Genomic DNA, 72,089 nt, shown 5'->3' with positions numbered 1-72,089 from the left:
TCTTAGTCTTTTTAACAGGACTGTGGAGACTGACCTTATGAGTAACCCTAATGAGATCGCTGCCCCCAGACTCATGAAAAAATTGGCAAATATATATTTCACGAAGGTCACTGCATCTGCAGATTCCACTTTCTCCTTATCTGCGCGTCAGGTTGCCTTATGGAAGTCCCAACAGGGGGATCACTTTTCGGCCTGGTTGCGGGCGGTTCCGATATCGGGTTTGGGTCAGACTATGAATGGTAAGACTTACCGTAGTGTTCTTTGCTACAGGTTGGGTGTTCCTTTGTTCTCCATTTCAGCACCGTGTTCTGCTTGCTCAAGGGTTTTTGATGGGGATATTTATGGGGATCATGCAGTGTCTTGTGCTGGGATGGTGGGTATTAAACTTCGGCACAACGTTGTTCGTGATACCCTTGTTGATATTTGTTTTCGGTCTGGGATTTTTGCTCGAAAAGAGGTTAACGTTGGGTTAACTGGAGGGAACGACGGGGCTCTTCGACCAGCAGATATGTTGCTTTATTCCTGGGATAGAGGCCTTGATCTATGTGTTGACTTGACGGGGTCTTCACCTTTGACACAATCAGGGTTGTCTGACTTCGTTCCTGGTCGTGTTGTGTCTACGGCAGCTCAGCGGAAGTGGGACAAGTATGGGGCGCGTTGCAGGGCTATTGGCTACGGTTTTCTTCCTTTCTCCTTTTCTTCGTTGGGGGAATTAGATAAGGATGTTATTGCGTTGCTGAAGCGGGTTCAGGCGTTTGCTAAGATTCAGGACATTGGTGCTCGTGCGGCAGCTCACATCTTCAGCAGGATCGGGTTCGCTATAGCTAGAGGGGTGGGGGCCCAGATTGTATCTCGGCTCCCCACTAATTTCTTGTAAATTGATTGACTTTGTAGGTTTTTTCTGATATAATAATAATAATAATAATAATAATAATAATAATAATAATAATAATAATAATAATAATAATAATAATAATAATAATAATAATAATAATAATAATAATAATAAATAATAATAATAATAATAATAATAATAATAATAATAATAATAATAATAATAATAAAAGTGTACAAAAGGGCAAGTGTTCCAATGTCTTTGACATGAACATGTCTTTGATATGAACACGTCTCAGAATGCGTCTCTTATCGAGTGCTCGGTACCGTGCCTGAGAAACATGAATGCCAAAGTGAGTGATAGACCGCATGATTGGGATTTCCCACACTTATAAAAATAAAAAAAAAATGCAAAAGCAAAAAAAAGAGAGCAAAAAAAAAAACAAAAAGAAAAGAGCTCAAAAGCGAGAAACCTCAAGCATGAAAATACAAATATTCAAAAGCAAAGTTACACACCTTAGCGGGCTTATCTAGGGTCTTGAGCCTTTTATCCCCTTCTTCTTCAACCTTTAGCCTATCCACGTTACAACCCTTAAAAAAGACCTTTTTGAGGTATACACATACTTGTGCGAGGTTGAATAGAGCTACGTTCGGCCTGATTCCTAACGGATACGTAGGCAACCTCACATCGAGGTGCGGCCGTAATAAACATGCATTCATATTTACATTCATAATTTATCATATCAAGAGATCTCCAATGCTCATCTCTATTTACTTAGAGCTAGACTTGGGGGCTTGATCCTTATATCATTAGCTTACCCAGCCTAAGAGTCACCATTATTTGACTCTTTTCAATATGTTTTCCACACACTTAGCCCTTGCAGCCTAACCTTAGTATCACTTTCATGCACTGCACAGATACATGACCAAATAGTCTTCCCCTTAGGAACCCTCTGTCATGAAATCTTAACACGACATTGAAGCATGCCTTGTCATATCAAAATATCTCATCACTTGTAATCGTTATCGCATCTCGAAGTATGAAGTGCTTAGCCTACGTGCCTAAGTTACCTACATACTTTCGTTGTTGAGTCAACTAGGATAGCCTAGGATGAATTTACCTCTGCACCTTGAGAGACAACGATTAACGGAGTAAGCTCATTCAACATGCACCTTCAAAAACTTGTTCCTTTTTGTGTCTTTCTTTTTGGGAAAAGTCAGTACCCTCCACAAAAAAATGACGGAAATTGTTTGCTTTTTCGTGCACACACTAGTCATGTACGTTGAGTCATGTCGTGTCATATTATCTTAAGTTTAGTCTAACGCATGTGTTAAACACTTTAATTCGAGTTATGACAAGTCATATATGCTAAAGACACATTAACTCTTAATTGAGCCTTAGGACAGCCCTAAGATAATTAAAGAGATGAGCAAAGTCCTATAGTCAAAAATGTAAATACAAGTACAATCCAAAGAGCAAACGAGTAAAAATATTCTCGGATTTCGAAAAACCGCCAATATAAATGCATGAGATTCTTCTAGGGATAAGAAGGGGTTAAGCAAAACTTACACATAAGAGATGAAGAGATTTAATTTAAGCAGGTTTGGTTAAAGGTTCGGAGCGAAACCAGGAAATGAATAGCAGCAACATAAGGAAAGAGGATTTATCTGAAAATCCCGAGTGCAACGCCTGGCGACAAGCCCGATGTCTGGCGATAAATGAAAGCGCGGCAACAAGTCCTTCCAGCAGGCGCTGGTACGACGACAAAGTGTGAGGCCCTGTAATATGGTTATATGGACCTCGTGCAGCAGTTTGGGTTCCTTGGTACGCCAGTTAGCCCCTCTAAGCAACTTGACATGATCAAATAATCAATTCGATTACAATCACATTAAGTGATCGACCTGATAAATGATCGTCTAACTTATCTTAAAGCGCCTAAGCATTGGCTCATCGGAGGCACCGACGTAATGGTTCATAAACAGCACATACACCGGCATAATGGTTCACAAGCAGCAAAAGTGCCGACGTACTGGCATAGCGGAAGCAAAGTTCAAGCGAGCTTTTAAGGATTGACAAGCGTTGATCTTTGGTAATTTCCTTCGGAATATTATCACAACCACTAGAGATGACTTCAAGCGAAAATATCTTCGACAGCATTCCCTAGCTTGCGGAGGGTTGTCACAAACAACTAGAGGTGATTTCAATCGAAGTTATCTTCGATCATATTCCCTGGCTTGCGGAAGATGGTCACAAGGCGGTAGAAGATCGTTTCAAGCGAAGCTATCTTCAATAGTGTTCTCTAGCTTACAAAAGACTATCACAGCGGAAATTGGAGAAATTTACAAGCGTAGCAGTCCTCAGGCGGTATCCTCTACCTTGGGGAAGATCGTTAAAGCAACAGGATAGCATTCCCTAGCTTGTGGAAGGTTTTCACAACAACGAAGCAACAAATCGGTTACCTTCACAGACGTGTGCTCGACGGTTATCTGTTTGACTAACAATAGTTTTTCAGGTATCGGTGCTACAAGAGTGGTTTAGGATCGCAGAACTTTCTGAATCATTCTCCGTCCCTATCGATACTTTTACTTTTGTTTTCAAAACTTGCGTTTCTCCAAACTCAATCAAAGTGGGGGCTTCTATAGAAACCCATTTGTGTCTCCCTAAAACCAAACCCAGTGATGAGTACTGTAGGGAATATTTCAAGCATTACCCTAAACTTGAACCCCACTGTGATCATACAATAAAGTACGGTGGCGTCCAAAGGGAAAGAAGATAGAGCAAAAGAGTCGCCAACAAGTTTTAGGAACTTGTAAACCGTTCACGAGGTGAAGGTTACACCCCTTAGCGATCCAGGAGATCGTCAACTCCAATAGGTCTGGAACCATGACTGGTAGTTCAGGGATGAAGGTAAAAATCCAACCTAAAAGAGATTGAACCTGCCCTAATAATAGGCCTCTACTTTATTCTGATCGTATTCATGTGCGTTTTCTGAATAACATGCAATCAATAGGATTACCCTATACCTGTTTATCTATGTTGGTTGAATATTAATGCACAAATAAATCTATTATTGGCGATCACTTAAATTATAATCAAATTAACCCTAAACAAGATTATTAATTATCTTATTAAGCGTGATTACAAGTGCAAATTCCCTTTAGACATGCATAAAAGGTGTGACCAAGTGTAGACACCCATTTGTGTCTCCCCAAAACCAAACCCAGGGATAAGTACCTTTCGTGTCGAACCATAATCGAATGAAGTGAAAGTGTGGAAAGTCTAGTGTTGCGGATAGTTTTAATTTCTTTTCTCTTCTCTCTGTTTTTTTTTTAAAACTTATTTTAAGAAAATAGCCAATCTAGTTTAGTTGGTCCATGATATGGGTCCAATAGTAGTGTAGTTGGATGGATCTTGACAAGAGCTTTCCAACGATATATTATAAGCCCAATTCCGATGAATATTAAGGAAGTTATGGCCAATTTACTAAACTGGGCCCGGTTTGAGCCTTATATGCGGCCCAATGATCTTGGGGAGGGCCTAATATGACTTATCATTCCTAATGCAATTAGGAATGGTTTTAGTCTTCTAGACTCTTCTAGAAGGTTCTTTTTATTCCTAATTCAATTAGCATTGATAAATTGACTTTTGTTGACTTTTCAGAGTTTTAATTAAAATCAAAGAGCATTTTTTAGGAAAAGATACGATTTTATCCTCTTGTACGGCAAAATTTATCTGATTTTAGAAAACGCGTCAAAAACAGGATTAGCGCCTAACGCTAGACATTGGCGCTAGGCCTGGCGCCTGGCGCTAATGTTGGTGCCTGGCGCCAATAAGCTGGCGTTGGCGCCAGCTCTGTTTCAGTTGCGCAAATGCTGTGTCTTGATATTTTATCTTTTTGGCTGATTTTCTCTATAAATAACGTATTAAAAACTTCGTTTTCGATAACCATTTTTCATCAATTCTTATTTATTCACCAATTCTCATCTTCATTCACCTACAACCAGTTTTCATTCGCAATCATTAACTCTCGCATTCTAATCCCTCTCTTTCTCTCTTTTCTAAACTAGTCTTTTATATACAAAATTCCGCATTCGCAAGATCTAGAAACACCTAGCTATATTCGAAGTTGCCTTCGCCCTAGACGTGAAAGGTTTAATTTCTGAGGGGTTTGGTCCTAAATCTCTCTTTCAATTATTTAATTTAATTGTTTGTTTTATTATTTTCCTTGAAGTTACTAACGTGTGTATTTTGTTATTAGAAAGAGGTACGAAGCATCAAAGTAAGTACTTTAATGGTTTTTATTGATGTTATGATGTAGAAATCATGTTTGAATTATTATGATATTCCTAGTATCATGTCTAGGGTAATTTTGATATTAAATATGATTGTTACGATGCTTCCTATGTTCTTCCTAATATTTATGATTGTTAGTATCATGTTAGGGTTAAAGAACTGATTTTTATTGCTTAGCGACATGCTAGGGTTTGTTATTAATGTTGTTAGTATCATGCCTAGGATCTTGCTATTATTATTATGCTTTAATGTGATTATGTTAATTATGATTAAATTTATTATAATTATTATATTTGTTATAATTTATGATGATTATTTTAATCATGATTATTATTATTTTTTATTATAATTATTATTATGATGATTTATTATGTTGCTTGATATTTTATTTTATTGCTTGGTCACACCTTTTATGCATGTTTAAAGGGAATTGGTACTTGTAATCACTTTTAATAAGATAATTAATAATCTTGTTTAGGGTTAATTGTGATTATAATTTCAAGTGATCGCCAATAATAGTTTTATTTGTGCATTAATATTCAACCAACATAGATAAACAGGTTTAGGGTTAATCCTATTGATTGCATGTTAGTCAGAAAGCGCACATGAATACGATTAGAATAAAGTAGAGGCCTATTATTAGGGCAGGTTCAATCTCTTTTAGGTTGGATTTTTACCTTCATCCCCGAACCCTTATTTGGTTCTAGACCTTATGGAGTTGACGATCTCTTGGATCGTTAAGGGGTGTAACCTTCACCCTGTGAACGGTTTACAAGTTCCTAAAACTTGTTGGCGACTCTTTTGTTCTATCTTCTTTCCCTTTGGACGTCACCGTACTTTAGTGTATGATCACAGTGGGGTTCAAGCTGGGGGTTTAACGCTTGAAATTTATTTCCTACAGTTTTTGGCGACTCCGCTGGGGAGGATTTCTATTTTAATTTCTGAATTTGTTTCGGCAATGATTTAGAATGAGTGGACCGAAATAACACCGCGCGAAACTGGAAAATTTTATCGAGCACAGAAAGCTGCTGAGGCATGTGGGAAGTAGCGCCAATGACCAGAGCATTGGCACCAGGCATTTAACTGTAGTGCCAGACGCCAGCATTTGCGCCAGGCGCTACAGCTAAATCCTGGCGCCAGTCTCTGATTGCTGGCGCCAACCTCCCCCAATATCGAGCCAGAAATATGCGTTCTAATTTCGACCAGTTTTCGTATTATTTTCTCGATCCTACTTCCTGATTGAATTTTTTCTCACTTTTCTGAAACCCATATGTGTTCTACATATGGACATAACCCTCTGGGAATTCATGCTCCATCTACCTGATTAAACGCTCCGTGCAACAAAGGGTACATCCGAGAATGTTGAATTCACCAAACCATGGAACCGAGTTTTTTCTAAAACTCGTGGTGTCCCATCCACTCGCGCCAACCCTTCACGGTTAGGCTTCCGCGCGGTGCATCCGGACAATTAACCATGGACCCTCTATTGACTAAACCATATCCCGAACTTTAGAGAACTAGAGCCATGGTTAGGTTGCAAACTTATTGCATCATATTGTGCCTACTTGACTAATTGTGCATTATTTTTTGTGCATATATTCTATGTTTTCTTAACCATTTGTTTGACTTGTGTTGAGATTAAATAAATTAATGACTAAAGAACTTTGCCTAATTAATTAATTAATTAATTAATTTGAGCCAATAAAGTCTAATATTTTAATTGGAATTGACCTAGTACGACTTTATGCATACCCTAGTTGATTAATAACACCGAAAACAGTCCAAGATTGAAGCTCCAGTATTGGCGCCAAAATCTGGACTGTAGTGCCACTCTGTGGAGTGTGGTGCCTGGCGACAGCTCTGTCATCTGGCGCTACACTACACAATGCGACGCTAGTCCTGTCGTTTGGCCGACAGTTCGGATTATTGGTCGAGTCATCACCTAGTGTCTAATTAACCAGTTTGCTATTGATTCGGTTAATTTTCGCTGTCAATAACACCTTGTCGAATCATTAATTGAGTCTAGTCACATAGTCTAGCCACATGGTCATGACATGAGTCTTAACATGTCACCTACACTCACTAGTCTTAGCACACACTTTGAGTACACATCACCATGACCATGTCTTAGGTTCATTTATAGGTCGGTCTTTTCCGTCATTTGAGTTGGGGGGTACATTCTATTTCTAATTCTTCATATCCCTCCATCTAAATTTTCTTTCACATTCTATTCCAATATTTCTTCACTTCCTCCATCCATTGCATGTTGAATAAAGTTTGAGTCAAATAATTAACAATAAATATCCCAAATTTCCTTTTCCACAGTACTTGGTCGAGGAGAGAAGGGCGATTAATTAAGGACAACCTCTTTATTCAAGTCTCGCTTTTTGATAAACCGATTCGTCAAAAGAGGAAGGCTAAAAAGATAATGGCAAGTCAAGAAGAAGTCAATGAGCTTAGGAACCAATTGGTTACCGTGACTGAAACACTGAAGCTACTCACACTCAAGATCGATGACCCTGTGAAGCAACAACAAATGAACCTCATGCAAGAAAGTTTGAGCAAGCTATCTAATGACTATAAATTTCAGGGCATGAGTTCACAAGGGGTCTCGCTGGACAAGGAACTTCTTCCGCATAAGTTCAACGCCACTAACATCCCTAAATTCAAGGCAACAAATAACCCTTATTTCCATCTAAGAGCTTTCGAAACCATAATGAACATTAAGGGTATCGATAAGAAGGTTTTCCCCTCTCTGTTCCCACTATCTCTCAAAACCGTTTGTCAACAATGGTTCTTTTCTCTCGAGAAAGAAAAGACCTCTTCTTGGGAGTCGATAACAAACGCTTTCATTGATAGATATAAGTGCAACATCCAACACGAAACAGACCACAGACAACTTGAGATGTTAAAACAAAAAGAAAACGAAGGGTTCACTTCTCTCTTCAATAAATGGAGGGAAACTTCCGCTAATATGGTCAACGCTCCTACCGAAAAAGAATCTGTGAGGATATTTATCAAGAATCTCCAAGGGGAAGTATTCAAAGCACTTAAAGTACCAACACAATTTGAATACTTTCAAGGCTGTCTATAATATAAGCATTGACATTAAAGATGACCTTCTGAAAGATAATGGTGCGAGAGGAAAGAAGAGCGACCATCCTTCTTCTTCCTCTCCCATTAAGGAGGTACATGCTACGAACTGCCTCTAAATCACAAAACCAAAGATCAAAAAGGGTGTTCACTCCACTTGGCATGAGTTATGAAACAGCTTTTGAGAAGCTACACCACAAAGGACTAGTCATACCCATAGTGCCCATCAAAGATCCAGTTCCAGAAGCCAGGCCACCTAAGTGGGACCCTAATAAGCACTGCAAATATCACCAAGGAAAAGGTCACGATACTGAGGAGTGTTGGAAACTCAAAGAAGCTATCTAAGATCTGATCGATAACAATGAAACTTTCGAGATTCTAGCCATCGAAGATGACCAAACATCCTTCGATCCATCAATTCTTATCACACCTGTAGGAGAGCCCATGATTGAGACAACTTATATAACCTCTCTCGATGAAGTGGTCATAATTGAGGAAGATAAAAGTCTTTTCTTAGATAATACCAGGGAAGACTCGTCAAGTCTAAAAGAGGACGTTCGAAAATTGCAAGATGTCATTGACATGCTCTTGAATGTGGTAGAAGGATTAGCAAATCGGGTAATGGCCATCGAACTAAATTCTCGCCAAGGGTTTAATGAAGAACTCAATGATCCTAAGCCACAGGCAAAACGGACCATTGTAGAATACACACCGATAGGAATGACTTACAATGAAGCTTCTGACTGTTTCACGATAAAGGTCAAGATCCTCTACCTTAAAAACGTTTTCCCAATTGGGATCCAAATTCCTATTGTCGATACCATAGAGGTCGTGGTCACACTACCGAAGTATGTCTCGCCCTCAAGGATTGTGTTCAAGACTTCATTGATTCAAATCTCCTTCATGTTCCTCCGCGCGACAAGAAGGCCAAGATTAGTAACAATAGTAACAGTGGCTGTAAAGGGAAGAAGAACGACTATCCTTCTTCTTCTGGAAACACCTACTCTAGTAATAGTGTTGGTACTTTCGACCTTAGTGAGATCCTAGCCATGGGTAATCGAAAGCAACTGAGAAAGGATTTTACCCCTATTGGAATTAGCTACAATAATGCTTTCGATCGACTCCATGCCAAAGGACTCATTACTCCCATTGGACCTATTCGAGATCCCCCACTTAAGAAAAGATTGCCTAGTTGGAATCCAAACGAACACTACAAGTACCACCAAGGTAGGGGTCATGCTACTGAGAGCTGTTGGAAGCTAAAGGAGAAAATCCAACATTTGATTGATAACAACAAGCTTCCCATACCTCCAGTTTACAAGAAAAGCGAGTGATGATAAAGCAAACAACACAAGACAAGAGGCGAGCTTCAACGACAAGATTTCGTGACCTCTTTTTTCTATTTTTTTTTATTTACCCTTTCCCCAATAAGTCTAGCATAGGTACCTTTTTATTCTCCTTAGATTTATTTTGTAGGATCATTATATATTTTCCTTTAATAAAAATGAGCATTCATTTCCTTATATATGATCATTTCATTACATTGCATTAAAAAAAAATCCATGTCGAATTAAGCACAAGGTATACCAATGATTTAAGGCACCCCTTGTAGCCACATTATATTACCTTTCACCTTTCAAATTTACAATCCTTTCTTCATAAACCACTTTGAGCCTCGTCTAACGATAGACCTTTCTTTTTCCAACCTACATCTACCTAACCTTGGGATGGGATGGTGTGTAACTTATGCAAACTCTAAAAAGGCTTTAGTGATTTCAAAAGATCAAAACAAAAATAAAAGCAAAAAAAAATAAAATAAATAAAAGTGTACAAAAGGGCAAGTGTTCCAATGTCTTTGATATGAAAATATCTTCGATATGAACACGTCTCAGATTGCGTCTCTTATCGAGTGCTCGGTACCGTGCCTGAGAAACATGAATGCCAAGTGAGTGATAGACCGCATGATCGGGATTGCCCACACTTATAAAAATGAAATAAATGCTAAAGCAAAAGAAAGAACTAAAAAAGAGTGGAAACTCAAGCATTAAAATATAAAGATTCAAAAGCGAGGTTGCACACCTTGGGGGCTTATCTAGGGTCTTGAGCCTTTATCCCCTTTCTTCTATAACCTTTAGCCTAACCACGTTACAATCCTTAAAAAGACCTTTTTGAGGTATACATACTTGTGCAAGGTTCGGCTAGAGCTACGTTCGGCCTGATTCCTAACGGATACGTAGGTAACCTCACATCGAGGTGCGGCCGTAATAAAAATGCATTCATATTCACACACTTACACCATGATCATATCAAGGGATATCCTATGCTCATCCGTATTCATGTAGAGCTAGACTTGGGGGCTTGATCCCTACATCATTAGCTTACCTAGCCTAAGAGTCACCACCATTTGACTTTTTTAACAAATAATATCTTTCCACACACTTAGCTCTTGTGGCTTAGCTTTAGTGTCACTTTCACACACAGCACAGATACATGACCAAATATACTTCCCTCATGACCCCTTTGTCATGAAATCTTAACATAACGTTGAAGCATGCCTTGTCACATCACTCATCACTCATAATTGTCATTGCATCACGAAGTATGAAGTGCTTAGCCTCCATGCCTAAGTTACCCAAATACTTCCATCATTGAGTTAACAGTTGAGATAGCCTAGGATGGATTAATTCTTGCACCTTGAGAGATAGTATCAAATGACATTTTACTAATCTCATTCAACATGCATCTTCAAACTTTCGATTCTTTTTCGCGTCTTTCTTTTTCAGGAGAAAGTTGGTACCCTCCACAAAAATGACGGAAAATTTTTGCTTTTTTTGCATTTTTGAGTCGCACGATCACATTACGATGCACACACTAGTCATGTACACATTGAGTCATGTCGTGTTACATCACCTTGATTTGAGTCTAATACATGTGTCAAACAGTTTGAGTCGAGTCAACCTCGAGTCAGTCAAACATATCGAGTCAAGTTTATACCTTGAGTCATGTCAAGTCGATGAGTCAAGCAACATTAAACCTTAGGTCAACCCTAAGATAATTAAGCCTTAGGTAAACCCTAAGATGGTTAAAGAAATTGGCAAAGTTCTATAGTCAAAAATAAATACAGGTGCAGCAGAATAGGGAAGACCCTACTCCAGAGATATTTCAGCAGCGATAGAGTTCGAAGCCTCTTAGAAAGGTGATTTCGACCTCATACGGCAATTTTGGGTTCCTTGGTATGCCAGTTAGCCCCTATAAGCAATTTGACATGATTAAGTAGTCAGGTTGATTACAATCACAATAAGTGGTCGACCTGATGAAAGATCGTCTCACTTAGCTTAAAGCGCCTAAGAATCGGCTCATCACGGAAACACCAACGTACTGGTTTTAGCGGAAGCAAAGTTCAAGCAAGCTTTAGAGATCAGCAAGCGTTGGTCTTCGGAAATTTTTCTTCGGAATATTATCGCAACAAACATTCAATCATCGAAGCTCTTTTGTTCAGAGACGCGTGAACATCTCCATCAAAGCTCTTTTGTTCAGAGACGCGTGGACATTTCATTCAAGCTCTATTGTCTAGAGACGCGTGGGCATACCAATCAAGCTCTTTTGTTAAGAGACGCATGGACAATCCTTTTCAAGCTCTATTGTTCAGAGACGCGTGGACATTTCCTACAAGCTCTTTCGCTCAGAGATGCGTGGGCATCCTTTTATCAAGCTCTTCGTTCAGAGACGCGTGGACACATCATTCAGAAGATCATATCAAAAAAGAAAAGAAGCTCTTTGTTCAGAGGCGCGTGAACATATCAAAAAGAAGCTCTTTGTTCAGAGACGAGTGAACATCGAAACAGCAAGGTGGCATTCCCTAGATTGTGGAGAGTTGTCACAAACAACTGGGGATTGTTTCAAGAGAAGCAATCTTCGATGGTATTCCATTGGACGTGGAATACTATCATAGCGGAGGAGGATCGTTTCAGGCGAAGCAATCTTCTAATTTGGAAGCAGTTACAAGCGTAGCGGTTTTCAAGCGGGATGGCATTCTCTAGCTTGTAGGAGGTCATCAAAACAATAGTAAAGCGGCAGCAAATCGATTACTTTCAGAGACGTGTGCTCGACGGTGCAAGATACGCGTTTCTTAACTCTCTTATCTGTTTAACTAATGCTAGTTTGCAGGTATCGGCGTTACAAGAGTGGTTTAGGATCACAGAACGTTCTGAATCATTCTCCATCCCTATCGATACTTTGACTTTTGTTTTCGAAACTTGCGTTTCTCCAAACTCAGTCAAAGTGGGGGCTTCTGTAAACGCCCATTTGTTTCTCCCCAAAACCAAACCCAGGGATGAGTACCTTTCGCGTCGAGCCATAATCGAATGAAGTGAAAGTGTGGAAAGTCTAGTGTTGCGGATAGTTTTAATTTCTTTTCTCTTCTCTCTGTTTTTTTGAAAACTTATTTTAAGAAAATAGCAAATCTAGTTTAGTTGGTCCATGATATGGGTCCAATAGTAGTGTAGTTGGATGGATCTTGACAAGAGCTTTCCATCGATATATTATAAGCCCAATTCCGATGAATATTGAGGAAGTTATGGCCAATTTACTAAACTGGGCCCGGTTTGAGCCTTATATGCGGCCCAATGATCTTGGGGAGGGCCTAATATGATTTATCATTCCTAATGCAATTAGGAATGGTTTTAGTCTTCTAGAATCTTCTAGAAGGTTCTTTTTATTCCTAATTCAATTAGCATTGATAAATTGACTTTTGTTGACTTTTCAGAGTTTTAATTAAAATCAAAGAGCATTTTTAAGGAAAAGATACGATTTTATCCTCCTGTACGGCAAAATTTATCTGATTTTAGAAAACGCGTCAAAAACAGGATTAGCGCCTGACGCCAGACATTGGCGCCTGGCGCTAGCATTGGCGCCTGGCGCTAATGTTTGCGCCTAGCGCCAATAAGCTGGCATTGGCGCCAGCTCTATTTCAGTTGCGCCAATGCTCTGTCTTGATATTTTATCTTTTTGGTTGATTTTCTCTATAAATAACATATTAAAAACTCCGTTTTCGATAACCATTTTTCATCAATTCTTATTTATTCACCAATTCTCATCTTCATTCACCTACAACCAGTTTTCATTCGCAATCATCAACTCTCGCATTCTAATCCTTCTCTTTCTCTCTTTTCTAAACTAGTCTTTTATATACAAAATTCCGCATTCGCAAGATCTAGAAACACCTATCTATATTCGAAGTTGCCTTCGCCCTAGACGTGAAAGGTTTAATTTCTGAAGGGTTTGGTCCTAAATCTCTCTTTCAATTATTTAATTTAATTATTTGTTTTATTATTTTCCTTGAAGTTACTAATGTGTGTATTTTGTTATTAGAAAGAGGTACGAAGCATCAAAGTAAGTAGTTTAATGGTTTTTATTGATGTTATGATGTAGAAATCATGTTTGAATTATTATGATATTCCTAGTATCATGTCTAGGGTAATTTTAATATTAAATATGATTGTGACGATGCTTCCTATGTTCTTCCTAATATTTATGATTGTTAGTATCATTTTAGGGTTAAAGAATTGATTTTTATTGCTTAGCGACATGCTAGGGTTTGTTATTAATCTTGTTAGTATCATGCCTAGGATCTTGCTATTATTATTATGCTTTAATGTGATTATGTTAATTATGATTAAATTTATTATGATTATTATATTTGTTATAATTTATGATGATTATTTTAATCATGATTATTATTATTTTTTATTATAATTATTATTATGATGATTTATTATGTTGCTTGATATTTTATTTTTATTGCTTGATCACACCTTTTATGCGTGTTTAAAGGGAATTGGTACTTGTAATCACTTTTAATAAGATAATTAATAATCTTGTTTAGGGTTAATTGTGATTATAATTTCAAGTGATCGCCAATAATATTTTTATTTGTGCATTAATATTCAACCAACATAGATAAACAGGTTTAGGGTTAATCCTATTTATTGCATGTTAGTCAGAAAGTGCACATGAATACGATCAGAATAAAGTAGAGGTCTATTATTAAGGAAGGTTCAATCTCTTTTAGGTTGGATTTGTACCTTCATCCCCGAACCCTTATTTGGTTCTAGACCTTATGGAGTTGACGATCTCTTGGATCGTTAAGGGGTGTAACCTTCACCCTGTTTACAAGTTCCTAAAACTTGTTGGCGACTCTTTTGCTCTATCTTCTTTCCCTTTGGACGCAACCGTACTTTAGTGTATGATCACAGTGGGGTTCAAGCTAGGGGTTTAAACTTGAAATTTATTCCCTACACCAAGCAATAACAATAAATATATATCAAGCAACATAATAATAATCATAAATCATAATAATTATAACAATAATTATAGTAACAATAATAATCATAAAAATAAACATGTTCATGTTAAAGCATAATAATAGCAAGATCCTAGGCATGATACTAACAAGATTAATAACAAACCCTAGCATGTCACTAAACAATAAAAATCAAAGCTTTAACCCTAACATGAATATTAGGAAAGAAATTGGAAGCATCATAATAATAATAATTGATATAAGCAAATCACCCTAAATATCATACTAAAGAAAGCATCCCAACATGATACTAGGAATCAATAAAACATCCTAACATGACACTAGGAATCATAACAACCTAGACATGATTTCTATATCATAATATCAATAAAAATCATTGAAGCCCTTACTTAGATGCCTCGTACCTCTTTCTAATAACAAAATACACGTGTTAGTAAATTCAAGGAAAATATAAAACAAAACAATTAAATTAAATAATTGAAAGAGAGATTTGGGACCAAACCCTTAGAAATTAAAACCTTTCACGTCTAGGGCGAAGGCAACTTCGAATTATGCTAGGTGTGTCTAGTGCTAATGTATGAGGAATTGTGTTTGTAAAAGGCTAGGCTTAGAAAAGAGGGAGAGAGAATCAAGAAATTCTTGATGAGAGTTGATGATTGAAAAAGGGGTGATATGTCCTCTATTTATAGAGAAAAAAGAGGGTCGAAGAATAAGAAAAGAATCCGAATTTGAAACAAAATATAACTCGATGGACAGCAGTTTTTGCGGTATTTGTTTTTATCATATCTTTTTATCTAGAAGTCCAAAAAATTCATATAATATGTAGTTGGAAAGCTATTGAAGTCTACTTTTCAACCCATTTGGAATAAGATTAAAATCTTTTGTATATAAAAAGATATGGCCGAAATAGTAGGCCGGTGTCGGTTTTGGATAGAGTTTCATATCTCATTCATATCTTTTTCGTTATAGCTCGGAATTAATATTATAATATATCATTGGAAAGATAATTTCAAGATATATACAACCATATAAAATTTTAAAAATAATTATTATGCACGAAATTAATATCTGACTGTCTTTGAACATTAGGATTTAAGAAAAGGAAAGTTTTAAAATAGGAAAGTTTTTATTTAACTCAAATTCTTTAATCTTGTCTTTTCAAAAAGGATAATTAAGATATTTTTAAAAATTATATAAGCTTCTAATTAATCCTAATTATTTTAGGAATAGGATTAGACCTTTGGACCCTCCACATGATCATTAGGTCGTAGGTAAAATCCGGTTTGGGCCCAGTTTAGTGTTTTGGCCATAACTTCCTCATTATTCATCAAAATTGGGCTTATAATATATCATTGGAAAGTTATTTTCAAGCCCCATCCAACTAAACCATTATTGGACCCATATCATGGACCAAAAGAAACTGTAATGCACGTTTTTCAAAAATAGGGTAAGAAAAGAAACATTTTCAAAAACAGAAAGAAGAGATATTTTAATAAAAACATCCTCATACTAGACTTTTCACACTTTCTCTTTGTTCAATAATCAAATGACATGAAAGGTATTCATCACTGGGTTTGGTTTTGGGGAGACACATTTGGGTGTCTACAGAAGCCCCCACTTTAACTGAGTTTGGAGAAACGCAAGTTTTGAAAACAAAAGTCAAAGTAACGATAGGGATGGAGAATGATTCAGAACGTTCTGTGATCCTAAAATATTCTTGTAATGCCGATATCTGCAAAATTAGCGTTAGTTAAAAACAGATAAAACAGTTAAGAAATGCGTATCTTGCACCGTCGAGCACACGTCTCTGAAGGTAACCGATTTGTTGCTGCATTTGTCGTTGTGACAACCTTCCAGAATATGTGGAATGCCATCTTTCTTTTTTGTTGTTCACTCGTCTCTGAACAATAGAGCTTTTTGGATATGTTCACGCATCTCTGAACAAAGAGCTTCTTTTTAATATGAACTTCTGAATATTGTGTCCACGCGTCTCTGAACAAAGAGCTTGATTATAGGATGCCCACGCCTCTCTGAGCAAAAGAGCTTGATAATAGGATGCCCACGTGTCTCTTAGCAAAAGAGCTTTTTTAATAAGTCCAAGCGTCTCTGAACAATAGAGCTTGAATAATGTGCCCGCGCGTCTCTGAGCAAAAGAGCTTTTTGATATGTCCACGCGTCTCTGAACAAAAGAGCTTGAAAGAAATGTCCACGCGTCTCTGAACAAAAGAGCTTGAATGTTTGTTGCGAAAATATTCCGAAGACCAACGCTTGTCGATCTTTAAAGCTCGATTGAACTTTGCTTCCGCTATGCCAGTACGTCGGCGCTTTTGATGCTTATAAACCAGTATGTCAGTGTCTCTGCTGTTTATGAACCAGTATGTCGATGTCTCTGCTATTTATGAACCAGTATGTCGGTGTCTTGCGATGAGCCAATGTTTAGGCACTTTAAGCTAAGTGAGACGATCTTTCGTCAGGTCGATCACTTATTGCGATTGTAATCAAGCTGACTACTTAATCATGTCAAATTGCTTATAGGGGCTAACTGTCGTACCAAGGAACCCGAAATTTCTGAAAGAGGTTGAAATAACTGCTCTGGGTGGTTGAGCGTTTTGTCGCCGCTGCAATTGCCTCTGGTGCTGCGATTTGGCTCTATCTCCAGACGCTGGAATCTAGCGCCAGGCGCTAAAATCTGTTGCCAGACACTAGATGTTGTTGTCTGGCGCTGGAGTCAGGTCTTCCCTATCCTGCTCTTACTACCACTGGGATGCACCTGTATTTATCATTGACTATAGGACTTTGCTAATCTCTTTAATTATATTAGGGTTGACCTAAGGTTTAGAGTTGCTTGACTCATCGACTTGACATGACTTAAGGTATAAACTCGACTCGCTGTGATTGACTCGAGGTTGACTCGACTCGAAGTGAAATGACACGTGTGTGCATTGTATTGTGATCGTGCGACTTGAAAATGCAAAAAAAGCAAAAATTTTCCGTCATTTTTGTGGAGGGTACCGACTTTCTTTCGAAAAAGAAAGACGCGAAAAAGGATCGAAGTGTTTGAAGGGACATTTTGAATGAGCTTAGTCAAATGTTGTTTGATACTATCTCTCAAGGTGCAAGGATTAACCCATCCTAGGCTATCTCAATTGACTCAATAATGAAAGTATGTAGGTAACTTAGGCACAGAGGCTAAGCACTTCATACTTCTATGCAATGATGATTATGATTGATGAGTGATGTTGATATGACAAGGCATGCTTCAACGTTGTGTTAAGATTTCATGACAAAGGGTTCCTAAGGGAAATTATATTTGGTCATGTATCTGTGCGGTGTGTGAAAGTGATACTAAAGTTAGGCCGCAAGGGCTAAGTGTGTGGAAAAAGATTATTTCAAGAAGAGTCAAATGATGGTGACTCTTAGGCTAAGTAAGCTAATGATATAGGGATCAAACCTCCAAGTCTAGCTCTAAGTGAAAAGGGATGAGCATAGGAGACCCCTTGATATGATCATGGTGTGAGTGTGTAAATGTGAATATGAATGCATTTTTATTACGGCCGCACCTCAATGTGAGGTTGCCTACGTATCCGTTAGGAATCAGGCCGAACGTAGCTCTAGCCGAACCTCGCACAAGTGTGTGTATACTTCAAAAAGGTCTTTTTAAGGGTTGTAACGTGGTTAGGCTAAAGGTTGAAGAAGAAGGGGATAAAAGGCTCAAGACCCTAGATAAGCCCCCAAGGTGTGCAACTTTGCTTTTGAATCTTTGTATTTTCATGCTTAAGGCTTTTAACTCTTTTTTAAGCTCTTTCTTTTGCTTTAGCATTTATTTCATTTTTATAAGTGTGGGCAGTCCCGATCATGCGGTCTATCACTCACTTGGTATTCATGTTTCTCAGGCACGGTATCGAGCACTCGATAAGAGACGTAATCTGAGACGTGTTCATATCAAAGACATGTTCATGTCAAAGACATTATTGGAACACTTGCCCTTTTGTACACTTTTATTATTATTATTATTATTATTATTATTATTATTATTATTATTATTATTATTATTATTATTATTATTATTATTATTTTGAAATCACTCGAGCTTTTGAAGTTACATATGTTACACACCATCCCATCCCAAGGTTAGGTAGATGTAGGTTGAAAACTAAAAGGTCTATCGTTAGACGAGGCTCAAAGTGGTTTATGAAGAAAGGATTGTAAATTAGAAAGGTGAAAGACAATATGATGTGGCTACAAGGGGTGCCTCAAATCATTGGTATACCTTGTGCTTAGTTTGACATTTTTTTTTATTTTTGTTTTGCAATGCAATGATCATATGTAAGGAAATAAATGCTCATTTTATTCAAAAAGTGAAGGGTAAAAATCAAACTCTAAGACATAAATTTAAGGAGGATGAAGGGTGCCTATGCTAGACTTATAGGGGAAAGGGTTTAAAAAAAAAAAAAAAAAAAAAAAAAAAAAAAAAAAAAAAAAAAGAAGAAGAAAGCATGAAATCTTGGTGAGAAGCTTGCCTTGTGCATTTGTTTCATCATTACCCTCATTTTTTGTTGTTTGTCAATCACATGACTCAAACTCGATTCAACATGCATGGATGGAATAAGGTAGGAAGAATGAAGGTTGTGATATGGAGAAATCATGTAGAGAATGGAGAGATATGAAAAATTAGGAATAAAATGTACCCCCAACTCAAATGACGGAAAAAAAACCGACTCATGCATGAACCTAAGACATGGTCATGGTGTGAAAAGAGTATGTACAAAAGTGTGTGCTAAGACTTTTCAGTGTAGGTGACATGTTAAGACTCTTGTCATGATCATTTGGCTAGACTATGTGACTAGACTCAAGCAAAGACTAAGTTAAGACTTCATGTATATGCATTAAACTGGACAGGTTGTGGTATTTTAGTCATAACTTTTGATCTGTGACTCTGATTGTGATAAAACCAACGCCAAATTTAAGAAATAACTCTGGGCTACAGATCCATAGGTTGTACGACTCGTAGTTCTTCCCAGAACTCCGGCTATGACCAAAACAAATTGACGCTTGTGCAGTATACGGGAATAAAAAATCCGGGTTGACTTAAAAGGAACTATGACTCGATTTTAGGTATATTTTTTAGCTCTAATTAATTAATTAAACAAATTCCTTTAGTCATTAATTAGTTTATTAAGACTTATTAGTCAAACCAAACGGTTAGTTTAGTCACATAATAAGTATGCACAAGTACGAGATGCACAAGTAGTCACAACATGATTCAATGAGTTTGCAACCTAACCATGGCTCTAGTTCTCTAAAGTTCGGGATATGTGTTAGTAAAAGAGGATCCATGGTTAATTGTCCGGATGCACCGCGCGGAAGCCTAACCGTGAAGGGTTGGCGCGAGTGGATGGGATACCGCGAGTTAAGAAAAACTCGCTTCCATAGTTTGGTGAATTCAACATTCTCGGATGTACCCTTTGTTGCTCAGAGCGTTCAATAAGGTAGATGGAGCATGAATTCCCAGAGGGTTATGTCCATATGTAGAACACATATGGGTTTTATAAAAGTGAGAAAAACTCAATCAGGAAGTAGGATCGAGCAAACAGTGCTAAAAACTGGTCAAAATTAGAACGCATATTTCTGGCTCGGTATTGGAAGAACTTAGCGCCAACAAACAGAGGCCGGCGCCACAATTTGGCTTTAGCGCCTGGAGACAGAAGTTGTCGCCTGGCGCTAAAGTCAAATAAGTGGCGCTAGACTTTGTTTCCTGACGCTAGTTCCTACATGCCTTAGCAGCTTTCTGTGCTCGTCAAAATTTTTCAGTTTTGCGCAGCATTATTTCGATCCTAGTTGTGAAAGATATTCCTCAAATTTCCTACGTGTAAAATCCTATGTTTTTAACTCATTACAGATAGTCTTTCTAATGAGATTTTTTTAATGCATATGACAATAATGTTAATCAAAATTACGCACATGAAATACTTAGAACTTTTCGATTCTCATCCACTCATTCTAAATCATTGTCGAAATAAATTTCAAGAATTAAAATAGAAATCCTTCCCATTGGAGTCGCCAAAAAACTGTAGGGAATATTTCAAGCATTACCCCAAACTTGAACCCCACTGTGATCATACACTAAAGTACGGTGGCATCCAAAGGGAAAGAAGATAGAGCAAAAGAGTCGCCAACAAGTTTTAGGAACTTGTAAACCGTTCACGAGGTGAAGGTTACACCCCTTAACGATCCAGGAGATCGTCAACTCCAATAGGTCTGGAACCATGACTGGTAGTTCGGGGATGAAGGTACAAATCCAACCTAAAAGAGATTGAACCTGCCCTAATAATAGGCCTCTACTTTATTCTGATCGTATTCATGTGCGTTTTATGACTAACATGCAATCAATAGGATTACCCTAAACCTGTTTATCTATGTTGGTTGAATATTAATGCACAAATAAATCTATTATTGGCAATCACTTGAATTATAATCAAATTAACCCTAAACAAGATTATTAATTATCTTATTAAGCGTGATTACAAGTGCAAATTCCCTTTAAACATGCATAAAAGGTGTGACCAAGCAATAACAATAAATATATATCAAGCAACATAATAATAATTATAAATCATAATAATTATAACAATAATTATAATAACAATAATAATCATAAAAATAAACATGTTCATGTTAAAGCATAATAATAGCAAGATCCTAGGCATGATACTAACAAGATTAATAACAAACCCTAGCATGTCACTAAACAATAAAAATCGAAGCTTTAACCCTAACATGATAATAACATGAATATTAGGAAAAAAATAGGAAGTAGTATAATAATCATAATTGATATAAGCAAATCACCCTAAATATCATACTAAAGAATGCATCCCAACATGATACTAGGAACATCCTAAACATGATACTAGGAATCAATAAAACATCCTAACATGACACTAGGAATCATAACAACCTAGACATGATTTCTATATCATAATATCAATAAAAATCATTAAAGCACTTACTTGGATGCCTCGTACCTCTTTCTAATAACAAAATACACGCGTTAGTAACTTCAAGGATAATATAAAACAAAACAATTAAATTAAATTAAATAATTGAAAGAGAGATTTGGGACCAAACCCTCAGAAATTAAAACCTTTCACGTCTAGGGCGAAGGGAACTTCGAATTATGCTAGGTGTGTCTAGTGCTAATGTATGAGGAATTGTGTTTGTAAAAGGCTAGGCTTAGAAAAGAGAGAGAGAGAATCAAGAAATTCTTGATGAGAGTTGATGATTGAAAAAGGGGTGATATGGCCTCTATTTAAAGAGAAAAAAGAGGGTCGAAAAATAAGAAAAGAATCCGAATTCGAAATGAAATAGAACTAGATGGACAACAGTTTTTGCGGATTTTGTTTTTATCATATCTTATGACATAGAAGTCCACATAAGTCATATAATATGTCGTTGAAAAGCTATTAAAGTCTACTTTTCAACCCAATTAGAATAAGATTAAAATCTTTTTTAGATAAAAAGATATGGCCGAAATAGTAGGACGGTGTCAGTTTTAGATAGAGTTTCATATCTCATTCATATCTTTTTCGTTGTAGCTCGGAATTAATATTATAATATATCATTGGAAAGATAATTTCAAGATCTATCCAACCATATAAAATTTGGATAAAAATTATGAGGCACGAAAATAATATCTGACTGTCTTTGAACATCTTTAAATTCAAATAGAATTAGGATTTAAGAAAAGGAAAGTTTTAAAAAAGGAAAGTTTTTATTTAACTCAAATTCTTTAATCTTATCTTTTCAAAAAGGATAATTAAGATCTTTTAAAAACTTATAGAAGCTTCTAATTAATCCTAATTAGTTTAGGAATAGGATTAGACCTTTGGACCCTCCACATGATCATTGGGTCGTAGGTAAAATCCGGTTTGGGCCCAGTTTAGTATTTTGGCCATAACTTCCTCATTATTCATCGAAATTGGGCTTATAATATATCGTTGGAAAGGTCTTTTCAAACCCCATCAAACTACAACATTATTGGACCCATATCATGGAACGGTCTTTTCAAACCCCATCAAACTACAACATTATTCATCGAAGTGTTTTTAAGGAAAATACGATTTTTCCCTCTCGTACGGCTAAATTTTATCAAATTAAGAAAACGCGTAGAAATTTATTTCCAACGTCTGACGACAAGACCGGCGCCTGGCACCATATCTGGCGTCTGGCGCTAGACCTGGTGTCTGACACTAGACCTGGCGTCTGGCGCTAGACCTGGCGTCTGGCGCTAGAGTCTAGCGTTTGGTGCCACGCGCATGTTTGGCGCTGCGGCCGTGTTTTATTCTTTTCGAAACTCTGATTTTTTTTATCATATCTGGCTTATTTTCTTTATAAATAGCCTCCTTAAACCTCCGTTTTCAATTATCATCAATTCTCATCAATTTCAATTCTCTCTTATCACCAACTCTCATCAAGAATCTCTAGATTACTCTCTCTCTCTCTCTCTCTTTTCTAAACTAGCCTTTTGCATACAAAATTTCGCATTCACAAGATCTAGAAACACCTAGCCAAGTTCGAAGTTGCCTTCGCCCTAGACGTGAAAGGTTTTAATTTTTGAGGGTTTGGTCCTAAATCTCCATTTCAATTATTTTAATTTAATTGTTTTGATTATTATTTTCATTGAAGTTACTAACGCGTGTATTTTGTTATTAGAAAGAGATACAAGGCATCCAAGTAAGTGCTTTAATTGATTTATTGATATTATGATATAGAAATCATGCTTAGATTGTTATTTTGATTCCTAGTATTCTGTTAGGATGTTTTGATCTTCCTAGTATCATGTTTAGGGTAATAACTATGATTTCTAATATCAAGTATGATTAAAAGAATGCTTCCTATTTTCTTTCCTAATATTCATGTTAGTATCATTTTAGGGCTAGAGCTTTGATTTTTATTGCTTAGTGACATGCTAGGGTTTGTTATTAATCTTCTTTGTATCAGGCCTAGGATCTTGCTATTAATTTATGCTTTATTTTTAACATGATTATTTTAATTATGATGATTATGATTATTATTTTGATGATGGTTATTATTATGTTGCTTGATTATATTTATTGTTATTGCTTGATCACGCCTTTTATGCATGTTTAAAGGGAATTTGTATTTGTAATCACGATTAATAAGATAATTAATAATCTTGTTTAGGGTTAATTTGATTATAATTCAAGTGATCGCCAATAATAGATTTATTTGTGCATTAATATTCAACCAACATAGATAAACAGGTTTAGGGTTAAACCTATTGATTGCATGTTAGTCAGAAAGCGCACATGAATACGATTAGAATAAAGTAGATGCCTATTATTAGGGCGGGTTCAATTTCTTTTAGGTTGGAATTGTACCTTCATGCTCAAACTTCCAATCTTGGTTCCAGACCTATTGGAGTTGACGATCTCCTCGATCGTTAAGGGGTATAACCTTCACCTCGTGAACGGTTTACAAGTTCCTAAAACTTGTTGGCGACTCTTTTGCTCTATCTTCCTTCCCTTTGGACGCTGCCATGCTTTAGTGTATGATCACAGTGGGGTTCAAGTTTGGGGTAATGCTTGAAATATTCCCTACAAGTCCCCTACTCTCCAAGTGGTCCTCACTTCCCTTTTCATGTAATATTGACACTTGTAGATTTATTATTAGTTTGCTCATTTATTTTAATTTAGCTTTAAAATAAATTGTGGAATTTCATGCTCCCACATTGATGGGATAGAAATTCATACTCTCCCTCTTGCCTATAAATACCCATCTTGGGTTTTTGGGAAGAGTGCTTGAGTAGGATTTCAATAGAGCATTGCATTAGCAAAAACTCTTAAACTCACATAATACTCGGGTTTTGGTCGGACCCCGCTAACCTCGGGGTAACGGACCTAAAAGTTTGTAGTTGTTTTTGCGGGTGGATCTCCGTCGGAGGCTCTCGTATTTTCAGGGCTAAGCTTCTCAAATAAGATCCCAATTTGTTGGACGAAGCACGCGCCAAAGGTAAATTTCCTATTTTGTCCTTTTAAGTTTATTTATGCATTAGTGATATTATTTATTGCGAGTGTGATCCTTGGCTCGGGTTTTTCCGCGGTGAGTGGGACTCACCAAACCCTAACAGAAAAGTGAAAAGCAAAAAATCCTCGTTATATGGATTGAAGGGAAAAAGGAAAGGACTATGTTCATTAGGAACATAAAAAAAAAAAAAGAGGATGGGTAAAACCGTCTGCACACTTTTAATAAGGAAATTGTCAAAAAATAAAAATTCCTCGAACCAATTTGACTTTTAAAAGGTTATGGATTATGACTCGAGTTTTTTTTATTATAACCTCTATATATTTATACTCTTTACTTTTCTTCAATATGGGACTTGAGCAAATTTCTTTATTCAACAAAACTACTTTTTGCTAGCTTATTCTCACCAATTTCCTTCTTTTTTTCTTCTCTTCCCATTGCATTGTTTCATTTGTTCAATCTTAATCAATATTGCCTACTTTGTATAGAGTCATTCATCATCATTTAATTAATTCCCCTTTAAACTTAAAATGGGGTGAATTATGGATACAAGTACTAACTTCTCTCTAAAGTGATACTAAATAATTACTTCCTTTGTTCTTTTTTACTTGACCTGTTTCTTTTATCACGCTTGCCAATGCAAAACTTCAACGATTAATAACTTTAATTCTCCATAAGTAAAAATTATAAAAAATATATATTATTATAGTACTTCTTGAGACGAATTCAAAATATCCAGCATGAACATGTTTTTCCTTACAAATTATTCACAAAAGACGGTCAAAGGAGGAGTGGTGAATAGTGTAAAAGTCAAAGCGGGTCAAGTAAAAAAGAACGGAGGAAGTATTTTTTTAGCTATGATTTTTTAATTTTCATATTTATTTAAAAAAATTATGTGTTGCTAACAAGTTAATCGAGTCAAGTTAAACCTACCTCAATTAAATCGAGTTGAGCTAACTCAAGCCGAGTTTTGACCAAGCGTTGACCAATTCAATTTTGAGTTTCTCATAATCTGTTTAGCTCAATTAACACCCGTATTAGAGGGTTTGGGTGGGGACGAGGATCACGACAACAATAACAACAATATTAACTTCCTAAAAAACAACGATATTAACCTGATACCTGACCGAACTTGATTATCAATTGACTCAAAACCCGAAATGACCAAAACTTGACCAGATTATTAGTTGACCCGAATTTGACCTAACCCATTTGTCAGGTTTAGCCTAAATCGATTATGGGTCAGTTCTCTTTAGATTATTTTCAGTTCAGTTCCAATAAGTTAAATTAAGTTAAGTTAAGTTCAGTTCATTTCTTAATTTCCTTCTCTCATAAAATATTCAATTCAGTTCAGTTCAGCTCAATTCATTTTAGTTCAGTTAAGTTAAGTTCAGGTCAGTTTAGTTTAGATAAGTTAAGTTAGGTTAAGTCAAGTTAATTTAAGTTAAGTTAAGTTCAACTCAGTTCAGGCAATTAGAACATGCCCTACAACCCGGCCCGATTAGGACCCGTGATGTTTTGACCTGAAACCCACTTTAAATAGGCAAAAACTGTTTTAAAACTGACCAAATTCAACCCGACCCAATTAGGACCTGAACCGATAAAATCTGGACCCGATTAGGACCCAATCTGTTTTAACCCAAAACTCGCTTTGAATTGGCAAAACCCGTTTTCAAACAGACCGAGTTCAACCAGATCCGATTATGATCCAAACCGATTACAACTCAACCTGATTAGGACCAGATCCTAATAGAAACCGCAATAAAAAAAACCAAACTGAACCGACCCGATAATTTTTAAAGCCAACCCAAACCGACTCACGAATTATTTCAAACTATTATAACTTAAATCGATAAATCGAACAAAAAAGCGAAACGTATACCCGATTGATACCCTTATTAGTAACTTTTTCTATTTTTAAATTGTTTGATTTTATTTTTTTATTTTTTTGCATAGTCAATTGATTCCATTACATGAAATTTAGTTCTGCCTTTAATAGCAAACAATATTCTATGGCATCTAATACGCGTACAACCATTGTATGTTGTCCCTAAATACAACACCATTAGAAATTTGACACATCAATAAAAAATGGGAGAAAATTAAGAGTCAAATATAAATTAAATTTGATGGAACATGTGCCTATTATTTTAGCTGTACACATTAATTTCTTAACTAACCCCACTTACACATATTTTAGCAAATTCAGGAACTCAATTGCATAAAACTCCACGTGAATCAAAGTGATGCATTAAAATAGGACAATATAAGTGAAAAACAAAAGACAAAAAAGATTATCCACTTTTATCCTTGACAGAAAAGACATTTTTAAATATCCACTAATCCGTATTTTAAAGAGATTAGAGCAACTCCAATGGTTGTAGCTAGGGACTTGCTTGTAATTTTCAAAAGTCTCTAGCTACTAGCTTGATCATTTGAGCTAAAAAATACAATTAACTTGGCTAAGCAAATTTGCTTGACAAAAAAGTTTCCAAAATTTTTGGACATTAGTATATTAAAATACTACCTCCAGATCATATTATATGCAACTTTGGGGTATTATTTGTGAGATATAAAAAAATTCCAAAGTTGCATATAATAAGATCCGGAGGTAGTAATTAAATTTCTAGTGCTAATTGAAAAAGTCAAATTTATTTAATTAACAAGCTAGTAGATAACCATTGGGGCACAAAATAGCTACTCCCTCCATTTCATAATGTTAGTCTCGTATGGAATCAATCACATAAAATATGAAAAAAAAAAAATATATTTGAAATCTAACATTAAAGTACAACATAATTCATAATTAGTTTACCCTATTTAAATTTTTTTATTAGTAAAACACAAGTTATAATTGCATAATTTAAGGTAAAGATTTCCTTAATTAGTGTCATGTCATCAATCCACAAACAATTAATTTCAAAAAAATCAAGTTGTAAATGAAATATATTCAATATGGGTAGATTTTTTTGAAACCCGCCTAAAATAGTATATGAAACTAACATTATGAAAAAGAGGGAATATAAAAAAAGTTAGCTTGAAATCATATGTACATGACAAGCTTATTTAACAATTAACTTACCATTGAAGTTGCTCTTATCTATCTAATCCACATTAATTAGATAAAATCCATTTCACCCCTAATATCTCGCTAATTACCGGCAATCACGCTCCTACACTCAACCATAAATACTCATCGTATAACTCTCATTTTCTCTCTCCGTTCTTCTCCAACATTGACCAACTCTCTTCATTTAGACATTATCATCTTTCAATCGATCGATTTTCTGACAAAAAAATTGCAAAAAATGTTGGCAGTTTTTGATAAATCTGTTGCACAATCTCCTGATGAATTAAAGAGTCCAAACCCAGAATCTGTTTTTGCGTTGAAAGATGGAAATTTGGCTCAACATTTCTCATCTGTTCATCTTAATGCTGTCACCATTAATCTTGCTCAATCTGGGTTTATTTCTTATTCCAGCGATAAACAGAACCCTCTTCTTCCAAGGTTATTTCACTCTCTTTTCTGTTTTGTTGTCCTCATTTTTTTTTTCTGGGGTTTTATGTTATTTTTGCATTTGATTTTTTATTTTGTGTGTTTGTTGTTATTATTTATGTGATTGATTTGTTTTTGCACTTGGATTTTGATAATTTTATGGTTTTTTTTTTTTTTTTTTTTTTTTTTTGTTTTTATTTATGTGATTGATCATTTTTTGCATTTGGGTTTTTCAATTTTTATGTTTGTGTTGTCATCATTTATGTGATTGATCTGTTTTTGTCGTATTAATGTGAAGTTTTGTTGTTTTTAGGGTTTTTCTAAGCTGTAACCTAAAGTATTCGAGTTCTAAGGTGTAACATGCTTTTTCAAGTTTCTACTAAAATGTACCCTTATTAGTTGTATAAAAGTTATTTGAGAGTGTGATTTCGTGACACCAGTTTTCATTATTAGGGTTGCGGTGGCTAAGATTTCTTTTTCCTACCATTTCCTTATCTTTTTATCATCTTTCTATTAAATTTATACTTAACTTTAGGTGATGTGGAAGTCCCAAGGAGGGTACCATTCAGTAATGGTAGTGAGTTGAGGGGCACAACTTAGAAACGTGAAAAAGCTTGGGTACACCTTAGAAACTCGAATACCTTAGGGGTATAGCTTAGAAAAACCCTTGTTTTTATTATGCAAGGTATTAATCTATTTATCTGGGCTATCTTGTAGCATCTATCTTTTGTCGGAACAGCATGTTGTTGTTTTCCTGTAAAAGGGAAGTGTAGGGTCTTATTCTTGAAACCTTTTTTAATTCCCTTGTTTTTATACATATATTAGTTGTAATTGTTTTTTTTTTTTTTTTTTTAAATTGTGATTTGCGATTCAAAGATCTTAATCTTGATAAATAAGAAGTTTACTAATTTTGGGATGGATTTCTTTTGCAAGTCATTGTGTTCAGTTTGTGAAATGAATTAAGGAATAACATTTTGTACCTTCTCTATATCTTTATAATTGGGTAGCAAGTTACTTTGATGGTGTAATTAGAACCATCAATATGAAATTTTTTGTCTGGATTTTCTAAGTATGTTCTCTTTTAATTTTCTGATAGTCTAATGCTTGTCATCAATATTTTTTCTGGTTTGAGCTCTTGTATAAACTATTCCGAAATTTAAAATAATAATGAAATGCACCATTGCTGGTTAGGCTCCAATTTTTTTTTTGTTGAAATCACAGCATTAAGATGTTTTGATTGATGACATAATTCGTTTCAAAATTTTTGACTCTAACAAAATTCTGTCTGCTGTATTACCATTTTCTTTGCTTAGATTTGGAGCAACTAACCAGCATTCCTGTTAATGTGATGATTTTTTTGTCTATAGCTGATCTTTGTTTGGTCTGAACAGACTATTTGCTGTAGTGGACGATATATTCTGCTTGTTCGAAGGCCATATTGAGAATTTTGCTCCTCTTAAGCAGCAGTATGGATTGAGCAAAACAGGCAATGAAGTCAACATTATCGTTGAAGCTTATAGATCTCTGAGGGATAGAGGTCCTTATCCTATAGAGCATGTCATAAGAGATATCCATGGGAAATTTGCTTTCATCCTTTATGACAGTGCTTCAAAAAACTCATTTGTCGCTGCCGTGAGTTTTATATCTAAAGTTGAAATTGTCCCTGACTGTGGCCGCTGTGCTGTACCCAATCCTGTCTGAGCTTGCACAATTGATTTTTGATGCAGGATCCTGATGGGAGTGTTCCATTGTTCTGGGGAGCTGATTCTGAAGGTCATCTTGTTGTATCGGATGATGCAGAGACTGTTAAGCAGGGATGTGGCAAATCTTTTGCTCCATTTCCAAAAGGTGCAATCCGTTTATCATCCATCTGTCATTTGTTTCTTTTTCTAGTTGTTTCATGTCTTTTTTCCTGATGTTATGTCATATGACAGTGCTCTGACTTTATAGAAATGCAGCACTTAATTTAGTAGAATAACATAGGAATTGTCCTCACTGAACTCATGTGGTTAGATGGCTTGTTATGACTTGATTCTGAATTACAAGAAAGTAAAAGTAACATCCTATGTTAAAACTAGAGATTTTTATTTTTATTTTATTGCTACCAAGACTCTAAAAGTGTCAAAAATTGCTTTTATTCACCCTTCTTCCTTTTGTATCAAACATATCGGCCCTTACTCTCATCAATCAGAAACCTTTGGTGGACTTCACCCTCTGAATTATGCATCAATTAATTACAATCATTTGTGATGGTTGAGAGAATTCAGAGATAGTGGACAAGGGTTTAATCTATGCAGTGGTTGCGTCTGTATGGTGATCACTGGTACTTGTGTGTCTCCCTAGACCTATATTTGTGAATCTATATTTCATAGCCCCAGTTTTCCTACCTCTCATCATCTTATGATCTCCCATTTCCCCATTTTCTAATATTTTAGTGAATAAAGCAGAAGTATAACAATGATGAGTAGCGTTTTTTTGCTATTGATGATTAGTGTTGCTGAAATTTGGTTTGCATATGCTGGATGTTTTTAAAAGTCCCTTAAATGGATGGTCTTACTTTGTGAGACTGCAATTGTGATTTTGATGTCTTGGAAATGACCTTTTAAATGTTAAATCTATGGTGGATAAAATTTCTAGTGTGTGGTTTTTATCTGTCTTTGTGGTTTTAACTGTTGTAGAATTTGCATATAATGATTCAACTGCTGAATGAAATATCTTGGACCTTGAAAAAAGATGAATAGGAAAGTTTAAAATTTAAATACCATTATTCATCAGGAATGGGAGAGTAACATTTAAAAGAGTTTGCATATGTGTGGTATGCACAAGGGGTTAATGCTGATCTGAGACAGAAAGTTAGGTTAGATTTTAAAGAATGCAAAAACTTATAGGTCAAGTAGTACATGAATACATCTAGATCACATTACTGTAACCTACTTTGTTTCTCCTCGCAGTATCCATACTCCACAGTGTTCGAACCTATATAAACTATATATTTATTTTAACCAACAATAGTATTTTGTACAATATTTTACAGGAAATAAAAAATACTTGGATCAATATTTCTGTCTTATTTCTGTTTGCGTTAACCTCTTGAACACACCTTACAACTCTTAATTCTTCCATTCATAATTTCTACTTTCAAAGAACTACTAAAGTCCCTAATCAAATAGTTTGACTCTTTGTGGTAATGAGTAAAGACTCTTTAAGAGTTAAACTTAATCCAATATTATCTCCCACATGATAAAAGTTACTTTCACATTTTGATTTTTTTTTGGGTTCAAAAACATAATGACAAGCACAGATAGTGTTAGAAATTTAATATTTAGCAAATAATTCAAATAATGAGATTGATAATGACTTTCCCAATATTTACAAGAATTACTCACTCCATACATAAAGTATAAAAGTATATAGAACAAAAGGAAGAGTTTAATGAGGAAGAGTAAACCTTAATTTTCATCTCAGCATGATGCTTAATGAAATCTAAGAACAGAAGTAGAATGTAGACTGGGATGATGATATGATCAAGTTCTTTAACACCTATGAACTTTTTTTTTTTTAGTTTGAAGACCTATGCAAAAAGCTGTAAGCTCTGTAAATTGTACAGGCAATTCTTTCTTATTTTAATTATTTTGGGAACTGAGGGGAATTGTTGTTGCTTGAAGTTCTCAATGGCACTTGAATTTTGAAGGCCTTGGTCTTTAGATTAAATAGGGATAGATGGTTCTTCTGTCTGCCTACTCTGAGTTTTCAAAAGCTCCTTTTTTAATAAAATGTTTAAAATATTAATTTTCAAGTTCTGTTGACTTTTTTAGCCTTTGGATTGACTGTATTCAAACTAACCCCTGTTACTGCCAGGTTGCTTCTTTACAAGCTCTGGTGGGTTGAGAAGTTATGAGCATCCATGTAATGAGTTAAAGCCAGTGCCCAGAGTTGACAGTTCTGGTGAAGTCTGTGGTGCTAACTTTAAGGTCGATGCAGATGCTAAAAAGGAATCACTTGGTATGCCCAGGGTTGGAAGTGCTGCAGACTGGTCCTCAAACTACTGATTGACTTCTGATCGCAGATTCACAGGGGTTTTCTGATGTGTAATAATTTCTTGAGATCCCTTTACTGTGAATGACTATTACTAGGGCTTCTAAAACCATATGTAATACCAGCTAGGAGAGTTGCCTTTTATGCTGTACGAAACTGAAAGTCCTAGCTGTAGATATATGAGGAAATAATTGTTACAGACTATCTGTTACCTTCACTTCGAAATGTAATAGAACAAGTTTCACTGAATTACACTAGAGCTAGACCATGATTGCGCATGGTTTATCTATCCTCAACATCGTTCATCAATATTAATTTCGAATTTTAATAGCAATTTGGTTTACCCTTGCAAGATACGGAGTAACTGTTTTCATTAAAGCTGAAGTGAATTTTTACATGTTTGTTTTAGTTTCTCGCTATACGCTAAACATTTAGCTGTGCACCAAACAACTTTACAAATAAAACTATTAAGATGGCTTTTTTTCCCTTCAAGCTAATAAACTGACCGTAGATAATTATGTCTCAAAGAGTTAAAAGCTAATAAAATGGCAGTAGGAAAACCAGGCAACTTTTCCTTTGCTCTGTCTAGTATAGTGGTATCAGATAAATTGATTTGATTGTCTGCTAGGTTCACTGTTTCAGTCCTTTGCATTTGCGATTCCACCTGGTGTAATCTTAAATACGTGCTGCTGTTAAGGTGATAACATATTTAAAGTACTGTGATGAATGAGCATTTGTGATGATGCAGAATGTTTCAATATGCATTTATTAGTACCACCACAAGTATCAATAGTAAAAGGTATACTGGTAGATTTGGGGCGTCAAACACCTTGCAGATTCGCTGTTCGCCTTTTCCCAACCTGAACATCAACCTTATTGTTGATGCATGGGCTAAGACATGACCGCCTGCTGGTTTCTTTGGGTTCGTAACAAAAACTCCTCCTGCTGGGTCAGCAATAACTGCAACAATATTTGACACGTTAGCTTGGAGTAAAATGGTTTAATAAGTAAATTAGTTGAAAATTTCTTACATAATAATCCAAGTCAAATTGGTTACAGACTTTTGAAAAATAGCTCATGAAAAATGTACCTTGATTAGTGAGAAATACATCTATGTTGAATTCTTCAGCAATCTTCATCAAATGAGAGAGCATTTGGGCCAGTTTTTGCTAAAAATGCAATTTAATTACATCCATATTATAAATTATGCAGAAAAAAATAATGGGGAGATAATTCCTGAATCCATCCACATTTTAAGTGTTTTCTGGATAGTGTTCAATAAAGGAGACTGTTTCAAATCTTTCAACAAATTACCTGTCACTCTGCAAGCTCTCCTCTTCCAGAGAAATCCACTCGGAATAGAGCGATGACAGAATCTACAATCTAGGGAATCCAATGGAAAAATGATGTTAGCCAAAAATATTTGACAGGATTTTGCAGGTAATTTCGTTATCGTAAGTTGTGAATCTCACCAATAATCGAAAGGGTTCCTTAGCCATTTTTGCTGCCAGGCCAAGTAGGAGATTGTAGTGATATTCATATGTACATGCACGTGCATATATGATCTTTAAAATTTGAAAGATATAAATTAAGTTGCTATACACTATAAAATTCAGACACTAAATCAAGGTTCGAGGTTGCTTTTTACGTTGTCTAGGACAGCAGCAGCATCCAACCCAAACCTTTCAGCAATTGGCACAATACGATCAGGTCGACTGTAGTATAGCAAGTGAAGAAAAGACTTTTGTAATATGTACTGCGCAATTCATTTGCAGACGTTTTAAATCATTTCATTACAGTACACCAAAAATAAATGCAATGACAATAGAGGATACAAAGTTCCTTCAGTGTCGATGTAGGCAACTTTCCCATTTCCTCCTTTCATGCCCGTCGGAAGCTGCATTTCAATATTGCAAAATAAATGAAACTAGATGAGGCCTGTGTGACGTACGGTTGTTAGTATTTTTTTCAAAAAAATATTTTTCATATTTATGTGATTAAAATTGTTATTATATTAAATTAGTTTTAAAATATTAGATATAATTCCTAATCTCGAAAGATAATATTTTGTATTTAATTAATTTAAAATTCCATTCGTCAATTTGCTTACGTCGCATTTGAATTATTTAATTATAAAAGAAATTAATAATCTCTTATTTAATTGACTACAACTTAAATTTATAATTATACATGACGCGCTAAGAAAATTAAAGCCTACGAGACTATCTAAAAGACCAGTTTAATTTGAGACTTCTAACCTGACGAAAATCAGGTCACAAATTTACATCAAATACACACAAGGACAATATATCCTTCATTAACAGAACACGTGTGAATCCATTTCTTACTCGCTTAAAAAAGCAATTGAGATTATGCTAAGTTGAAATGTTCTCTGGAAGGGACTTATATGTTCACTATTTTTTCTGGAAGGACCTTATATGTTCAAAGTGGTCTAAAAGGACCTTACAAGTTTGTTTTGTTGTCTAGAGGAACCTTGACGCCGGATTCCGACGTTTGACTTTTTTACACCGGCGTTGACTATTTACGTGACTCTCACGTGACTTAAAAACTACCCTCCCTCCTATTTTTTTCCCCTATTTGCCCAGATTTTTTCCCCAAATTGCTTCTCTCTCCTCACGAACTGGGGTTCATCAATTTAATGAATTGTGTTCCTTAAGTTTTTGAAGAAATTCAAGCAAGAATCTTTCGATTAATCCCTTTTCGCAGCAGGTAAGAACATTGCTTACGGTTTTTTTCCCCAAATCCCAATCTTTTAAGATAAAGTTAAATTGTTTGCAAAATTCAATTCATGAATCCAATTAAACAAATAATTTCCCAAAATTCAACATTAAACAAATATTCAATTCATGAATCCAATTACCAACAAGTAATTCAACATACACGCATGCAACCAAACAATTTTCGTTCACAAAAAACAACATCGCAAAATACTCCAAAAATCCTAATTTTTGTTTGCCATTTACAAAATTAAGTTCAATTTAGTTGATTTACCTAGATTTATAGATTTTTTTAGACAGAGAACATAAATTCCTTGCCACGTTTTGCCCCTTTTTCCCTTTCGCCATTGGAGACCAAAAAAAGAAAAAAAAAATTGAAGTACAAATGCGCAACTGAAAATGAATGAGAGAGAAGAAGATGAGAGCAATGAATTCTAGACTTAATCTTCACTCCTTCATTGATTAATGATTATTCCTCAAAGAATACCAGAGGAGAGAGAAATTAAGGGGATAAGAAGAGAGAGAAAGTAGAATGGTGGGAAAAAGGGGGAAAAGAAATAAGAGGGGTGGTAATTTTTTAAGTCACGTGACTAGTCAACGCCGGAGTTAAAAAGTCAATCACCGGAATGTGACGTCAAGGTCCCTCTAGACAACAAAACAAACTTATAAGGTCCTTTTAGACCACTTTGAACATATAAGGTCCTTCCAGACAAAATAGTGAACATATAAGTCCCTTCTAGACAAATTTTCCTAAACTTAATCCAGATTGCTAAGTTGCTAACAACCGTATAGCTCAGAGAAGTCAAAAGCACTTCTTCTACTTCCATCACACTGCATTCCCAAATCCCAACAGAAATAGTCTTAACCAGTGAATTTTTCTTATTTAGTAAACTGATCTATATACAGATATACTGCCTACAATACCCGTGTAAAACCTTGAATCTGGCATAAAATAAAAGGTTTACCTGTATCACGAGACGCAGAGGATATGTGCTAGCTGAGTTTTTCCAGAGCTGACCAGAATTATTATCAAGCAATGAGGTCAGAAAAAGAAATAGGCAACTCTTCAATAGTCTCAACATGAAATGTTATCACTAAGCTATTAAAACCAAGCAAATTAGTCATCATTTCAAATTAAAAGGCAACCAGCAGCTATTTGCTAAGTGAAATTGGTTCAACATAATCAGAAATCTCGAAAATATTGCCACAATAGTATGGGTCCTCACCGGAATTCTCCTAATGTTTCAGTAATTGCTGATGTTTCGATTCCAACTTTTCCAATGAAGCATAATTAGAGTGTTAAACGTATAAATGAACTGTAATACCAAGATTCTAATGATTTGAATAAGAAACCAATGACTTATAATGATCAGAAGAGCATATAGTCACCTCTTAATAATTCATCTAATGACTGGCTTCCAGTAATTATGCGAACCACATATTTTCTCGATTGCAAATGACGATTATGATCGCGTTAGAACTAGTAAAACAACTAAAACTATACAGTCTGAATTCAGAAATATAAATTTAAAGAGAACATGATCATACTTTGAGTAAAGCATCACTTCCAGTAATGTAACCATAATTCTGGATAAATGCATAAGTTAAAGCACAACATTGCTATTTGATTAGCTTCAATAATTGAATGATTAAGATTTCAGATTGCAGTACACTTACTACTATTTTCTCAGCAGTTTCGCATATCTTATCAACTTTGGCCTCAGACAACCCTTTAATTCCAGTCAAATTCTTCACACACACGAAAATGGAAAGATAAATTTAGAAGTTTCAAAGCAAATTGTGTAATTCTGAATTCAAAATCTAAGTAAGAAAAAGTTATAATAAAAATGATAGAAAACCTTCTTCATCTGCATCATCAAGCCATTACAAGTGTATATTCTAGCATCTTGAAGCTTCTTAACATCTCCAGCATTGATTCCATGTGCAGTCACTAGTGAAAAACACTACAAGAAAACAGCATAATTGCGACGGAAAAATTCCGTCGGAAACTATGAAAAATCTGTCAGAATACCTTTTGTAGGAAATTGACCATATTCCGACAGAAATTCCGTCGAAAACTTGATTTCCGACGGAAATAATTTTGTCGGAATGTAATTTGACCTTAATTATATTGATATAAATTAAACTAAACCACATTATATTATAATAAACTAAATTAAACTACACTATGTGTTAAATTGTGACTCAAAATCTAGTAGGATTGACTTTGAACACATATATCTCTCAAACTACAAGAAATTTTGAGGTGTTTCAAGTTGGAGGTGATAACTTGTTTCAAGAGCTTTCCAACGATAGGTCATATGCCCAATTCTAATAAGGAACGAGAAAGTTATGACCGTTTTACAAAAACCTAACGAAGCTGGAAATTTGCAACGAGGCTGCGAGCTATAGCTCGGCCCTATGAGGACTTGGGGCATGCATGAGCTAGCTGCCAGGCTATAGCTCGGTAGTTAGGTTATTCTAGGATAATAGATGGAATATTTCCTAAAATTATATCTTTTCTATGATGACTATTTGAGTATACTTGGGGAACATAACAATCTTAGGGTTTTATATATAAGGGTTTCCTTATGTTATAAAAGGACCCTTTAGTCGATCAATTAGATCATACCTTTTTTGAGCCATTAGATTTAGGACTCCTTGTATTATTCTCTTGTTTCTTTCTTTATTATAGTGAAGAAGCTCTCGAATCCCTCACCCATGGATGTAGGTCTCTTTTGACCGAACCACGTAAATCCTTGTGTTCTTTGTTTATCTTCTTTATTGCTTTTCTCGTTCTTATTTTTCATTGATTTGTTCCGCATTAATCAAACACAATTACACCCTTATTTCCTAACAAGTGGTACCTAGAGCCAAGGTTTTAAGGTCTTAAGGTTTAGGTGTTTACAGATTAGTTTGATTAAATTATGCCAATGAAATTTGATATTGAGAAATTCGATAGGCAAGTGAACTTTGGCCTATGGCAATTGAAGATGAAAGCCATCTTTGTTCAAAGTGGCTGTCACAAGCCTCTTGAAGGTGTATCCAAGAAGCCTTCGGGCATGACGGTGGATACATGGGAGGAGATCGATTTGAAGGCTCTTTCAGCAATTCAATTATGTCTCTCTGATGATGTTTTGAGAGAGGTTGCCAAGGAGATGACTTATGCGGGTTTGTGGTTGAAGTTGGAGTCACTTTATATGACAAAGAGCGTGACCAACCATGTACTACTCAAATCTAGACTTCTTGATCTTCGTCTAGAAGAAGGTAAACCGCTTAAGTCTTATTTAGATGAATTCTTCTCTATTATTATGGATTTGCAAAACATCGATGTTGAGATTGATGATGAGGATATGGCTATTAGGTTGTTGTGTTCTTTACCCCCTACGTATAAGCATTTTCGAGATACTTTATTGTATATTAGAGATGATTTGAGTTTGGAGGATGTTAAGGATACCTTAACCCAGAGAGATTTAATTGACAATAAGTCGGTTAATAAATCTAATAATTCGGCTTAAAATAATGCTTTAGTTGCTCATGGTGGTAATAAGAATTTTGGTAAAGGAAAAGTTTGTAACTATTGTCATGTGAAGGGTCATATCAAAGCCGAGTATTGGAAAAAAAAGAAGAAGAATGAGGAGAAGTCCAATGAGGACAAATCCGAAAATATGGTCAACAACGATGATGATTATGATTATGCACTTTAGGGTTACGAGCTTTGGGGTTGTGATTTCTACGATCTCTTCTTGATAAGTTCCCCTTTGACATCTCTTGGTAAAACGAGAAACTGTGTGGATTTTTGGTATGGAGTCTATGATAGATTGTTTTTTATTTTTTTTGTAATAAAGTAGCAATCTTGGTTATGCATTAGATTTTGTTCTAGTTATGCTATTTCTTATCTCAATTTTGGTACTTTTGTGATTTGTTAAGTACAATTGCAATTTTGAAATTCTTGATGTAATTTTTATTTTTCTAGAATTGCTTAAGTTTTTTTTGTTTGATTTTTTTGAGATGATGAAGTGTTTGAAGAGAGTTTGGTCAATTCTGATAAGCATGCTTGTAGACACCTAAAAATGTCTCCCCGAAACCAAACCCGATAATGAACAATCTTTCACCGCCATTATTGGTCGGGTTCAGTATTTAATCCCGTGAGTGCTTACAAAATCGTATTTAATTAAATTCAGTTTTTAATAGTCCATGGATCAGTCTTGATGTTTAGCCAAAGCATAGTTTATTTTTTATTTTGGCCCAAACTTTTTATTTATTTTATTTTATTATTTTGGCCCAAACCTTTTTATTTTATTTTATTATTTTGGCCCAATTAATAAATAATAAATAAGAAATGACCCGAAATTATCAATCGGCACTTAAAAAGGCTGAACGAAATTAGGGAAAAAATGAATTTAGATGGAAAAATGGACATAGAGTTTCCCGCATCACGGCAAAAAGCACCACGTCACGGGGCACAATGCTGCGCCACGGTGTGCATTCCCGTGACACGGTGCCAGTGCTGTGTCACGGGGTAGCTCCGTGTTCTTTGCGCGTAAACCCTTCACGCGTTTTATCTCCCGTAACCTAATTATTTCCTACGTCACTCTATTTTCCTCCATGTCATGGGATTTTCCCCCGTCTGACGGTGCCTGGCACCGTGTGGCGACGTTCTCTTCCGTGTCGCGTGTTATTTTTTAGGTTTTTTTTTTTTTTTTTTTTTTTTATATCTTTTTAGGGTTCTGTGTGTTTCCTCTACTTATTTCCCTATAAATACCCCCTCATTTATGATGTACGGGGTATCAATTAATTCTCTTTTTCTCTCTTCTATGCTCTAGCCTAAACACTAGCCTATCCTTCTTCTTTCAAAATTCCCTTTTCAAGCACTCCAAGGAGTCCATACTTTACTCGAGGTTCCGTCCTTAAGCCAAGGCGTGAAAGGTAGAAATGTTTGAGGGTTTGGCCCCAAATCAACTATATTTAATTTAATTTAATTTAATTATTGCTTTATTATTTTTCCTTGAAGTTATTAACTCGTTTATTATTTTATAGTTGCAAGCAAACAGAATCAAAGTAAGAATTATGTTCCTTTTATTTCTATTATTTTTCTAACGATTTTATATTGTTGGATTTATTGTTAAATTGCTTGTAATATTGATGTATATTCTATTATATTTATTGATCACCATATTGCATGTTTAAAGGGAATATGTAATTGATAATCATGCCTAATAAGATAATTCAGACAACCGATTTAGATTCCATTTTAATCTTGTTATTAATTAAAGTGATCACAAATATTTTAGAATTATGTGTTGCATTAATATTTAACCAATTTAGCATAATTATAGTTTGGAGAAAATTTAATATTTTGTTTGTATGCCTTTAAGATTGCAGGAATCACTTTTCACTATAAGAATCGAGTAGAGGCCAATACGGGCGAATGTAACTCCATGACTCACTTCGTACCATCATCCTCAATCCTCCTTTCGTGATTCCGTACCATATGGAGTTAGTAATCTCATGGATTATGAATGGGGTGTAACCTTCACGGGCCAATCGTTGTTGCTTCTTGTTGTCCCTTTATCGTGGCCTTTTATGATCCGTGAACGGTTTACAAGTTCCTTAAAAACTTGTTGGCTGCTCCCTACTTTCCTTGTCCCTAATCGTATACGTCAATTCCCAATTCCTATGAGTGCCAAGCATATTCACAACATGCTTTTAATGTAGGTACACTTCAAACGACGCCTACAATTTGGCGACTCCACTAGGGAGGATTCTTGGTTATTTATCGATTTGAGCGATCGATATTTAATTAGATGAGTGGATGAAACTTGAAAGATTCTTGAAAAATATTCCTGTGATTAATTTGGCATTTTTGCATAAGCATAGACGTTTTAACGTCGCATTTATGTCTATCCCGTAGGAAAAATTAAATAACTTGATTGCAAACGAAGGAAAACAAGGCACGATTCAGATTTTCTAAATGTCGCGCCATGGCAGATGTTGCTGTGTCACGGCGCCGTACACCATCACACGGTGTGCAGTACCGTGACACGGTACATTCTGTCGTGACGACAGTCTTTAAATCCGTCCGGTGGCTTATTTTCTCTTCTCACAGTCAACTTCCTTCGATTTTTCTGAAAAAACGTGTGTGTTCTACATACGTCTTAGCCCCGGGGGATTTAAGCTCTATCAACCCAAAAACACTCATGGTAATAAGGGTTCATCCGAGTTATTAAATCCACCCAAACCATGGAGTCGAGTTTGATTTCATCATGAACTCGCGGAGCCGCCTGTTGGTATACACCCTCAAGGGAGGCTGCCTTGCCAACACGTCCAAACTCTTAACCATGGTACCCTTTTGACACCCAAAGCTTGACCAATAGTTGAACATAGATCTTGACCTTAAGTTGCGAACTCTTTTTACATCATCGTGACTAAATGCTACGTGCGTGGTTTATTTGGTGCTAACCCACATGTGTTTGTTCATGACCGAGGTTTTCATTTCCACATAGTAATTAGTGCGGACTTAAAATTGATTAAAACCTGGAAATTACGCAAATTTAGGCCTGGAATTTTTCACCACGTCATGGCAGGTTTGCTGCACCACGGTGTTCAATTCCGTGACACGGTGTAATGTCCCGTCTGACGGTGCACTGTATCCTGTCACGACAGTCAGCACCGTGACACGGTCCCCAGGAGGCTTGTCCAGTCAGTCTTTTTTGCTCCTTGTGCGTGCTTATGTGGTTTGTATGTCTAGTTTGATGTCATGTCTAGCTGTACAGTCATAACACGTGTCCATAACCTCACTTAATCACTCACATGTCGTGTCAAGTTCACACACTTTTCCTTTAGTTGTGCACCATTTTATGACCGTACTTTAGGATGGTCTTGTGTCATTTTTTGCTTCGTTTTTTTTTCGGAGTAAGTCAAATGGTATCCTCCCATACATATTTTTTTTAGAAAATAAAGAAAATTTCGGAAAAAAATTGTTTTTTTTCTTTTCCGGATGGGTCAAGGTTAAGTCTAGTCATTAAAGGTGTGTTTGTTTCGATGTCACAACACTTGGTCAAGAAGTAGGGGTAGATTGTTACGGTTCGAGTCAATACCTCAACATCCTCTTATACGAAAGAGGCGTACAAGGAAGCAACCATAATCATCCCCACAAAGTCCGTCTCCAGTCTACTTTCAATCAATGGCTACTAAGGAGGATATTGAGAACATCAACAGGACCATTGAGATGTTGTCTAACATGATGCAAACACTCACCACCAGAGTCAACACGGTAGAGCAAGACAATAAAAACAATGTCACTGCCACTGCAATGGACAAGATCAAAGAACATATGAGTAAGATCTCTGAAGAATTCACCTATGTGGAGCAACCTGTCACCTCTTCGTCCATAAGGGACAAGCTTCCCGAAAAGTTTTCCACTGCTGACATTCCCAAGTTCAAGCCTACCGATATTATGCTGTTCCACTTGAAGGATTTTTCTACGACCATGGATCTTAAGGGATTAGATGTGACACTCTTCCCTACTGTGTTCCCTCTTTCCTTGGAGCATGCCTGTCAACAGTGGTTCTACTATCTGGAATCCAAACATGTTGCAACTTGGGAGGATGTTACTGAAAGCTTTATGAACCATTACAAGTGTAATATCCAAGCCAAGACTTCTGAACGTGAACTTTCTATTCTCAAACAGAAGGAGAATGAAGGATTCACTGCTTATCTAAGGAGGTGGAGAGAAACAACTGCACTTTTGGTGGATCCTCCCAAGGAGAAAGTGATGGTTCACCTATTTATTGCAAATCTGACTCATAAGTACAAGTAGCACTTAGAGTTTCTGCCTTTGAATACCTTTGAAGCTGTGTACGATATTGGGATCAATTTCGAAGATGAACTGATGAAGAATGCTGGTAGTAACAATAATAACAACAACACTTGGAAAAACAAGAAGAACGACACTCCTTCTTCTTCGTCTTCCAAGCCCAATAATGCTACCAACAATGTCAATGTCAATGATGTGCTAGCTCTTAATGCTCCCCCTCAGATGCTGCTTTTGATTGCTTGCATAGTCAAGAACTGAATATGCCAATTGGACCTTTTCCAGAACCTCGATCAGAGAACATAACTGCTAGCTATGACCCCAATGCTCATTGTAAGTTTCATCAAGGCAAAGGTCATACTATTGAGAAGTGTTGGAGGTTGAAGGATGCAATCCAAGACCTAATTGATGCTAATCAACTTCCTGTCCCTCCAGGGGGCAAGAAGCCCAATATTCAAACAGGTCCCCTTTCAAACTGTGAATGAAGTCTATACTGTGAATGAACCTCTACTAGAAATTGTATTCATTTCAAACTGTGAAGAAGTGAATGGAATTTGGGATAGTGACGACGAAGACGTCTATCTCAGAGATATAGCCTGTTCATCTCTTAGCACTAGTGAAGATATTTGGGGAGACCTTGAGGTCAAGGTTCTCACCAGGAATGGACGGTTGCAACAACCTAGTCCACCTCCACCTCCACCACAATCACAACCAATAGTTGATCCCATCGACCCGGTGAACAACGACGTGATCAAACAATTACAAAGACTAAGGTGGAAATAAATTTATGGAAACTTTTGGCCACCTCACACGAGCATCAAAAGGCTGTGATGAGTGCTTTGGTGAAAATAGGAGGTGATAATGGTATGACTCCTCAAGGACTGGTTAGCTTTCTCACTACCGAATTACCAAGTACCAATAATCTGATTTTCTTCTCTAACAAGGATTTTCCCCCGGAAGGGGACCAATATAACAAGGCCTTACACCTCATTATGGTATGTACGCAGATGAATGTTCCTATTAGCCTGGTTGAAAATGGCTCTGCAATCAATGTATGCCTTCTCCGCACTGCAAAGAAGTTGGGCATAAAGGATGAAGAATTGATCCCCTCCACTCAAAAGATTCGTGCTTACGACAATACTCGCCGTCAAGCCGTGGGTACTATCATGCTAAATATAACTATCGGAGCCATTGAACGTCGCACCATGTTTCAGGTGGTGGACATTAAGGCTTCTTTCAATCTGCTGTTAGGTCGTCCTTGGCTTCATGAGCTAAAGGCGATCCCATCGTTATTTTACCAAAAGGTGAAAGATATAGTTGGAGGGGTCCCAATTACCATTGATGCCTCCCCCATGCGCATTCAAGTTATTGATACTCCCATTGTCCATGTCGAACATGACGAGGAAGATGAAGATCTCTGGGCATTTTCGTTGGACGATGTTCTCATAATCGAAGAAGAGAAGTGTCACCTCGACATTAATCCTTATTCGAACACCTATGTTTATGCCATTATGAAGAAGCAAGGGCATTCCCCTGGAATGACCCTCGGACTCAAAAAGAAAATGGCTAAAATTTGGGGCCATCCTAGTGCACCTGAGAAGGAAACCTTTGGCTTGGGATTCAAGCCAACAAAAGAAGATATGAAACAAGCTCTCCTGAAAATGAAGGCTCGCAATAATGCTCGAACCATGAAGACGGAAATGGCCATGGATCCATACCCTTTCACTCTCAACAGCCAGTACATCAAAGAAGGGGAAAACTTCCCATGCTATGAATTCCCTGAGCCTTTTGTCCACAATGGGAGGCGTGAGCCAGGTTTCAAGATGTTCCTTGATTGTGACTTTGTCGACGAAGGCGATGAGTGCTTAACAACTGAGAAACCAGCCAGTCCAAGCTCTGATGATGATATGAACATTAATCTTCTTTTTGGACTAGAAAAGAATGAACCCAAGCCTGTCTGCAACGACGATTCTGAACTCATTCAAGCTGTCATATCAAGAAAAGATTTTGACTCCTTTGAGTTAATTGTCCCGGTTGATGATTTTTCTAAGGGATGGCGCAAGCGGTGAAGATCACTACGCCAAATGGAGAGAAGTTTGAAGTGACCGCTGGAGAATGTCCTATGTTTGATGAATCTGAGTTGTCTGGGTCCGAGTCCAAGTCTGTAGATGAGTCTTTAGGATCTAAGGAAGACCCCCTTTTTGTCATAGAGTCTAATGTAGTTCTCCTTAATTTTGAGTCTCTTGTTGAGTCTCCTCTTTCTATCCCAAATAATTCCGGCGAGGTCGCAGCTGACCTTACCCTCCTTGATGTAATGAGCAATGAATTCAATGAAATGAGTACCTTTGCTTACGATGCGTGTCATTTCCCTAACCCTGATCAATATTGCTTTTCTAATTATAAAAATGACAAAGAAATAATAAAAGCAATAGAAGAACACGAAAATAAAATAGCAATCATCGAAGATACATAAACTGTTAATATTTCCAATGATACGACTATTAAAGAAGTAAAAATTGGATTAACACTAAGTCAAGACGAACATAAAGAGCTAATTAACTTGCTTAGTGAATTTGTTGATGTATTTGCTTGGTCATACCAAGATATGCCAGGAATCGATAGGGATATAGCTCAGTATACGATACCGCTCATCCCAGGTATGAAGCTTGTCAAACAAAAGTTGTGCCGTATGAAACCGGATGTGGCTCTCAAAATCAAGGAAGAAATCAGAAAGCAATTGGCTATAGGTTTCATCAAAGTATCCAAATATCCAGAATGGATAGCAAATGCGGTTCCTGTTCCGAAGAAGGATGGAAGGGTCAGAATGTGTGTTGATTACAGGGACCTCAATAAGGAAAGCCCAAAAGATGGGTTCCCTCTACCTCACATTAACATTCTGGTCGATAACATAGCAAACCATGCACTCCTATCATTCATGGACGGCTACGCTAGATATAATAAAGTATTAATGGCCGAGGAAGACATGGAGAAAACAACATTTATCACACAATGGGGTACATATTGCTATACGGTAATGTCATCCGGGTTGAAAAACGCGGGTGCCACCTACCAAAGAGCAGCCACATCATTATTACATGATCTGATGCATAAAGAGGTGGAGGTTTATGTTGACGATATGATCGTCAAATCAAAAGATCGGCCAGGTCACATCATTGCACTTCACAAATTCTTTGAGAGACTCCGCAAATATAATATGAGGTTGAATCCAGCAAAATGTGCATTTGGAGTTACATCAGGCTAGCTACTTGGTTATGTGATCAGTTCTCGAGGAATCAAAATTGATCCCACAAAAGTCAAAGCAATCATGGTCATGCCACCACCCAAGACTGAGAAGGAGATTCGGGGTTTTATCGGAAGATTGCAATATATAAGTAGGTTCATATCCAAACTCACTGCGATATGTGAACCTATATTCAAGAAGCTCAAGAAGAACGTTCCAGTTACATGGGATGAATATTGTCAAAAAGCTTTTGACAAGATCAAAGAATACTTGGAAAACCCACTAGTGCTAGACCCAGCAATGCCTGACTTTCCTCTTCGACTCTACCTTACGGTCACAAGAGAAACAATGGGGGCAATGCTAACACAGGAGATCGAAAGTAAGGAAAATTTAATCTACTATTTGAGTAAAAAGCTTCAGGGTTATGAAACCAGGTACGCACCACTTGAAAAGTTGTGTCTTGCACTCGTGTGGGCTGTGCATAAATTAAGACATTACATGCTCACTCATACAGTGCATGTTGTATCCAAGATGGACCCTCTCAAGTATATGTTCGAAAAAGCAACACTCAATGGTAGATTATCGAGGTGGATAGTCAACCTCGCTCAGTTCGATGTAAAATTCATACCACAAAAGGCTATTAAAGGTTCTGCGGTTTCTGGCTTCCTAGAAGATTTCCCACTAGAAGAAGTTGAGAAAGAAGAAGAGTATTATTTCCCTGATGAAGATCTACTCATGACCGAGGATGATAGTTGGACGCTCTATTTTGATGGAGCTTCGAACCAAAAGGGTTGTGGTGTGGGAGTCTTTCTCGTATCACCCAAGGAAGAACACATTTCGATTTCCATGAAGCTCGACTTTGATGTCACCAACAATGCTACAGAATATGAAGCATGCATCTTGGGATTGGAAACAACTGTGGCCCTTGTTATTAAGAAACTCAGAATCTACGGCGACTCATCACTAATCATCAATTAGATCTCCAAAAGGTGGAAGGTGAGAAGTGAAAGTCTCGCTAAGTATCAAGCTCTTCTGGAAACTCTCACGGAGCAACTAGATGAAGTGGAATATACATACTTGCCTTAGAGAAGAAAACCAGTTTGCCGACGCACTGGCTAAATTAGCATCAATGGTGCAAATTCCAACGGACACAATCATAATGCCATTGACCATAGAAAGAAGATATGAGCCAGCTTATGTTCACACACTTGATGATGAACAAGAAGCACAAGAAGAAGATGTAGAGCCATGGTATACAGATATCCTTAATTACGTGACGAAGGGAGGATACCCTCTTAATACTAATAAAAGGGCACACCGTGCTTTGAGGCTCCTGGCCTCACAGTATGTGCTCATCAAAGGAGAACACTACAAAAGGACTGCTATAGGGAGAAATCTCTTATGCATAGCAAAGACTGAAGCGCGCAAAACCATGGAAAACCTTCATGGAAGAATATGTGGAACACATATGAATGCTAAAATGTTAGTCCAAAAGATTCAACGACAAGGTTATTATTGGACTACCATGGTGAGAGATTGTCACGAATACGTCAAGAAATGTATGAAGTTTCAAGTCTACGCAAATTTGCAGCACGTTCCACCTTCGCTAGGAACATCAAGGAAGGTGACTTAGTGCTTAAGGCACTTCGTAAAAATGTGTTAGATCCAAGGGGAAAATTTAGACCAAACTGGTCAGGTCCATACATTGTTAAATCCATTTTGTCTGGTGGAACGGCACAATTGGTATACATGGACGGTAACAGTTTCCACAATTTAACCAACTTGGATCAACTCAAGAAATTTATGCCTAGTTGCATGGGTTCATGACCCGATAGAGCTTCATTTGGCCTGATTCCTTTTTAAGGATACGTAGGCAACCCCTCAAGGGGACCCGTCCACTTTATAAAAAAAAAATCCTTCCTCAGTTGACCAAGTACAACACATAAGATAGCAAAACGAAGCTAAAATCAAGAAAATCCTACAGCAATAGCTATTGCGCCAGTTCATCATCCACCGCGCCCCGGAAGCAGCCACCGCGGGACGACAGAATACCCCATGGCATGGAAAAAAAAGTGCCATGCCACGTAGGCCTCAACCGCGCCGCGCGAATGGTTACCGTGTCACGGCAATTTTCACCGTGGCACGGTGGTTTTCCAAAAAATAAAATATAGCAGATAATCCCGGCGTCACGGTATTTTCCAGCGTGACGCGGCGGATATTTCTGTGGCGTGGCAAATCTGGACTTTGAAAATTCTTTTATTTTATTGTTTTATGAATATTTGTTCGACGATTGTTATTATTCTTTCATTGCGTCCGACTTCTGGACTTGGATAATAATGAATATTAAAAAAAATAAATAAAAATTTAAATCATATAAGCAAAGCAATATTGATCTAATCCCTCTTCACTTTAGGAAAGTCCTTCTCCTTTTCAACTAGGCCAGCCTTCACCATTAATGTGTCTTTTGTAGCCCAAACCATCACACCCCTAGTTGAACTTTCACCCCCTTCACCTTTCTTAGAATTCTTTGATTGCTTCTCTCTATAAACCATCTTTTCCTTACCCTTTCCTTTCACATAATTTTTCTTTTTAAGCATTATAGGAGTCTTAAACTCAATTCCTTGTGTTCTTGGACAGAGACGATCTTTTGGAGGCGCCTTCTTACTTCCAAGACGTCCCTTCACATCAAAGTTGCGTGATCCGACTTGATCCCTTCTATTCTAGGATTCAACCATGCCTTGTATGAACTAGACAAGGGAGGAGGAGCTAAGTTACTCGCAGAAATGGTCCACAAAGGTCTTCAAATCCAATAAGTCACGTACTTGTGAACATTACTTTCATGCAATGATACTTCACGAGGACTATCGTTATAGCGTGGAACTACTTGTTCAAGTACATACTATCGCATCAATTGAGAAGGACAATAAAAAGTCAACTTGAAATATTAGGAACGCGACAATACGGAGTATCATGCCAACCATTCTCGTAAGCCTCCACCAAGGCACCACCCACCGAATGGAAAATTCTCTCTTTGCAAAGAAGACCTTCCAATCATCATATGACATGTTTGCAGAGTAATTCTTCTTCCTACGGACTAGATCATTGGGACTAGACCTGGCAAACAAGTCATTCAGGTCGGGTTCGAGTCGGGTCAATTCAGGTCATGTCAAGTTTAGGTCAGCAAATATTCGGGTCAGGTTCGGGTTAAGTCGAGTTGATTCGGGTTTTGGGTCAAAATCGGGTCAGCACTTCGGGTCAAGTTTGAATTGGGTCAAGTTCAAGTCAGGTCAAGTTTGGGTCGTGTCAATTCGGGTCGGGTCAATTTTTAAGATCAATTTTCGGGTCAATTTCGGGTCAGGCCAAATTCGGATCGAGTCGATTTGGGTTGGGTTTATTCGCGTTAAGTTTGTGTCGGGTCACCAAAATAAATTCACTTACAAAAATAGTTGGAAAAATAAAGTAAAATCATTTAAAAAAAAAAAATCATGAGTACCTATTACGTAGGAAATAAAAAAGACCTAAACTAAGTAATTCATTATTTCACCCTATTCACTTAGGATTCGGGTCAATTCGGGTCGGGTCACTACAGGTCGGGTTGGGTCACTACGGGTCGAGTCGATCTGGGTCAATCAATTTGGGTTAAAATTGGGTCGGGTCACTTCGGGTTTCGGGACATGTCGGGCCAGGTCAATTTCGGGTTTTGGGTCAATTTCGGGTCAGGTCATTCAGGTCAGGTCACTTCAGGTCATCGGGTCATGTTCGTGTCAACTCTATATTGGGTCGGGTTCGGGTCGGGTCGGGTTAGTTTTGGTTCGGGTTGTTTTTGGGTCAATGATTTCGGGTCAACTTTCGGGTTACGGGTCGGGTCATTCGGGTCGGGTCAATCTGGTCAGGTCAGGATTGCCAAGTCTAATTGGGACCATATTTTTCAATATTGTCGGGGGCTTCAAAAAGTTCTAAACGCTCCATCAACCAAATCTACAAAATAATAAAAAAAAAAGAAAAAAAATCAGTCGGAAAAAAATAATGCAGAAAGCACCGTGACACGGTAGAATGCACCGTATCGTGGCAAACATGTACTGTGACACGGTGCCTACTATGTGTCACGGGGGCTAATTGGAAGGCCTTTTTACCTGCAACAATACTAGAGAGCCCTTCTTGATGGCTTTCCGGTCAGCTTTTGCTTCATCAAGGCCACGACAAAGTTTCTCCAAGGCAAGGAGGCATAGAAGATCTCCCAGATTCAACATGTTCAAGCATAGACTCTAAACAAGCATGTCCTACTCTACCATTTGCAAATAGAATCTTGCTAAACATGTAAAAAATACAAGCCCTTCTACGGTATAGATGATAAGACTCAGAGACAAGACGATTGAAATACAAATTTGCAAGCTTTTCTAAATCTACTTCATTACCACACACAATATTATTTAAATATGGATCTGTCAGATTCATATGGTGTTCAAAGTCTTGGTAATAATACTCATGTAGGGTAGACATTGCTGTTTTGGGGGTTTTTTGGATTTCTTAGGATACTGGTCACGCTCTCCTGGCAATGAGACGGTCCAACCTGCAAAACAACGAATATTCCGGTTAACGAAATATTCGCCTCCGATGATCAAGTTAGTGATCGGAACGGAAAAGGCTAGAGAGAGAAAGTAGAGATAAGTTGGAGCTATTTAATGCTCTGTTTTTTTGTAAATCTCCTAATCCACCCCTCCCATCATAAATGGTTGGGGTATTTATAGGGGTGGGACTCGTGCCCCTTTCTAGGGTTTGTACCCAAGATTTACGTGACGTGATTGGCTGCGCAATCAGTGAATGCCACGTGTTACTTTGGAGGCGTCGTTTTGCGGCTTTCATTGATGTCTCTCGGGATTTGGGTCTTGACGTTATTTGGCCCGTTTTGCGTGCTGATTTAAGGGGAACATATGCCCTAAACACGTGGCATCTTCCCGTGACGACACGTGTCACCCTCTAACTGGGCCACGTGTCGCTACGGGATTGGCCTGAAACTTTGGGTGCTCTTGAGCTAAATGTGTGGCATCTTCCCGTGGTGACACGTGTCACCCTATAACTGGGCCACGTGTCACTACGGGACTGGTCCACGTATATGGAGTATTTTTACCCTCAACATTTGCCCCTCAGAGGGGGTGGCTCGTACGCTTACAGGCTGACTCCTCTGACCTCAAATAGCCTTGGGGCGTACAAGTGTTTTAGGGTTTTGACAGATTTCTTTCTGCCTGATAATTTATAGTGAACGCCTATCTATACAAATGGCGCGGACAACGGTAGGCCGTCTCGCTTTTGGGAGTTGCGGCCGTCTTGCCATTGCGGAGGGAGCTTTAGCTCTGCCAGCTTATTTTTGGACGTGCCGTTTATTAGGTCGTCTTCTTTTCCGCCTATTCTAACGGCGTTGCTTTTTGCCCCTCCAAATTCTAGGTTAAATTTTCAAATTATAACCGTTCAATTTTGTTAGGCGGGAAAGATGAATTTACTGTCTTACCCCCATAAATTATCCCTATATATACAAGGGGTTTGACCTCATTTTCGCACTTTGGAACTTTGCATTTTCTAGAGAGAAGTTAGAGCTTCTAGAGAGAGAAAGTGTACTTTCCTTTGAATCTTCGAGAGCTCCGCTGTGCCTTTGAGTTTTCTGGGCACATTCGTTGAGTTTTCCGGTCAACCTTCAAGACTTTCAATTTTTCTACACGTACAGAGGTAGGCCGCCTGTTTTCTTTTTCTTGTATTTTCATTTCTTGATTCTTCATTTAAAATCTGGCTCAACACTCGGCTTCATCCGTTTCTCCTCATGAGGCCGGCCGTTCTCCTGGGACTGAGGAGTCTAGAGTGGACGGAGACGAGTTGTCTCCTTTATGGAGTGCGTCCATTTCTAGTGCGTACCAACTCACTTCCACCCATTCTTCTCTGTCCTTGCAGTCGAACATGGCAAGGACGATGCAGACGTATGATCGTCATGCGGCCAGAAATCCAGACGGTAGTCTGGTGAACCCTAGGCCTCCTTATGACCCTAATAATACTAATTTAGAGACCCCTTCTTCTACTCCTACGACCGCTTCCACGGGCACTCACTGCTCGGCCGTGGAAGTAACTTCCTCTTTTGAGGAGCGCCAAAGAACTCAGGGCGCTTCTACTGTAGGGGGTACGTCCGGGCGTACTCCGGGGTAGAGGTTCCTTCAATATGCCAACTCCCTCAGAACTCTGTCTCCGATATGGCAGGTCGGACAGGCCAAGAACTGGGGTCTCAGTTAATGAACCGTCCGACCTGCCCCCTTGTAGAGCACCTCCTACTAGGAGTCAGGCGGCCGATGCCAAAGACAAAGGCAAAAGGCCCCTAGAAGACATTATCTCTCCCAGGGGCGGCCATAGCTCTAGGAGCCACAGCTTAGCGGAGGCAGCCGACCTGGACAGAGTGTTGTCTTCTGAGTTTGGGAGCGCTCCTCAACAAGAGGAGGGAGAGGTCGAGAAAGCGGCCCAGGGCGAGGCGGCGGCCGAGGAAGACGTCGCCAACGCCAACAACTTTAAGGACCCGTATGCCTGTACGGTGGGTAGCACGGCCTTGGGCTACCTAAATGACAACTTTGAGGAGTACAAGGCATTCCTCCACCTTGGGGAGGGGTTTGAAATTCAGCCCCCAAGGAAGTCACATGTTGTGGCTGCCTGGGAGGAAGAGAGGCCGCGCCAAAGGTCTTTTAGCATCTACAGGGCGGCCATAGACGTCGGACTACGCTTTCCTCTCCACCCCTTCGTCCGCACCATTGTGGATGAATATGACATTTCTCTTTTCCAGCTGATGCCGAACAGCTGGTTAAACATTTTCGGGTATTTGGTGACGTGCATCTGCAAAGGCTTCAAGCCGGACTTTGCAGTTTTCTGTGAGATGCACTCACTGACCAAGATGGACGCTGAAACAGACAGCTGGCTTATTCTGAGTACCAGTAAGGACTACATGATGGTGGTCGACCGCGTCTCCAAATGGCATGACTGGAAGCACCGATTCTACCGCATCAAGACAAAAGATGTTGAATTCAATCTGCGGATGAATCGGTTCAATGCTGAACCAATTCAGCTTGGACGTAGGGACCTCAAGCCTGATAAGCCACCCGTCCACCCCAGCCAAGAGTACCAGCTTGAAAACTTCAAAGTCAAGAGGGTGAAGAGGAACGGCAAAACTGAGCGCGTTCTAAGCAACTGGGTCCCCTTATCCAGTTGGCTGCGGGATCCCACGTTCATGTCGCCTATGGCCTATACAATAACTTACCCCAAGGTGGACGCAGGGATGCATATTTTTACACATACATAGATTATTTAACGTTGAAGGGTTTTCTAACACTTTTTCCTTTTCTTTTTCAGCTGAGGCGTACAAGATGCTCGACTCAGAGCAGAAAGGGAATGTAAAAATGTCGGAGATTGACTTGGCTCGCTACAAGGCTCGTGAGAAGCTGTACGAGCAATCGAAAGGAGTAAGTATACCTATCTCCATTTCTTCTTTTCGTCCGTGTAGGCATTACGGAAGAGATCTTTTTCCTAACTAGACACAGCCAATCAATTGTTTTATCTTGATCTCTTTTCGCTAACTTTTGCCTCTTCAGCTGTCAACTTCGACCCCTAGGTCCAAACGAAAGCAGTCGTCCCCTGCGTCTAATACGGACAAGGACGGTAGGGCGTCCAAGCAAAGGAAGACGGTCGCATCCAAGACCACTTCCACTACTGCGGCCAAGACCACGTCGTGGACTGCCTCTGAGTAGTCTAAAGGAGAACAACCCCGGCTGAGTGATAGCGGGGCCTCCAAGTCCATAGATCTGGCCGCCATGCCGGATCATGACAGGTCCGAGAAATCGGACGATAGGGGTAAGTTGACCCCGGCAAAATCGACCGGGCCAGAAGTGACTCCGCCCGTACAAAGAGTCAACGAATCTGATTGGCTTGAAGCCTCTCAGTCGGCCGTTGATCAGCCTGGCCGGACGGGGGAGGAGGGTGACGAGCCTGCGCCGCCCCCATCATTCACTTTCAATCTTCCTACCCCTCCAAGCTTCTCTGACGGTCTGTCCGAGTAATTTTGAATTCTCTACTTCGCTTTTTTTTTTTTTTTTTTTTTTTTTTTTTTTTTTTTTACTGAGCTTAAATTAAACTCTTTGCATCCGCGTGTAGATATTACGGAAGAGCTACAGATGAAGCTGCCTGGCCAGTCCCTTACTGGGGCGGACAGGAAGGCCATGCGGGAAGCCATGGCCCGGGCCGTCCCTGCTGAGCAACGAGATAAGCTGCGGGGAATACATGAGGGCTTCCTTGGCCCCATGATCAATTACAACGCTGAGGTAACTTTTTCATCCCTCGAACCGAGGACCTTTCTTTGTTCTCTGATTCACTAATCCGTTTTTCTTGTGCGCAGCTTTTCTTGCGGCTGACCGCCTTCCTTGAATGGAAGGATAAAGAAAACGAAAAGCTGAAGCGCGCCTTGGAAAAATTCCAGAAGGCCCAGGATGCTGTTACTGGGGAAACGACCGTTTAGCGCCGATATTTTGATACCTAGATCAACGTGCTGTCTGACAAGGCAACGCGGCAGGCAGAGGATCTGGTGAAACTGGGTAAGGCCCTCGAACAAGAGACCTTAGCCAGGGACACTATGAGGCAGGAGAGAGATCAGGCCCTCTTGGACGGCCAGCGCTGGAAGGAAGGGTTTGAGGCTTTAGAGAAGCTCAAAAGTGAGGTGTCCTTGGCCCAAAAACATTTGAAAGAGTCCCTGGACGAGGCGGATGCACTTAGGACCGAGGTGGAGACTTTGAAGAAGTCCGTTGAGGACTTGACTCTTCAGCTGAAGACGCCTCGGGCCCCTAGCACAGACGAGGTCGTCCGCATTGAACAGAACGCTGAGGACATGCTGAAGAGACACTTCTTCGAGGCGTTCGAGCTCTTGATGGACGAAGGGTAGACTGCCTATTTTCAAGAGCGCTTCACTAAACGCCTCAAATTCGTCTGCCTCAGGGAAGAAGCTAAGAAAGCTGGACAGCCTTCTCTAGAGCTGGACGCCACACCAACAACCTTAGAGGATGAGGAAAATGAAGTAGTGGCGGCCGGCAATGATGGTGAAGTGGAGAGCAAAGAGGCGCCAGCTGAGGACGCATCCCTTGCCGCTTCTCAAGATCTTGCCCAAGTTCAAGATCCAGCTTTAACCCCAGCCGCCCCCTGATTTTCAGCTTTTTCTGCCTTTAGTTAATTTCTATTTATATATTTTTTTTGACTTTTCCTACCGCATTTTGGAGCGGTTTTATGTTAAATACTTTACCGCCTTTTGAGCGGTCTTTTTATTAATCCAGCTTTTCTATTTTGCTTCATACTTTGTAAATTTTGCTTTATCGTACGCTTACTTTTTTACGTTTTTGTACATTCGTACAATTAGGGGGTATGCCCCTTTATTCGGCGTTCGCCTAGTCCATATTTTAAGTGGTTTGATTGACTTGGTAGAATTTATACCTTGGGGTGTATGACTACTAGCAAGTCAATCAAATCATAGTAATGATTGCCCTTGGACTAGGTGGTACGCCGAATCAACACATTATTTGGTCGTTCGATTGACTTTATGCGAGTTTGTCCGTTGAAACTATCGTTCGGACGCGCTCAAAAAATTTCAAGTATGATATCAACTTAAAATTTCTAAGTTTGGTTGGGCTAGAATGCCTAGGTATGCCCTTTCCCCATTATATGGGTTTCATAGGGTACCTTACCTTTTCCGTCCGCCTCAGTGAGGGACGGACGAATACATGCGACTCAGGGTCAAGTCGCTCGTTTTTATTTTATTTAATTTACTTTATTCTGCGATCGGGTTGCTGTGTTGCAAGCAACCTAATCACAAATTTCACGCGGCACTTTTGTGTAGACTATGACCATGCAAATAAGCATAAATAGAATGGAAAATAATATAACAATGTTTGACTTTTCATTAATTTGTCAAAATTACATTGTTGTGGCCGTATGGCTTACATTTCTCGGTCAACAGACCTAGCTGTATATACAGCTTTTGGCTAAGTACTTACACCTAAACATAATATTTCTTCAAATTGTCAGTGTTCCATGTACGCGGAATAGGTCGGCCGTTCATGGCTTCAAGACGGTAAGTCCCATCTCGGACTTCTTCCCTGACTCGATACGGCCCTTCCCAGTTTGGGGTCAGCTTTCCATCCTCATTTGCTCGTCCCACAGCCTGCATCATCCTTAGGACCAGATCTCCCAATTTTATCGGCCGCTTTGACACTCGGCGATTGTATTCCCTTGTCATCCGTAGACGATAGATTTTGTGTCTAAGCGCCGCGTTGCCCCTAGCTTCAGGAAAGAAGTCTAGGGCGGTCTTCATGGCTTCCCAATTAGCCGCTTCATTGTATAGCATCACCCTAAGGGTGGGCTCATACATTTCAATTGGGAGGACAACCTCGGCGCCATAGATCAAGAAGAATGGAGTTTCTCCTGTGGAACTCTTGGCCGTGGTTCGTATGGACCATAGCACATTAACCAACTCATCAGCCCATAAGCCGCATGCCCTTTCAAGCTTGCGCTTAATTCCATTGGAGATCAACTTGTTGTATGCCTCTACCTGACCATTGGCTTGTGGTCGGCCGACTGAAGCAAAGCAATGAGCTATGCCCTGGTCCTCCAACCATTCTTTGAGTTGCGGCGTTTCGAACTGGGGTCCATTGTCGAATACCATAGAGTGAGTAACGCCAAAGCGTGTAATGATACTCTTCCATATGAAGGCTGAAACATCCGTCCACTTGATGCCCCGGACAACCTCGGCCTCCACCCACTTTGTGAAGTAGTCTACTGCTACAAACACATAACGCCTTTAACCGGATGCTGGTGTGTACGGTCCTAAAATATCCATCCCCCATTTGGCAAAGGGGAGCGGACTACTGACGCCCGAAAGATTGTTGGCGGGTCAGTGGATCAAGGTTGCAAATATCTGGCACTTGTCACACTTCTTTACCATTTTCATGGCGTCCGACTTTAAACTCGGCTAGTAATATCCCAGATGGGCAGCCTTTTCAGCCAAGGCTCGTCCTCCAATATGAGAGCCGCACTGCCCCTGGTGAAGATCGTCCAAGACATCATGTCCTTTCTCAGGAGTGATACACTTCAGGTACGGCTTTACAAATGCCTTTTTAAACAACTCTCCTTGCTTCATTTCAAACCAGGCCGCTCTCTTTTTCATCAGCCAACTCTCTTTAGGATTGGCCGGGAGTAATCCATCCTTTAGGTAAGATATGATCCCGTCCATCCAAGTGGAGCTTCTATCAATGATATGTACCGGCTCATCATCAATACTCCTCCTTTCTTTTACCTCCCAAAATACCGACCTGGGGGTATCACATGATGCTGAGGATGCTAATTTAGAGAGGGCGTCCGCCTGATGATTAGACGAATGAGGAACCTGTTGTAGAGTAAAATGATCTCGGCCCTTTGCCTCCTCCTTTACAATCTTCAAGTATTTCATCATAGCCGGCTCCCTTGCCTCGAAGTCTCCATTCACCTGGCTGACTACAAGTAGGGAGTCCGAGCTTACATCAATTTTTGTTGCTCCTGCAGCCTTACACATTCTAAGGCCCACCAGGAGGGCTTCGTACTCGGCCTCATTATTAGAGGCTTGAAACTGGAATCTCAGAGTGTACTCAAACTTATCTCCCTCCGGAGACTGACATATGATACCTGCACCACAACAAGTAGCTGTTGCACTACCATCCACGAACACCTTCCAGATATGGTCTCCGGCCGGCTGAAGATCCGGCCGAGTCATCTCAGCATAAAAATCAGCAAAGGCTTGTCCCTTGATTGCTTTTCTTGGCTCAAACGCAATGTCAAAGCCTCTAATTTCCAAGGCCCATTTAAGCATACGACCACTTGCCTCTAAAGTTGTAAATGGCTTCTTCAGAGGTTGGTCTGTGTAAACCACAATTGAATGTGCCAAGAAGTATGGCCGCAACTTTTTTGATGCCATGTATAATGACAAGCCAAATTTTTCAATAAGGGGATACCTCAGCTCAGCGTTGTGAAGTACATGGCTGATAAAGTAGACTGGGATCTGGTGGCCGTCCCGTTCAGCAAGCAGGACGACACTTAGAGAGTGTTCAGAGATGGCAAGATAGATAAATAGATTCTCACTCTTGAGTGGACTGACAAGCCAAGGCAATGTATGAAGGTGGCCTTTTAGCTGTACGAATGCTTCCTCGGCCTCCTATGTCCACTCAAACATGGCTTTCTTTTTTATGGTTAGAAAGAAATAACAACACTTATCCCCTGATCTTGACAGAAATCTACCAAGTGCTGCTAAACAGCCGGTCAATCTTTGTACTTCTTTAATTGTCCTTGGTGACTTCATGTCCATGACGGCTTGGATCTTTTCAGGGTTGGCCTCAATTCCACGCTGATCTATTAAAAATCCGAGAAATTTACCGGACTCAACACCAAAGACACATTTCTTTTGATTTAACATCATCTTATGCCGCCTGAGTTCGGTAAAAGTTTCTCGCAGACCCTTCAGATGGTCGGCCGGTTCTTTTGACTTGACAATCATGTCATCAATGTACGCCTCCATATTCCGGCCGAGCTGATCTCTAAAGACTGTATTAACGAGTCGTTGAAAGGTAGCTGGGGCATTCTTAAGGCCGAATGGCATAACTTTGTAACAGTACAACCCCTGCTCAGTTACAAACGATGTTTTCTCTTGATCTTCTTCCCATAATGGAATTTGATGGAATCCGGAGTATGCATCCATAAAACTCATCAGGGCATGCCCGGCCATTGAATCAACCAGGCGGTCGATTTTGGGTAAGGGAAAGCTATCCTTAGGGCATGCCTTGTTCAGGTCGGTGTAATCCACACACATTCTCCAAATTCCATTCAGCTTCTTCACAAGAACCACATTGGCCACCCAGTCTAGGTAATAACATTGCCGAATGAAACCGGCGTCCAACAACTTTTTTACTTCAGCTGCGGCTGCCTGATTCCTCTCTTCGCCATGATTCCTCTTCTTCTGGCGGACAGGCTTAATGGCTGGGTTTACAGCCAACTTATGCACGGCTAGGTCAGGGCTTATTCCTAGCATCTCGCCAACATCAAATGCAAATACATCTTTGAACTCTCTTAGTAATTGAATTAACTCATCCCTAAGCACACCCAAAGCTATAGTGCCCACACTAACCGTCCGACCTGGTTGATCGGGGTCAAGCACTATATTTTGGTGACTGCCGGCCGGCTGGGGTCGTAACTCTTCTGGCCGACCGACAGTCATTAGCTGCTATGCTTGTTCTATTTTGGCCGCCTTACGCTTCTGGCCGACCTGGTGTGTTGGGAGTGAGGTTCCTTCTTCTTTTGGCTCGGACGCCTTTGGTCCGCACGCTGTAGGCTTAACTGCCAACTGATTACATTCCTTTGCCATCTTCTGACTTCCTTGGATTGTCCCTATTTTCCCGTCTATCCTCTCGAACTTTAGCAGCATTAGGTGAGGTACAATGACTGCTTTGGCTGCATTTAGTGTAGGACGGCCGAGTATGACATTATATCCATTCAGCTCTTTCACAACCAAGAAGCGGACAACCATATCTCTTCCTTCCCCTTTTTGCCCAAAGCGGACGGGTAAATCTATCCGCCTGATCCGTGCCGTTTATGGCACCTTTAGGCTATGTTTTCTTTATATTTCTATGCTTCTTTGTAGTCGTTTATGTCGTGTTTTTAGAGAATAATGCTCGATTCGCGTGTTTTTGTGTTAGTTTAGAGAAATGCATGCTTTTAATGGCTTTCTTATCATTTTATTCATTTCTCGGCTATTTCTCTTGCTTCTCCGTTTCTTTGTCTTGTTTTGTAGGTACGTCGCGGGCTATATGCATGGGAATTGAAAATAACACCCACTAGGATCAATATGCACTTTTCGGAATTGAATTTGAGTTTGAAACAAAGGAAAACGAAGGATTGCAAAGTATCAAATAGGACCTTTGTGCATTGTTTTAGTCATATCTAAAGTTCTACAGATCAGATTAGGGTGATTCAAGTTGGGTTGGAAACTAGACTTGAAGAGATTTCCAATGATAGGTCGCACGCCTTCATACAATTCTTAGATCGAAATTTACAGCCTTCTAAAGTTGGCCTTGGAAAACTGCCGCGGGCGCGGGATACAGTACCCGCGGGCGCGGGGTTGCTGCAACTCCAAAACTGCCGTATTTTGGCAGTAAGCACCCATGGTTGTCCCGAGGGCTCCCCGAGGGCGCGGGCCTTGGCCCCGCGGGCGCGGGCTTAGGCCGTGGGCGCGGGCTTGGGCCGCGGGTGCGGCTATCGGGGTGTCCGTTCCCCTCCGCGGGCGCGGCCGATTTCTCCGCGGGCGCGGGTTTCTGGGTCTTTTACGATTTTAAGCTTCTTTTCTCCTTTTGTTTATATAGTTTTTGGTTTCCTTTATTCTTCATTCATGTAATTCTTTAGTTTTAGAATAGTTTTCTCTCTCTTAGGTTGAGAGCTTCTCTCTCTAGATTAGGCTAGATTAGGAGTAGTTTTAGAGAGAGAAAGTGAGGAATTTCAATGGTGATTGATAGATTGAAGATGCAAGTGTGACAATTGTGTTGGAGATCTTCTTAATTATCAATGAGTATTTCTAAACTCTATCTCATTCAATTGCTTTGTTTAATTTGATGTTTGTTTGGTTTGATTTTGATATTTGATGTTTGATTAGAGTAATTGTTCTTGATATTTTGTTGATTCTTGTTCTCTATAGTTGATAGTTGATTTGATGATGTTGTTTGAGTAGTTGTTGGCTAGGAATTGGGTGAAACTTGTATGATTGATTAATTGTGATTAATTTTGGAATTGTGTTGATTAATTGTTGAGATTAAAGTGATTAGTGAAGGTTTGCATGTGTGTAATTCAATTTGGCCTTGAGAATTATGCTAGATTGCATTGTAATTGCTAATGACATGAACAATTGATTTAGGAATTGCAATTATCGATTGGTTTTGATTGTGATTCTCTTAGTTTGTTATTCATAGTGAACCCTAGCTTAACAATTAGGAGATAACTCTTTGATTCCTATTGATTGCTCTTATCACTAAGTCCTCACAACCTTTGATTGGCATGCTCTTCCCAAGTTGTTGCAATTGACATGATTACTTGTTGATCCCCGTTCTTAGTGTTTTATTTCCTTGGTTACTTGTTTTGTTAGTTGTTAGTATTCTCTCTTACCTTCGTCTTCGACCTAACTTAGGCGCATAACTGAAAGTGCTTGAACATTACCCTTCCTTTGGGTTCGACCCTTGACTTGCCTCTATACCCGTATTTAGGTTTGTTAAGTGTTTATAAATTTAGTTTGACGAAGGGAATATTAGATAACGACCTAGTTTTCCCCTCGTCAAAATGGCGCCGTTGCTGGGGAACAGTGTCTTTGTTTGAGTGTTTTGATTGCTTGAGTCTAGGTCTTTGTGTATATTTTTACTTTTATTTGATTTTTGTTTCCGACCAACGGGTGAGTGATGTCCTAGAGAGCATCCTCTGGGAAGCTTAGATTCTTCAAGGCGGCCAGGCTGATGATATCATCCACGCTACCCGTGTCAATCAATATTCGTCCGACCTTCAAATTGGCTATCTTCATAATGAATACCATGGGATCATTGTGTAAGGATTTGACCTCCCCCCGATCGGCCTCACTGATGATTACTTCAGGGAAGGGTTCGGCCTTTACTGAGTCCATTTGCATCACCTTTCCCAAGTTCCGGGCGTCCTGCTTGATCCCCTTCATAGTTGGGCCGCCTGAGGCAAATCCTCCTGATATCACGTCCACAAAGCCTGAATCAGTGCTATTCCCATCATCTTCCTTATCCTTATTCTTATCATTCTTCTGTCTTTGCTCGGACGTGTTGTTTGTCCGTGTGTAAGTGAATTTGGACTTCATCACATAAGAATTCAGCATGCCCTCTCGGCTAGCTTGTCCAGCAATCTTTTCAAGTTGATACAATCGTTTGTGTCATGTCCCACGTCCTTGTGGTAATGACAGTACTTGTTCTTGTCCATGTACTGAGCCGGGCCTCTCAGCGGCTGTGGCTTTTCAAATTCAAACATATCCTTGATTTCCATCAAGATAGAATAACAATCCTTGTTGAATTCAAACTGAGGCTCGTACGTCTTGACCTTCTTGGACTTCTGTGGCTGGGCATCATCCACCCAGACTTCCTGTCTCTTTTTTCCTTCTTTCTTTTGGCCGGCCGAGTCTTGCTGAGAAAGTTTTTTTCTCAGCCCCCTTGGGCGGCGCTTCTGATTTCGTGAGCGAACAAAAGTCCACCGCTTTAATATAAGCTTCGGCTTCCCGCAAGACACCTGCGTATGTCCGAATCTTTTTTCTTACCAGATCAAATTTAAAACCATTGTGCCTTAATCCCCAGAGAAATTTAGAGTAAGCCATTTCGTCTGGCAGATTATGAATTTGGGCTTTTTCTTGGTTAAATCGTTGAACGTATGAGCGTAGGCCTTCATTCTTCCCTTGGACGATTGTCGCCAAGTTAAGGCTAGTCTTTCGAGGCGGTATGTTTTATGAAAAATTTCCCACAAAATGCAAACTAAAAGTAGTAAAACAATTGATACATCCGGCCGACAAATTGTTGAACCAATCCTGCGCCACACCCTTCAAAGTGGCCGGAAAGCATTTGCACCAAGTAGCATCATCTACACTTTGTAGGTACATCAGGTTCCTGTACGAGGTGATGTGTTCTTCTGGGTTGCCCGTGCCATCATAGGCTCCCACAAGTACACTCTTCACCTTTGGCGGCTGAGGGGCAGTTAAAATATCTTGCGAAAACGGAGGCGGCTTATCTCCCAGAGTGAGTAGACGCATCTGCCAATCGATCGGTTGTGGCTGCACGGACGGTTCGGCCAGGTAGGGAGCCTTTCCGTACGCCTGTCCGTATGGCCCATATTGTCCGAAGGCTTGGGGGTTCGGCCGCATCAAGCCATTAAACCCCTGAGGAGGTTGATATTGAAGTGATTGCGCTGGAATAGGAGTTGGAGTATGGACAACTGGAATAGGAGTTGGGGTGCGGACCGCCTAACTTCTGCTGGAGATGGCCGTGTTGGTATGTTGAGAGAGAGAATGATGTGAAAAATCATCCGACATAGTTGGGGTGGAGGCCGTGTCCGAGTAGGTGGCACGCTCCCGCTGCTTATGCCGAAGGTAATCCCTTGCGTCCTTCCATCGTCTGGACGGCTCAGGCTCCTCTCTTCGAGGCTGCCTACCCCTCCCCCCAGCCGACTGTGTTTTCGCCAACAAATCAGAGAAATTTGTCCGTGGTACCCTTGGGGACATTCCAGTCGGCCTTCGAAAAGGAGTGTTTCCAGCGTCCGCTGCATGGACTGCTTTGCTGTGTGTCTTCTTTGGAGCCCTCTGTTCCTCTCTCCTGGGCGGTTGCCTAGAGGTAGAGGCTCCATTGCTCTCAATCTCCTTTCTGAGTTTGTTAAGCGCGACCTTAAGAGAGGCTGCGGTAACAGGAGGGTCATCAGCTTCTTGAAATGTGGCTATAAGCGGATCGCTGGTATGGATTGTAGGGATTATATCCTCTACATGTCCATCCTCGCTTGGATTAGGTGTCTGACCGTCTATCGCCATAACGTACGAGTATCCCCACAGACGACGCCAAATGTTTCGGGTGTTTTTTGGATTTCTTGGGATACTGGTCACGCTCTCCTAGATATGAGACGGTCCAACCTGCAAAACAACGAATATTCCGGTTAACGGAATATTCGCCTCCGACGATCAAGTTAGTGATCGGAATGGAAAAGGCTAGAGAGAGAAAGTAGAGAGAAGTTGGAGCTATTTATGCTCTGTTTTTTGTGAATGTCCTAATCCACCCCTCCCATCATAAATGATTGGGGTATTTATAGGGGTGGGACTCGTGCCCCTTTCTAGGGTTTGTACCCTAGATTTACGTGACGTGATTGGCTGCGCAATCAATGAATGCCACGTGTTACTTTGGAGGCGCCGTTTTGCGGCTTTCATTGATGTCTCTCGGGATTTGGGCCCTGACGTTATTAGGCCCCTTTTGCGTGCTGATTTAAGGGGAACATATGCCCTAAACACGTGGCATCTTCCCGTGACGACACGTGTCACCCTCTAACTGGGCCACGTGTCGCTACGGGATTGGCCTGAAACTTTGGGTGCTCTTGAGCTGAATGCGTGGCATCTTCCCGTGGTGACACGTGTCACCCTATAACTGGGCCACGTGTCACTACGGGACTGGTCCACGTATATAGGGTATTTTTACCCTCAACAATTGCAATGAGATTTCTGGCAGGAAAATCAAAGATGACACTGAGTTCTTCTGGCAGGGGACAAATTTCATAATAATCAAATTTGAAACAATGTGTTTCTGGACTCCAATAATCTAAAGTTAACCAAACAAAACCATGTTCAATTGCTACATGCCTTAAGGCTAATAAGCCTCTAACATGAAACATTTCCAGATGTCTTTTGTCCACATTAGTTAAAGAATAGGACCAGTCACGCAATGTGTTATCAAAATTCCGAGACATTATTTTTGAAATATGAAATTCTTATTATTTTATGTTTCATAATTATGCATATCACGACTAAACTAGTCCTATTTTATATCCAAAACGCTTGGAAACACTCAAAATCTATCTTTCTATGCGCATAAACTACACCGCTGCAAAATATTCGCACCGTAACACGGGAAATCCCACCGTGTCACGGGAATTAGTGCCGCGACACGGCATGTTTTGCCGTGACACAGTATATACTGCCGTGTCGCGGTGCCCACGCGTCTTCATAATTTTTTCCTTAGCCTATTTTTATCCGGAATTTTATTGTTTTGCCTTCACCGTTTATCTTCTGTTCTTGTTTTTCGAGAGTTTCATTCCTAATAAAATTCTCCATTTATTTTATTTTTTATGTTTTTTTTTTTATTTTTTATTATTTTATTTTTATTTTTATTTTGGGGAAGTTGTAAAACTTGTCCCATTTTCTTTTTCTTTTGGGAAAATCGCAAAATTTGTCCTATTTTTCATTTTCTTTTTCTTTTGGGGAAGTTCGATACCCTCCACTTACAATTTTTTTTCGCGTCATTAATAAATACACAATCACACACAATGAGTCTCAAGCACGCACTAATACACACTAATAAATGCATAAACTGTAAATAAATATAAAAAGTAAATCATGATGCATTACCAGTGTCAAGTGTCATCAATCAAAGTACATAATAAAAAACCTCGGTAAAAAATCTGCATAACTAGAAGTGTTAAGATCAGTGTCATCTCCAGCCTGCGAATACGGGAACGACAAACCAAAGAGTCCCTCCATCATCCGGGTACGAGGAGTAGTATCCCTACTAGTCCCTATAGCTCTGGTAGCAAACAAACTTAAAGCAGGACCTATCCAACTGGCAAACGAGGTAGGCTGACTCCAAGAGGTAGAAAGCATCGGTGGAGGCATCGTCCTAGACATTGGAACTTAAAATAAGCCCTGCACCAGTGGAGGAAGCACCCCAGACAAAAGAACTGAGTATAAACCCTGGTCCACAGGAGTAATGACTGGCTGAACTTAGGATGTGAAGGCTAGGAAGATGAAGGCCGCTGCCACTGACCCTGAAAATACTGGAATGGCTGAGAAGGCTGAGGCTGCTTCCACTAAGCCTCCTAAAACGGCTGAGAAGGCCGAGGCTGCCGCTAAGACTAAGAATGCCGAAGAACCTCAGGAGATCGTCTGCCACGACTAGGCTCCCCCTCGTCCGAGTCTCTGTGCCTCGAGCGCGAGCGAGACCTCTGTCGCTCTTGAAATACACAAAATGAAAAGATGTCAATGGTGTAAGATAGAACAAATGGTAAATGTGGATAAAAAAATGAACATACCTCGAGAACATCGCCAGAACCGCCCCGACAACTCGCACCACGTCGAAGCTTGATGATGCAGTACTTCAAAGCGTCAACCAGCTTCATAAACCCCATCATGTCCGAGTGCGTAGGCTAAGAAAAAAGCAAAGAAAAATCAGTAACAAGCGGTATTAAAAAGGATGAATAACGTGTCAAAAAGCTTATCGGTTCAAACACATCAGGCAGAGACTCCGTGCCTGTCTGAAACCCTCTGGCGCGTTAGCAATATGATCCTCAGTAATAGCGAGCGGCCACGGTTCCCCCCTACGACGAGCAGTCGTCTAAAAATGCGATCGAATAATCAGGTTATTCAATGGTTTAAACAAAGACTAACAACAAAATTCTCAAAAGAAATCATACCTCGAGAAGACGGGCTGGAGAAGCCAAAGAAGGAAGCAAGGGATGTGAATAATCGCCCTCCATACGCACAAGCTCATGCCAAGAAATAGTGTAGCGCTCCCCCCTGTTTATCAACGTCCCAAGCAAATGTGAGTCTAACATCGACTTCGGTGGAGGCAAAGGCACCATAAAGCGGTCAGCATTGTGCTGATGAACAAGGCGCTCCCCAAGATACCAAGCAAAGCGTGCGATACCAACAAAAACAGTATGGTAAGCTGAAAGCTGCAAGGCCCAGAGAAGATCAGTCATCCCAGCCCAAGGCCGATACTGGATCTCAACAGCAACCTGAAAACCATAAAAAGTTGCAATGAACGCCGAAAATAACATCAAGGTAGAGAATAACACGCTGCAAAATCAATTCTTACACCAACGGAAGAGGTGCCTCGGCGAAGCAGCCCGCGCACCGTAGAGACGGACTCCACTCGTGACTCGCCTCGGTCACGCCAACTAGCTCCAACAGGGAAATCATGGATGATAAATTGTTATTTGATACGATTTTAGAGTGATTTCGAACCTTGTTTACTTGGTATATTGGAATTTTGGTTCACTTTTACTCTACTTTTTGTTCAACTTTTGTGTATCCCTTGCTTCACGGGTTGTTAGTGTTTTTGTTGGGTTTTTAGGTTCAAAGGCGACCAATTGAGGCATTTGGATGATAAACCGAGGTTAGAAGCCGAAACAATGGAGCAAAACCGAAGAAAAGTGAAGATAAAGGCCTTAGAGAGTCTGCACGGACGTGCAAAGTATGGCACGTCCGTGCAGAAGTGTTCCAGCACGAGCAGAAGCTACTGCCTACTGCTTTCAAGGCCTGAACGTCCGTGCAGAACTCAGCACGTCCGTGCAGGATATTCATTACGTCCGTGCCTGATCCTGCACGTCCGTGCAGGTTGCTCAGCCAAAACCGATCCTTCTGCCTCCCAGGTGCACGCCCGTGCCAATATCAGCACGTCCGTGGAGGATGCCCTGACTAAAACAGTACCTTATGCCTCCCAGGTGCACGCCCGTGCCAATCTCAGCACGTCCGTGCAGGTATAGCTGCACGTCCGTGCCAACCTCAGCACGTCCGTGCTGACCTGTAGCCGTGCCCGACTCTTGTTTTCTCCGTCCTTTTTATTTGGGGGTCTTTATAAATAACCTTGGAAGCTCATTTGTACGGCATCGAAGTTTTTAGTGCTTCCTCTTAGTTTGCAATTGTAGAAACACAAATATTCTCAAATAATTAGTTAGATTATAATTATTAGCTTGGAAATTTCATTCTCAATCATTGTAGAAGACAAGTTCCACCATTGATATTCAAGTTGAAACTTCTAGTAACATTTTCTCACTCTTCTCTTCCATTTTAATTGCTTTGATTGTTAATTATCTTGCTTAATTCTTGTATGCTTAGACTGTTATTTAGCTTAATCCTTAGTTAATTCTTGTTCATGAGTTACTTGAAATCCTTAATTGCTTTAATCTCCATGTATTGTGAGTAGTCTAATTTTCTAGGGTTTGGGTAAAACCCTCAATGTAGTCACTAATTACTTGATGCATGTGTTAATTTGGTAATTGTTGGGTATTAATTAGTTGAGCTTAAGTGGTTTAATTGCTTAGTTCTTGTATATGGCCATTGCTAGAACTATTATCTAATCTTTCTCGACGAAGGATCGAGAGATGAACTTGAGTTAGCTCCCTTATGCTTAATTGACTTGAAATACCATGAGAATAGGAATTTCCAGTCAAGGGAATGTTTTTGTCATCGTGATTATGCTTTAATACTTGTTTTATGCTTTGTAACCACGAGAGTAGGTTGTATTCATAATTCGAATAATCCCTCTAGCTTGAGAGAGTAGTTGGGTGCTTTAGATAACTTCCCCTATATTATCCCCTTTAATTACCATTGTTTGCTACTTGCTAATTGTGATTTGTGACGAAATTGAGTGGTATATCCCAAGCCCTAGAACTCTCTAAATATTGTTAATCTCCCCCTAGCTTTAGTTGACTTGAACTAGCATTTGTTACATAAAACCAAACCAATTTCGACTTCATTTAGCTTATTTATGCGGTAGTATTTCGGTAGTTGATTCAACGCCTCTCTTCGGTTCGACCCTTTCTTACCCTTGCTATTAGCTAGTGAGACCAAGATAGGACTTTATCTTTGGTAGGCTCGACGACGGCCTATCAAATTTTGGCGCCGTTGCCGGGGTGGCAAAGTCACATTGAATGTATTATTGTTGAATGAGTCTAAGTGTGTATATTTGTATCATAATTTTTCTTATTTATTTTTGTATATTTGTGTTTTCAACTTGTGATAGTCATTGCTAACGTTTTTCTTAGCTTTGTTTGACCTTGCATGACACGGAAGAGTAAGAAATCACCGCTTATTCCTGTTGATCCAGAGTTAAATAGGACTTTGAGAAACGTGTGGAGGCTTTTGCGAGGCACACCCGAGTTCTCTATTGTATATTCGGATTCCGATCCGGAGGAAATCTTTGCAACCAATGAAGAAGATAACATGGGTGACAACGATCCTCCTCCACCATTGTTACGGGATTATGACCACCCCAATGCCTTCACACTTCGGAGTGGCATACGTCTCCCTACTACGAATGCAAATAATTTTGAGCTTTCACCTCAACTCATCCGTATGATACAAAGTGATCAATTTGGTGGGAGTTCTCATGAGTGTCATTTTGCTCATTTGGACAACTTTCTCGAATTGTGCACAACCATCAAGCAAAACAACATTACGGAAGAGTTCATCCGTATGCACATGTTTCAATTCTCCCTCCGTGACAAAGCAAAGCATTGGTTGAGAACGGTAGAAGAGGGATCATTGACCACATGGGATAAAGTTACTAGAGCTTTCCTTGGAAAGTATTGTCCACCCGAAAAGACCGCCGAACTAAGAAGGAAAATCACCAATTTCAACCAAGAGATTGATGAAACCTTAAGTGAAGCTTGGGAGCGTTTCAAGGACTACACTAGAAAATGCCCACACCATGGTTTCACGTCATGGATCATTGTTCAAAGCTTTTATGATGGTCTTACTCCTACTTCAAGGGCCAACCTTGATAACGGGGCCGATGGTAGCCTTAAAAAGCTATCGGTGGATGATGCATACAAGATGATTGAAGAAGTGGCAAAGCACTATGCATACGGAGGTGATAGACGGCAACCTCAAGCAAAGAAGGGTGGAATCCACGACCTTAGTGCAATAGACCTTATTGCATCAAAGTTTGACATGCTAGCTCACAAGCTAGATCAAGCCACGCTTACATCTCCAAGCTCTTCTTCACAACAAGTGATGTCATGTGAAACTTGTGGAGGAAATGATCACTTGTCCTCCTATTGCAACTCAACTAACCAAGAACAAGCTGCGGCTATTGGGCAAAGAAACGATCAATACTCTTAACCCTACAATCAAGGTTGGAAACCCCAACAAAACACGGGTTGGAAACAACAAAATCAAGGCCCTCCTCAAAACCAATACAACCAATCTCATCCACAAAACCAACAAGCTCCTTACCGTCACCCTAACCAAAGGGACCAAAACCAACAAAGGCAACAATATAACCAACCCGCTCCTCCACCTCCTAAAAAATCTAGCCTTGAAGCCGCACTTGAGACCTTCATTACACAACAAGGAAGAAGCAATGCGGATATGCAAGCGAACATCCAACAACTTCAAGCACACAACAAGATAATTGAGAATCAATTGGCTCAAATTGCGCAACAAGTTGGAAGTTCATCCTCCAATCCTAGTGGTCACTTCCCAAGCTCAACGGTTGTGAACCCAAAAGAGCAAGCTAAGGCCATTACTTTGAGATCGGGGAGAGGTTATGAAGGGCCGGTTATGAGTGAAGAGGAGCCACAAAAGAGAGATGAGAGAGTTGTGGTGAGAAATGAGGATGAGTTTGAAAATGAGATAGTTGATGTTGAGAGAAAGGAGCCACAAAGTAAGAATGAGGGAGATGAGGAAAAGGTAGAAAAGCCCCCCATGAAAGTATACAAGCCTCCCATTCCATTCCCTCATAGGATTGTTGAAAAGAAATTGAATGAAAAGTTTTCAAACTTTCTTGAAGTCATGAGAGGACTTCAAGTGAATATCCCCTTTCTTCATGCTATGTAACAAATGCCTACATATGCAAAATTTTTGAAGGATCTTTTATCCAACAAGAGTAGTCTTGAAGAGAGTGCAACCATCTCCCTTCCTAAGGAGGTGAGTGCAATCATTCAAAACAAGCTCCCTCAAAAGCTTGGTGACCCCGGTAGCTATGCAATACCGGTGAAGATTGGAGACTTAGAGGCTATGGATGCTTTATGTGATCTTGGGGCAAGTGTGAGTTTGATGCCCTATTATATTGCTAAGAGTTTGAAAGTGGGAGACCTGAAGCCAACAAGAATGTCCTTACAATTGGCCGACCGCACGGTTAGGCTACCTTTGGGAATTCTTGAAGATGTACCGGTTCAAGTTGGAAGAGTATTTGTGCCACGTGATTTTGTGGTAATGGAAATGGAAGAAGATACTACGGTGCCCCTAATCTTGGGAAGACCTTTTTTGAACACCGCGGGTGTTGTGATTGATATGAAGCAAGGAAGATTGACCTTGAATATGGGAGATGAGAAAATATCATTTTCATTTCCACAAACATTGAAAAAGCCATTGTATGATGAAGTTCATAGAGTTGATACATTGGAAAGGGACTTAGAGAAGTTCCAAGAAAATTTGTTTGAAGGAGATCCTTTACAAGCTATCCTAACGGGAGGCTTAGTTGAGGAAGGTGAAGAAACGAGGGGGTATGATCTTTTGCTCAACCAACCTTTAGTCCACAACGAAAAGAAAGTGGAAGTGATTAATGTGGAGGTAAAAGAGGAGAGGACTACGCCTCCTCACAAGGTTGAACTTAAACCCCTTCCTCCTTTACTTAAATATTCTTTTCTTGATGATAATGAGAATTATCCCGTTATTGTCAATGCTAAACTTGATGATACCTCTCTTGGGAAACTCCTAGTTGTTTTAAGGGAGTATAGAGGTGTCATTGGGTACAAAATTGATGACATTAAGGGGATAAGTCCTACTATATGCATGCATAAGATTTTACTTGATGATGATCATGCTTCTTCGATTGAGCACCAAAGAAGGCTCAATCCAAACATGAAGGAAGTTGTGAAAAAATAAGTTTTAAAACTTCTTGAAGCGGGCATAATCTACCCTATCTCCGATAGTAAGTGGGTTAGCCCGGTTCAAGTTGTGCCTAAAAAAGGAGGCATGACCATCATCAAGAATGATAAGGGTGAGACCATTTCTACGAGGTCGGTCACCGGGTGGAGGATGTGTATTGATTATCGAAAATTGAATAAGTCCACCCGGAAAGACCACTTCCCACTCCCCTTCATCGATCAAATATTGGAAAGACTAGCATCACATAGTCACTATTGTTTCTTGGATGGATACTCGGGATTCTTCCAAATCCCAATACAACCCGAGGATTAAGAGAAGACTACATTCACATGCCCTTTTGGCACCTTTGCTTATCTAAGGATGCCATTTGGACTTTGTATTGCACCTTCCACATTCCAAAGGTGTATGATGTCTATTTTTTCCGACATGCTTGAATCATCAATTGAAGTATTCATGGATGACTTCTCTGTTTTTGGTTCATCATTTGACATTTGCCTTTCAAATTTGATTAAAGTATTGAAAAGATGTCAAGAGGTGAACTTGGTTTTGAATTGGGAAAAATGTCATTTCATGGTAGAGGAAGGAATTGTTCTTGGTCATGTAATTTCTAGTAGGGGCATTGAAGTAGATCGTGCCAAAATTAAGGTCATTGAGCGCCTCCCACCCCCTACAAATGTGAAGGGGATA

General features: G+C 39.2%; 2 protein-coding genes, 1 non-coding gene and 1 pseudogene across 3 annotated transcripts; 2 read left to right on the top strand and 2 right to left on the bottom strand.

Moving 5' to 3' along the window:
- Window positions 1-27,780: 27,780 nt before the first annotated feature.
- LOC145630733 (stem-specific protein TSJT1-like) lies at window positions 27,781-32,367 on the top strand. Its single transcript, XM_081682908.1, has 4 exons — window positions 27,781-28,095; window positions 29,475-29,715; window positions 29,811-29,931; window positions 31,942-32,367. The coding sequence occupies exons 1-4, from the start codon at window positions 27,896-27,898 to the stop codon at window positions 32,130-32,132; spliced, it is 753 nt and encodes a 250-aa protein (XP_081539034.1). The 5' UTR covers window positions 27,781-27,895; the 3' UTR covers window positions 32,133-32,367.
- A 389-nt stretch (window positions 32,368-32,756) lies between these two features.
- Window positions 32,757-36,909, bottom strand: LOC145632893 (meiotic recombination protein DMC1 homolog; annotated as a pseudogene).
- Window positions 36,910-69,119: 32,210 nt separating this feature from the next.
- On the bottom strand, window positions 69,120-69,226 carry LOC145633274 (small nucleolar RNA R71). Its single transcript, XR_014112609.1, has one exon. It is a non-coding gene; the product is annotated as a small nucleolar RNA R71 (small nucleolar RNA).
- A 1,126-nt stretch (window positions 69,227-70,352) lies between these two features.
- LOC145632892 (uncharacterized) lies at window positions 70,353-71,399 on the top strand. The gene has a single exon (XM_081685220.1). It carries the CDS (start codon window positions 70,353-70,355, stop codon window positions 71,397-71,399), a length of 1,047 nt encoding a protein of 348 aa, XP_081541346.1.
- The last annotated feature ends 690 nt before the right edge of the window (window positions 71,400-72,089 follow it).

The sequence above is a fragment of the Chenopodium album genome, chromosome 5, assembly GCF_948465745.1.
Source record: "Chenopodium album chromosome 5, dcCheAlbu1.1, whole genome shotgun sequence".
In the NCBI taxonomy this organism is placed as follows: Eukaryota; Viridiplantae; Streptophyta; class Magnoliopsida; order Caryophyllales; family Amaranthaceae; genus Chenopodium; species Chenopodium album.
This window is presented reverse-complemented; position numbering and strand designations above follow the sequence as displayed.

Excerpts from the sequence above, each read along its gene's own strand:
- LOC145632892 (XM_081685220.1), top strand. The coding sequence starts at position 70,353 with ATGCCTACATATGCAAAATTTTTGAAGGATCTTTTATCCAACAAGAGT.
- LOC145630733 (XM_081682908.1), top strand. The coding sequence starts at position 27,896 with ATGTTGGCAGTTTTTGATAAATCTGTTGCACAATCTCCTGATGAATTA. Across the intron at positions 28,096-29,474 it reads CAGAACCCTCTTCTTCCAAG|ACTATTTGCTGTAGTGGACG; the intron begins GTTATTTCACTC and ends TGGTCTGAACAG. Across the intron at positions 29,716-29,810 it reads AAAACTCATTTGTCGCTGCC|GATCCTGATGGGAGTGTTCC; the intron begins GTGAGTTTTATA and ends TTTTTGATGCAG.